Source organism: Lathyrus oleraceus, chromosome 7, assembly GCF_024323335.1.
Source record: "Lathyrus oleraceus cultivar Zhongwan6 chromosome 7, CAAS_Psat_ZW6_1.0, whole genome shotgun sequence".
Taxonomy (NCBI): domain Eukaryota; kingdom Viridiplantae; phylum Streptophyta; class Magnoliopsida; order Fabales; family Fabaceae; genus Lathyrus; species Lathyrus oleraceus.
Window position 1 is genome coordinate 514,702,138 of NC_066585.1, and position 72,089 is coordinate 514,774,226.

Genomic DNA, 72,089 nt, shown 5'->3' on the forward strand with positions numbered 1-72,089 from the left:
GTCCTCTGACCAAGAACACTCTGACCCAAACTCCCCAACAATAGCTGAAATCTATGCTAAAAATTTCGCCCCACAAACTCAAACACAAACTGAAGTAACCTCAACCCTCCGAACTTCTATTCCACAACAAACAACAACCATCTCCTCTGAAAATCAAACTTCCCTTCCACAACAAACAACAACCTTACCCTCTGAAACTCAACCATCTGATCCCTTCACCTCTAATATCACTCCACCATTTATTCCCGCTGTACCTGGACCAGACTCTGACCCTTTAGACCTAAATCCATTATATGCTTCATCCCCCAGTCTTCAACCAGACGCAGATTCTGAACTTCAAGCAGAATCTGAACCTCAACAAACTGAACCTCAACCTCTAAATCTCAGCCCTCAAAACTCTCCACCTCATTCACCTGAACCTGAACCTGAACTTACCATACCTACCCTTGAGGAGGCCATTATACAGGTTGCAGAAGCTTCAGTCCAGAAGATCAAGTCTCTGGCTAAAAACTCTGAAGTTAGTGATGATCCTAAATCTGTTAGGACACACTGGAACAGAGTCATTAGTTGGATGACCTCTGAGTCTTATAGGCTGAAGAGTATCTCTGAACAAGTCAGAAATGGCTACATCAGAGACTCTGAGGAAAGACTCCAAGAGAGACTGGCTAGAGAAGCTGAGGCCAGAAGGTTAGAGGAAGAAAGATTGGCTAGGGAAGCTGAAGAAGAAGCAAAGAGGTTGGAAGAAGAACGCCTGGCAAAGGAAGCAGAACTTCTAAGGATTCAGGAAGCTGAAGCCAAGGCTAAGGCAGATGCAGAAGCCCAAGCTGCTGCTGAAGCTGAAGCTCAGCAGGCTCTGATTCAGGGGGAGTCTTCCTCTGCGATCCCTCTGATTCTTAACACTCTGAAGGAGATCAAGCAAGATCAGCAAGAGATCAAGAAAGATCAGAATGAGCTTCGTGCCAGGATGGACAAGCAAGATGCTCTGAACGAAAACATCCAGAACATGTTTGCCATGTTGCTTCAGAGACTTCCTCAACCTCCAAACCCTTAGGCACTTAGGATTTATTTTTGTTTGTTTGCCTAAGTGTTTTTGCTTCTGTCTTTCTTTTTAGCTCTGATATTCTGTTGAATCTAATGTTTTGACTGCTGTTTGCCTTTGTGCTTTTTAATGAAGTGTTTTTCTCTTTATTATTCTTTTTATTTTTTTATTTTTTTATGCCTTTTTGATTATGCCAAAAAGGGGGAGAAATTATTAAATAGCTCTGATGAAAATTATGTCTAAAACCTTAAGCATTCTGCAACAATTATATAAATAGCTCTGATTAAATAATAGCTCTGATTAAATAACTCTAACATTAAAATTAAGAAATTGCAGAAAGTTTTCAGAAATCTTATTGCTTGGAAAGCTCTGGTAAGAACTTCTGAACTCCCTAGTACTAACTCAGGGGGAGCTTTTGTCTATCTGATCTAATATTTTTTCATGTTTCATCTGATAATTTTATTTGTTTTGTCATCATCAAAAAGGGGGAGATTGTAAGAACAAAAAGTGTTCTACAACAGACTCCATGATTTTGATGATAACAAAGGATGAAACCAAAAATGGCACCCTAACGAAAAGTTTCTAAGTGTGCAGGGTTCTAAAGAAAGAAGAAACAAATCTGATGATGTCATCAGATGCAAAACAAGATCAGATGCAAAATCTCAAGTATCAGAAGCATCTAAAGAGGAATCTCATTCAAGAAGCTCTGACTCTGGACAAAACTACAAAGTATCAGAAGCAAATCTGAACTTTCAAGAGATAACATCAGAAGCCAGATTTCTCCAGATACACAAAGACTCTAATCAGAATTGTTAATCATGATGAAGTAACGTTTAAGCCAAGTTAAAGTTCTGCAAATGGATTTCCTCAATTAGAAAGAGACGTTAATCTCCACTTCCAAGAGAGAAGATACTACTTGTGGTAAGTAGTCACTTCTAAGATGAAAAAGTCTACTGCAGAAGCTATTAATGGAATGGCGTAATTACATCTCAATATCCAACAGATTCAACGCTACTTCAACTCTACTTCAACTCCTATAAATAGAGAAGAAATCAACATTCAGAAAACAAGAAATCACTAGCCAAAACTATACTGAAATTATATCACGCTCAAGAAAAACATCTTTGTTCTTCAAAGATTTTCACTAAGCTTTTGCTTATCAAGTGAAAAAAATTTGTTCTTAAGTTTGTAATATTTGCTTTCTTAGAAGCACTCTAGATTACACATCTTGTATCTAATTTTTATTTGATTTCCTCAAGTGACTCTTTGTAGTCTGTAGACTTGAGAGGACTAAGAGATTTTCTTCTCTCTTAGGGGTTGTTTGTAATCTTTCAAGATTAGTGGATTAAGTCCTTGTTGAAGGCGAAATCACCTTGGCCGGGTGGACTGGAGTAGCTTTGTGTTATAAGCGAACCAGTATAAAATCATTGTGTGATTTCATTTTGCAAAAGCGCTTATTTTTCAAACAATTCAAACCCCCCCTTTCTTGTTTTTCTCACCTTCAAAAGGCACCAAGCTTGTTTATCAATGTAATGCATTTCATGTAAAACAATTGTGGTTTTGACAATTTTAGCAAGGAAATAGAGTGAAAGATACCCTTAATTGATGGCTCAAATAAGCACTTTTGGGTATCTAACAATTTTACACCTCACTTCACACTTTTATTCTTATGGATAAATCACTTATTAAAAAGCCCATGAGAACACCTAATCCACCCTATTTAAGAAGCTGAAACCATAACCCTAAAGGAGCATTGGAATTTCGTGGCAAGGAGGCAAAGCTTCATCTCATATCAGATTCCATTCCACTTCTATTTTCCATTAGGTAATCATCTCTTCCATAGCCATGTTTTGATATATCTGCGCTTGCTTACCATGTTCATCACCATTAATCCTTCCATTTTCATATTTCTTTTTCTTATTTAAAATATTTTCTTTGTCCATAAAATTATCCAAAATATTTTTCACTTTTCTTAATGTTTTATTTAATTTTATATAATTTTTATTTTCGTATTTTTTAAATATTAATATTTTGTTTTAATTATTTATTCTAACTGGTCCATTTTAACACACTTTTTTATTGATTTTTATTTTTATGACATAAAATTATTGTTAGCATTGGATTTTTATTTTTATGAAATAAAATTATTGTTAGCATTTGATTTTAGGGAAGAAGGTTGAGCACTGTCATATGATCAACCTGACATTTTCTTGGAATTTTATTTCACATTTTCAATTTATTTTGGATTTATTTTTGACCTAGTTTGGTTGGTGGACTTTTAATTTGACTTCTATTTTTTTTTAATTAATTCACGTACCAATTTTCATTATGTTTAAAATATTTTTGGGGGATGATTATGTCCTGACCCCACCTTATTTATTTTAATTTTTCATAATTTTCTTGATTAATTTACTATTTATTCTTGATTTATTTCTAACCTAGTCTCATTAATTGACTTTTGGTTTGACCTCTGTTTTATTTTAATTAATTTATGTACCAATTTTCGTTATTTTTAAAATATTTTTGGGGGATGATGATGTTCTAACCACACCTTATTTAGTTTAATTTTTCATAATTTTCTTGATTAATTTGCTATTTATTTGTTATTTTTTAAGTTGACTTGAATTTTCAGTTGACTTCTTTATGATCGATGTTTGACTTAGGGATTGCTTATGGCAATTGAAGAGATCTTTTGATCCTCCCTTGTTCATCTCATATGCCATGTATTAGAGGCCTTTTATCTTGATTTTATTTGGTCCTTATTTCCTGATTAAATTATTCAGTGGATCCTTCATGTGTATATTTGCATCTGTTTGATTCATCTGTTATCTTTTATACTTGTTTCTCTCATTCATGCTTTCTATTGCTTGATTATTTAACATGTTCATACCCCCATGCATTGTTTAAATGCTCCATTATTTGATTCTTTGGTTTGATTATATATTATTTATTTATCCGATCTGATTGATAACTGTTGCCTACTTGTATGATGTATGAGGCATATATTCTTATTGTTTGTTTGCCATGAACAATCCCCATTCATAACAAATGTACCCCTCTCCCATAAAGTGTATAATATTTATTTCTTTATTTCTTTAGTCACCTGTTAATACAAGAATTAAAACGAACATCCGATAACCATTTCAAAATAAGATCAAAAGCTCGATCCAACGTCGAGTAATCATTTTCAAAACTTAACAGAACCAGCACGTATTCATCCATCCTCTTGTAAGTCGATTGCCTTAGGCATCACCATCTACCTGTAAATCGATTGCCTCCGGCATCGCCACCTACCCTTATCCGTAACTCCTCTCCGCGCTCCATCCGTCGACTCTTATTCTGTTTAGGTAGCACCCATTAGGTAGAACCCTTTGTATGATAACATAGGTAGAATTCCCTTATTCTTTGCATGCTAACATTAGGTAGATGTTCCCCTTTGTAAATCCTAACACATAGGTCCATATTGCATGACAACTCTAGAGCAGAGCTTCCCCACTTTTAGACCTTCCGCGTGTCTCCGATCTTGTGGCATGTCAGTCCATTCTATTGTAAAGAGGTAACTGCCTAAGACTCGATTCAGCGAGCTGCGACACCTACTGCTAGGATGTTGAACATACTGCCCACCCTCCTTTGACACAGCTGGTGTCCCCTTTTGTAAGTCCATGTTCAGATGGCAATCCTTAACCCCTAGTTAGCTTAACTACGTTTTGCTCTGATTCTCATTCCAGATGAGATACGTAGGCATAAGACGCGACGTCTTACCGAGCACACTTCTCTTTAACCCATAGGTAGTCGAGCTACGAAGACTCTGATTCTCATACTCAGATGAGATACATAGGCAGTGGATGCGACATCCTTGCGAGTCATTTTCTTTTAACCTTCCTTTTAGTAAATAGTACTTTAGATATACCTACACCCTTTAAACTAGAACAAAACTTATGAAAAGGGCTCCCTAGGAGTACCTATGATGTTTTGGGTGCTTAAAGCCTTATCATTGCATAACCAACCCCCTTACCCAGATCTCTGACATTTTTACTAGTTTTTGATTCGATAAAACTTTTAGGTTTTTGTTCGCTTTCTAACCGTTCCTTTGGATAAATAGAAGTGCGGTGGCGACTCGACTTGTATGGTTTACCTTTGATTTAGTGCCCATAAAAACCGTGGCAATTCCTTGTATGAATCCTCCTAGTTGTCGAAAACTTGTTCAACAGCCTTTGTCCTCGCAATCCAGGCTTTCTTGTAAGATGGAGTATAATTATATGTTGTTCTGATATGGGATATAATTATACTCACCTTCACGGATGGGTCTTTATTAACCAACGACAGAATGTCTTGACATATCAACGTTGCGCTTAGTTTGCGGTGATCTTGTTCAACGTTAGTTGCAATGCAACTGTGAGGTGGGTCTATTGAAGCGATCTCCCAATAGTCGTTTTTCTTTTTGTAAGACGCAACCAAACGAAACTTACAAAGCATGTTACGACATTCGATAACATACATTCTAGAATCAGTGCGTTTCACTGTAAAGTCAGCAGAGTTGTTCATGTGGAATTTTTTGATAGCTAAAACACATTCTTCTTTGGTACGATACATGTCTCCCACATTTAATTCGCCTTTTTATCTCGGATACGGATTATACCAAAAAAATTGCATTTTACACTGAGGCTCCAATTGAATTGGCGCCTCCTCTTAAGTCCTACACAGGGGCGCCAATCTAATTGGCTAGGGCAGACTAGCCAATCCAATTGGCGCCTCCATTCAATTTTTAAGAGGAGTCTCCAATTCAATTGGCGGCTCCTCCTAAAAGTGGGGTAGTTTGAGATTTTTTTTGAAACCAGGGATATTTTGGGAATTTCGTTAAAAAAGTGGGTTATTTTTGTTAAAATTTCGAGATAAATTATATAACTTTTTTGTTTTATGCACTAAAAATTAAAACTATAAAAATAAGTTAAACCAAACAATAAACATTGTATTCAACATTTACATACATCGAAACGACCACCAAAATTCGCGTTTCCTTCTAATCAGTACTGCAACAACAACAACACCCTCTATCTCTTCGTTTCCCTCTTTTCATCTCTTCCATCTTCACCTTTTTCTCAAACTCTGAATTATCAAATCAATCTCTCATTCGCATCAATGGATTATTCAGCTTACAACCTAAACCAACCACAACAACAGCCTCAATCCTATTACGAATACGATCCATCTCAGATTCATGCTCAACCCTACGATCAATCTTACGCTGCTGCTGCAGCATATCAACCCTCCTATTACGCTGCTTATAATCAGCAATACGCTTATTATCCAGCTGATACTACAACGCATCTTCAACATCAACAAACTCATGGTTATTATCAAACTGAACCCGCTCCGGTTCACCCTCCCGGGGTTAACCCTGAACCGGTTCAACCCAATCTTCCGGTAAATTCGTTCATTCAATCGCCAATTCACCATTGTTATTGTTATTATTGTTGCTATTCTGTTTTTAGTTTTTAATTTGTTTTTTTAACCTAGAGAAAAAAATGTGTTTTTTAATTTTTATTTTGACCTAGGTTAATTGTGGATTCAATTTTATGTGCTTGAGTTTGATTTTGTTAGAGTAATGAATTAAATTGGGATTCTTTGTGATTTTTATCAATTTGTGATGAATGTACTTGAAATTGGGTTCTTCAATCAGTTTTATTGTAGGTAAGAGGGAGGTTTTGTGTGTGTTGATTAATCAATGTGTGCAAGGTAATGTATTTGATCGGGTTAAATTGTGGATTCAATTGTGTGTTCTTGAGTTTGAGTGTTTTTTTTTTTTTGTGTTCGAGTTAAATCGTGGATTCAATGTTGTTTTGGCTGTCTGCGTGTTTGTCTAATTATGTTGACTTACTCTAAGCAGAGAAAAAACTTCTGTGATTTGGTATATGGCCTGTGGCAAACTATTTTGTTTATAGAAATTTGACCATCAACAACAGCAACAACCATAGCAAGCCTTATCTCATTGGTGGGATGGCTACATGGATTAATTGATATTATTAGGACCATTGTTAATTTGAATTTTACCTTAAGGTCTGGTTGTTTTCGTTGTTGTAGTTAAGTGTCAATCTATGTGCATTTGCGCATTTCTTATTCTACTAGTTTTTCTCAAAGACCGTGGCTGGGGGAAAGTATAAGCCCCAACAGGTTCTTTTACTCGGGTCTTTGACATTAAACAAGATTAGTAGAATCGTTTTTGTTTCAATAAAGGATCTTTCACTGGGTAGTATCCAGTTGATGATTTTTACTTAGTATTACTATAGTGAGATAATTGAAAGAGGTGTATTCATTCTATATGGTTTAAGGTAACTCGAGTCAAAATTAACCATTATTTGATATGGTTTATTCCTCCTCGAATCAATTCGGAAATTTTGCTGCTACTCTAACATGCTAGTTTCTTGATTTATTACTAAAATTTGAAGGAGTAAACAGAAAAGGCTGGTTGAAGATTTCACAGTTCTTTGACTTTTCAAACTTTTTTATGCATTTAGAGAGAATATCTTGCTGGGCTTCCTCAGGCTTTTTTGGGACATTCTGTGGACAAAAGGATGATACTGGAATAGGTATTATATCCCCAGCTTTTCATCTAAAACATTCAGAAGATGTTGAGAATTCTGCAACCTTGGCCACAACACACTAGAGTGACCAGATAAAGACAGTAGTTGCGTAATCTAAGCTAATAAGCAATTGTGGCGATTACCTTCAATGCCACAATAATGCTCACATGGCGGTGGGTCTTTGCTGGTTGCTTTAGAGCTGATGTGGGCATAAGATCATCTTGTTTCTCTTCTTAACTGTCTGGCCGTGATTTTGCAGTGCCTCGCAGTTTGGGAAAAGGAACTCCATTCTTTTGGTTATTCCATGGATATAATCTTTGTTTGATATGCTTTATTTCTTTTGTCAGAGGGTGTTTCGTTTTCAGTTTCAGATTTAGGGGAGCATTGAGCATGTTTCTTAAATTGACTACTTCTCAAGGGTTGCCTGATCAACAATATCGGCTGTTAAGGTTGTTGATGTGTGCGAATTGGCCAACTCTCTGGTCAATTGATGGGTACTTTGGTTGATAAGCCATAAATTATCTCAATCATAATGAGGAAACTCAATAGTTGTTTGGAGATCTATTGGACATGAATAGTTGTAAAAATGAAGTAATATTCATAAATGCTGGATCCAATTTTTGTTATTAGTCTACATCAGAATTTTGGAATAAAAAATTGGATCCAATGCCAACTTTGTTGTTTCATGTTCAAAATTGTGACACTTAGATTGAACTGTAAGTAAGAATTGGAATAATTCTCGTTATCGAGGATGCCTTGGAAGCAGTTTTAAGGCCATCACAGTCTCCTTTTTATTGTGAATGTTAGTGGTGACTTAAAATTACAGTTATAAATATTTCCTTGGTTCTTACCTGGATGAACCAGATATTCCTTTTCTTAATCAGTTTTTTCTTAATTATTAACTCTTCTCCAATATTTGCAAGCCTTTGGAGTATTATCAAGAGTTCCTTCATTAATTGACTTGCATGTCATCACATTGACAGATTTTCTCTCAACCCTTGTGGTATTTTGTCAATTGTGTGCACATCTTTTATTCTAATCCTTTCCTCTCAAATTTCCTATTTATTTTTACCTGAATATTTGTGACCATATATTTATTATATATGCTTGACTGTGTATGTGATTTTTTATTATCAGATTGGGCCATCATCTCAATACAGAGGTAGGGGTGGTAGATCATTCAGGCGGGGTGGTCGAGGTCGAGGTCAGTTCGGTCATGGAAGAGGACGTGGAGTGGGCGGTGGGAGACACTTTCCGTCTCATTCTTCTGGACCTGCTATTTCTGATGTACCGGGTTCATCATCAGTCTCAGCTCAAGTGCAAACTGCACCGGTGCAACCGCCACCGCGTGGGGTATTCTGTGATATTTGCAAGATTGAGTGCAATACCCCAGAAGTCATGGAGCTTCATCTGAAAGGAAAAAAGCATCTGAAGAATATCAGAGTGCATGAAGCAAAACAGAGACATGGTGCTATCAATGCAACACAAAGTGGACAGATTCCTACCTCTCAGTTGAACTCGACGAATCAACCTATTATAGCTCAGGAATCTGAAGACCTTGCCAAAAATATTAGTTCTGAAATTGCAACTGATAGTCAGAAGGTTGACATAAGTTCACAGAATAATGTAGGAGAGACTTCTGATGTTCCAGCTGAAGAAGAAAATTCTGGTGCAAGGGGCCGTGGATTGAAGCGTAAATTAAGAGGAGGAAAAGCACGTAAACAGACGAGGACTGCTGATGGTTCGCAACCTGAGCCAGCTGTAGCCATTACATGTGAGTTGTGCAATGTTAAATGTGACACCCAACGTGTTTACCAGGCTCATATTACTGGGAAAAAGCACTTGAAGCGTGCCTATGGTCCCCAAGCTCCGGCCGGATTAGTACGTAACCAAGCTTTGGTTGGAGTAGGTAACCAAACTTTGTCTGAAGTAGGTTCCCAAGCTTTGGCTGGAGTAGCTGGGCTTCAAGCACTTTACCCACCTGACATCAACGCGCTAGCCACTGCAATTAATGCTCAAGTTCAACAAGGTGATAATGATCCACAGGTACTTCTGGCTCAGCTCCTGGTGAATGCACTATCTCAAGCACAAGGATCAGGAGCAGCACCACCGAATGGCTCATTGGCTGCTCCGACACCAACGCCCACATCAGTGGCAGGTTCAAGTCATGATCCTCAGTTGGCGCAGATACAAGTTTCAGAAATCGCAGCACATGAAAATCCTACAGGTGAATCAAAAAATGAGACGCCTTCTGCCCCACTTGAGTCAAATGCACAGGAAGGTTCAAATGTTGGCACACAAATTGAAGGTGGAAGTTCTGAAACTAAATAAATAGATAGGATGCTAATGACAGGCAGAGACAATTCAGGTGCAACAAATGAATACGTTCATAATGTGAAGCTTTCTAGTCATAGTAGGGACCAAAGTAGAATAACTATTCTCTTTCTCAATTTATTACTTTATTTGGACTATTGTTCACTCTATTGCCGGCAGGGATTTCTCTTCTACCAGTGCGAAATCAACACTCTGAATTGCTCCCATGGATGTTAGATGTGTCAAATCCTTTAGATTGTTGCATGTGTATGTGCACATGCACCTGTGTTTGTGATGTTTCTACCATTTTAGAACATGCATGTGCACATGCACCTGTGTTTGTGATGTTTCTACCATTTTAGAACATGCATGTGCACATGCACCTGTGTTTGTGATGTTTCTACCATTTTAGAATGAGTTGTTAAATATGTGCATGCTCGTCCTTGTGTGTGACGATAATAAATTTCATCGTATTTCATTTGATCCAATGATAAAATTTATTGATCTAATGCTGGAAATCAACCTGATACAAAATTCATGTAATTTGCCCATCATAGAATTAACCTCATATTTATAATTTAGTGTGAAATTTTATTCAAGTGCCTCAAAAATAGAGTCGAAGTAAGTTCATGAGAAATTTATTATAACCAGTTCACATTTTTCTCCTCAATTCATCATGAATCCAAGAGTACTTAGCATGGGATTTGGGATCATGAATCCAAGAGTACTTAGCATGGGATTTTGGATCATGAATCCAAGAGTACTTAGCATAGTTTTGAGCTGGGGATCCTGCTACCATGTAAGATGGACGGACTCTAAAAGTTAAGAGTACATGCATTGCTCCTTCCTTTATAGACAAAGCATAATCACCCACAAGAATAGTCAATAAAATTCTATAAGCAAATAATTGTATTAGGAAAACAATCCAAATCTTTTGAAAATAATAATATATCAGTATGTCTTATGCTTTCTTCAGGTATCATTTCTCTTAATAACTTTAACTCGGCAAAAAATTTATTTCTATCAATATCAGTTTGCTCATTAGTATTAATTGTTCCCCTTCCAATCCCATTTTTTTAAAATTTTACAAAAAAAAAAAGACTCTATCAAGTTTTTCGAGTAAACAAGCCAATATCTATCACATTCCTCTCCATTTGTTAAAGCTCTAGTAACTCTGAACGGGTATTAAAACATAATGAACAATCTGATATTGATGAGAATGAATTTTTTGCAGAGTTAAAATTACTAAGAGAAATGATGCCTCAAGAAATCATAAGACCTTCTGATATACTAGTATTATTATTTTCAAAAGATTTTGATTGTTTTCCTAATACAGTTATTGCTTATATAATTTTATTGATCGTTCCTATGACATTTGTTTTTGCATAACATAGAATCCAAACAAAATACAAGACCGTTCTGGGACTCTAAGCTTCCAAATCTTCTTCCAATGATAATCGACACCAAGGCGGTCTTCCTTATCTAGAAGTTTGTACATTAATGACATTGCAAACTCGTTTTTTCCATCATCAAAGCTTGTTCTCAAATATGAACCAGCATTATCCTGCCGTGAAGGAATACAAACAAGTTGCATCCATAAATTTGCAAGAAGCCAATTAGTCTGCATGGCCCAATTCGACTCCCCCTCATAATTCACCAACTTTGCAAGCTTTACATGGTGCAACTTGTAACACCCTGAGTTTAGTTTAATATTTATTTAAATTATTATATTTAATTTAGTGAAAATATGTGTATTGTTTGAATTATTGATATTATTTGTTATTTCTTGTGTTTTATGGGATTTAATGGTATTTTAGTAAATTAATAAATAAGGCGAATATAGAGTATTGAGAGTAGAGAAATAAAATATAATTATTTAATTTAAAAATAATAAGATAATTTAATTATTGGAGGTAATTAGAGAATGTGTGATACGCTTGGGTGAATGAAAAGATTTTATTTTATTAAGATCAGATATTTGCGTGAGTGAAAACAATTTGAAACTTTAGGGTTGCATATAAACTAACGTGAGAGGCTTGAGACTTGGTACGAGAGAAATGATAATTTGGGAAAAAAAGGCGATTTTGAAGGAGGAATAGAGCAACTTATGAGCAATCGTGAAAAAGTGAAGAATTTTCATCAACCTTCAACTCTGAGGTAAGAGAGGAATTTCTTTACTCATGGACGACTCTAAGCAGTTAGGATAGTGAAAGGTCATTGCCCTCCTATCTCTGTATTTAATTTTCACGATTTGTGGCTTTGTTGGTGACCAAAGGGGTTTGGCCAAAATCTTTGAGGTTATCGATTGATCGTTGATTTGTGTTTGTGCCATTTGAGAAAATTCTAGTAATGAAATCATAACATATATGTAATTGTTATTTATTTCTGTTTTTTTGCCAAAAATGGTTTGGACAAAACCCTTTGAGGCGATCGATTAATGTATTACTCTATTTTTGATGAATCTGATATGAAAATATATGATGTTATGAATTATTGTCAAACGTGTTGACATGTGTTTGTCCCTTTTGGAATTTTTTGTGATGTATGTTACTGTTAATGTGTTTATCGATGAATTGTTAGTCAAATCTTTTTGGTCTTTTTTTCCCAAAATATCGTAAAATATCATAAACATCGTAAAACTGAAAGATTTAGTCGATAAGTAAAAAAAGTCGAAAAATAGGGTCGACAGGGTTTCGACAGTTTTTAAGTTCAGGGGTCAGTTTGGTAATTTTTGAGAAATTTTAGTGTCAGTGACCTTTTTGTTACCTGTGTTATTTTTGAGTAATTTTGAGTAAAGTTGTCAACCCTTAGAGTTCAGTGGAGTTATCATCTGTGAAAAGTTATCAGTAGAGCATATTTGAGCACTTCTGAGTACTTTTGAGTACTCTAGAGTCATTTTTTAGGTTTAGGAGTTGTGGTTGAGCTGTTTAGAGTTCTTTGAGAATATTGTTGATATATCAGGGTCGGCCCGAGACCCTGATCTAATATTTCATGTTGAACTCTAATAAAAAAATATTTTAAAAAATTATTATTTAAAAATAGTGACTATTCTCTTTGTTTTAGAGTTTGTATAGGTTAAATTATATAATATTTTAATTTTGAACAAGATTTTAGTTTGGTAGAATCAAACTCAGGTCATGACTATCAAAACATTGATATAGTGTCACCAGGCAAATACATAAACATTAAACATGTAGTTAATAAACAACCTATATAATAAATATTTAATTTATTTTTAATATTTGAGGCCCCCAAATTTTTGCGGCCCTGTGCGGTGGCACACCTCACACACCCACATGGTTGGCCCTATATATATATATATATATATATATATATATATATATATATATATATATATATATATATATTATAACCTTTGATGAGTCATATGAGTAAATGATAAAATACTATGTTGAGATATTTTGAGCATGTTGAAATTTTTTTGAGCCGATGAATAATAATATAACTTTACTTAGTTGTTGATAATTTTTGAGTTATAATATAATTATTAAATTTAATTATATTTTGAGTTGAGTAATTCAGAGAAATTACAGTGATGTCTGATAATTGGCGAATTTATGGTTCAAGAGTGGAACTTGTTTGAGTATGAAAATTTGAGAATGATTGTGGTGATTGTTTGAGTTTTATTGTTGTTTTCTGCCATGATCATGCATACATATATATATTGGAGCTAGGTAGGACTTCAATTTAGTGAGGTCAGGTTCAGAGAGGAACCATGACGGTCTTATGTCTAGAGAGGGACACGGTTTAGAGAGAAATCGAAGACAGGGATAAATCAGGAACACACCTCTGATGCCTAAGAACCGGTATGACATGCATATTTGAGGAGAAGTTGGTGCATTTCACATTTGCATTATAAATTGTAATTTTTTTTTGTGAGAATGATCTATGCGTTTTTATAAATGTCCTTCTATTTAATTCTACCTCTAATATTTGTAAGGATTATTCCTACCCATTTCTTTTTGTTTGTGTGTGGCTTTTATGCCCGTGTTGCAGATACATGTAGAATTTTGTGCTATTATGTTAGAGAATGACGGACATTGTCTTCTTCTTTGTTTTCCGTTTTATTTAGTACTTTTGTGTCGTTCTGGTATTGAAACACATGGGATGAGATGTTATTTCTTTTATTTGGATGATTTTTGAGATGTTTTTCGCAACTGATGTTTTAATTTATATTTTGGTTTATGAGACATGTGAAGGTGTTGCTTAATGTTTTATATTTCCATTGTGAGCTGTTTAAATTTATAACAGGTATTTTATTTGAGAATGTGTGATACCCTTAGGTGAATTTATACTCTAAATTATTATATTATTTTGTGAGTTATGAAATAGAGTGTTACACAACTCTTTTGAGAATTGAATACCCATGTATTTAGTCCTTATCCTTGGTGCAATCCAAGCACTAGACCAGACATCCACATACTTTCCATCTCCAATGGTCCATACACAATTTTCTTTAATAATTTCCCAAATTTTAACTATGAAGTTCCAAAGATTAGAGTCTAAGAGTTTTATTGTTCTTCCCTCATCAATATCATTAATATATACTTCATCTTAAGAACTTCACATCATAATACTTAGCAACCCATTTAAAAATTTTCACTCGACCTTAGATATGCAAGCTTGACTCATGATATCAAACTTTTTCAAACCTAACCCACCATTTTCTTTTGGCTTAGTAACTTTCTTCCAACCAACTGCATGGTATTTCCGCTCGTTGTTTCTCTCGATCCATATAAACTTCTATTTTAATATAAGAATCTCATATATCCAATCCCCATTTGTATATTTTATTATGGTAACTTTATTTCATCTTCTTCTGTGCACTGCTTTTAAATGTTAATACTTTGTGTTTTTGTCACCATTTACAAGCCAATTTACCATAGACAATTGAAACCACATAAACTCCTCTTGTCTTAAGATCTCATTCAACTCTTTTTGCAGCTTGTTCTTGAGAATTTTTAGACCACCCACATTATTTTGTGACTGCATGTGACTTTGAATTCCCTTTAGCCTTTTAAGTAACTCTTTTTTTCCTTACCGCTTTGTCTAAAGTATGGAGTTTTCACTCGTTATCTCCTCCTCTAACCTTCTCCAGGTTTTCTCTAATAAGCATATTTGTCTTCTAGTATTGTTTAACATTTTGTTATCCAAGCCACATAGCAACCAAGAACTTTCAACCAAAACTTAGGAATGAAAACCTTATGAGATGTACCAAAATGACAAATTAACAAAGGGTGATGGTTTGAGAAATCTAACCATTCTAGAACTTTAACATAAACCTCAGGAAAATTCATCAAAACCTAGTTTAGTGAAGGTATTCTTCGGCTTCAACGAGTCTCAACAATTACTAGCATGCTAGATTTACTCATCTAAACATACTATGTACAATATTTGTAAAATGTTGTATTGGTCTCCCCTATGCAATACCAGACTAAAATGATTTTGTTGTATTCATCACATATGCAGACATACTTTCCATGTTTTTGCACTAAAGTGTTTTTATCCACCTTAACTATCTTGCCAATCCTATTTCCAATAAACTCTAACCTTTTCAATTGTGTCACTTGCAGGATGAAAGTTTGGACTCCAATCTTTCATTGTTAGGTAATCATCATATATGAACCAAGGTCCATCCATGATCGTAACTTTATGATCATCATCATGCGAGAAAATGACTAGGTAATCGTGATTACTCAGGTAAATGATATTAATCACCCACATCTACTTCAATCTAGACTCTAGTGCCTTATATCTAATCCTTTTCCTTAGCAGCTTGACAATAACTCCTCTTCTCCAGGGTTTATGAATTTCCTTCTCCTTTCTATACTTAATAAGATTAGAAGTAGTTGGTGGGGGGAAAGCCTTATTCTATTCTTTTGGTTTACGTTCTTGGCCTTCAAGTCCCTTTCCAACTTGTTACTCTCCTTAGTTTCCTGAGTCTCATTCGATAATTACTTTCTTTCAATATGATACATTTAGAAATGGAAATCTTTTAGTTTCAAATTATTTGCATATTTTCAACATATTTTATAATTTATTGAAATTCTGGTATAGTCAGAGTTCAGATGTTCTACACGAAGTCATGACATCTGATCCAACATTGTTACTAATACAGCAAGACAGTTATACAAATTAAAATCCAGTACTCATATGCACCCAGTCACAGATGTCAAGACATCTGTGAATATACCACCATGGAAAGAAGAACATCCAGTTTTGTCTATCTAGTGCAAAGACACAGTAGAGATCAAACATAGCCCTTATGTTTATTGATCCTGCCCAGTTATCAGCATGATGTCTCAACATTGATTTGAACATCACCTGTCCCAATATTACAGATGGGTGAACTGTAACAGACCAACCAGTCTATACATCAGTATTAGCAGTCAATAATGAATGTCATAACATTCTATTTTGCATTCAGACTGCAGGCTATGTGTCAGGTCTGTTATTCCCTTCATAAACAAACTAGAAACAGACTGAGTTATAACAGACAAAATATAGTGTGTAGAAGGTAAAAACACCAGTAATTGTTAACCCAGTTCGGTACAACATTACCTACTCTGGGGGCATACCAAGCCAGGAAGAAGATCCACTATTAGCAGTATTAATTCAGAGTTAAACTCCCCCGTTTACAACTCCTCACTTAATCCCTACCCAATGCAATCTATACCTAGGCACTCCTAGATAGAAACCTCTAGTTTCCATTCCTATCACTACAATTACCATGTTATGCTTAGACAACTTGAACATGTTTCACAGCTTCGTTCAAGAACATACCAACTCTTGCCTACAGGCTTTAAGTTACAAATAATCTCATGCTTTCAAGCACTGAGAAACACCTGGTAACCTTCCCACAGGTTGGGAGGTTTACCTCACACACACCCCTAATTTTTACATTGTTTGAGGCTTACAAAACCTAGGTTACAATCTGCTATTTATAACCTAACCACCCAACTGGATTTGGGCCTTCAGAAATCGCAGCAAGCTTCTCCTTTGCTGTTACAAAGCTGGCAGAATTCTTCTGCTACAATCAAGGTCTTCAATCTTTTATTTCCTAAAAGATCTCCATATTTGGAAACTGTATATTCACCAAATCTTCTGATTGAATCTTCAAGATCTCCACATAGGAGTTAGGATATTCACCAGATATCCTAATTAATCATTTAACACAAACCAGAATTAACTGATTCAGTTTTATACACATGTGAGATGTCACAGTCCCGATGTCGTGACATCTTACATGACATGTTGGTCCAGATGTTGAACTTCTTCAACCCAACATATTAAAACAACAGAGGTGATTACATTATTTGTTTTACAAAATTAATGTCAATCTTAAGGTACCAACAATCCCCCCCTTTGGCAAATTTTAGCTAAAACAAATAACCCAAAATGGGTCTGCACTTCCTCTTTGTCAATGACAGCCCCATTGCCACCACCACTGTTGGTGTACATGAGGAAGAAGATGTACAAGGCTCAGCTCCATCACAACCCTTCCCCTCAACAGTAGGGCTTCCTGAAGAATATGTAATGCTAAGTACATAGATAATGTAACTCATATCACAAGACACAACTGTCTTCTTAACTCAGATCACAAGACACAACTGATATACCTAGTTAGTGACTTTTGTGTCTGAACCCATCTTCTCCTTGCTACCAGATATTGCTTGCTTTTGGTGCATCCTCAGGACAATGTTTCTCTCCCCCTTTTTAGCTAAACATTTATAAATGACACCTTCACAAAACCAGATCCAGGAGCAGTATGCCCAGATCTTAACAAACCCCATGGTTTAGAGGGAATGAATTGTCGCTCTTGTGAGAAGATGAGTGCTGATACATCCTTTAAATAGGTCAGACCATGCTTAGGAATTAACGGTAGGAGTAAATGCTTGGTCAAGATCCATAAATATTTGCTGAGAATCAGTCAGAGAATCACCACCAATATCCCAGACTATCTTTGAATACCTTTTATAGCTCTTGACTGTTTCTTTCCAGAAACAACAGTTCAAAGACTATTCCATAAATGCTGCCAGACACGTTGCAAGCTATGTCTTAACATTTGATACTGCTTTTGTCTGCATTCTTCATGTATTCTCCCTGTCACCATTTCCTAAAACCATTTTCTCACCTCCAGTGGTAGCTTGACATCTAGCACCACACATCCACATTTCCTTAAATAACTTCCAGCAGGTACATAGGATATCTTATGATAAGACATCACATATGACATCTTGTGAACACTCTGTCCTTTTTGTTCACAAGGAAAACTAACAGCAGTTTAAACAACTTAACAGTAGTTTAATCAGCAGCAAAAGCAAAACAATTACTAGCTATGGCTACTAGTAATACACACATGCACAAGGGTACTTCTCCTCCCCCTAAATCTGTGCAACAATCAGAATTACTAGTTATGGATGCAACTAGTAAGACACACAAATGCACCAGGGTATTCCTTCTCCCCCTAAATCTGTGCATACATCAAATAACAGAAACTCCAGCACCTGTTCCACACAACTGTAATACACAGGCTCATTCTAATATAACATAATGAGACACACCCCATCCATATTTCCTTATGACTGTAAGTTTCAGAAGGAAATAACAATATTGTCCACGGCAATGTCGTGACATCCGGTCAGACATTCTTCTGCTCACTCAGCCTTGACACACACCACAACAACCCACTAACTAACAAGGTTCCATACCTTGTTATCTGAGAACACATAGACCACAAGCTTGATGATTACTTGCAGTGCAAAGACAGAACTCCCCCTGTCATGAACAACCAACTCTCCTCTTGAAACATGGAGATCACACATGAACATATCCCACACCCCAAGGTTGGACCTTCACTAACTTCCTGATTCAAAGAGAACCCAAACCACTTGATGAATGGAAAACATAAGACGCATCTTCATGTCTTCAAGAGCACACCCTCTGTTCACCCCTCTTGGCTGAACACATCTACACTCTGTGTCAATCTCTCTTCCAACCAGAACAGAAAACCACTTCACAAAATGTTCTAACATGAGTGAGGACATCCTTCACAACATAACACCATCTGATAATCTTCAGCTATCACTGAGTCATTAGCTTGATCCACAAGAAACCAGACACAAATTGGGATATATACATTCTCATCCCATTACAAGAGATAGTCTTCCATATATAGCTCAACACACCTTCCACAAGCTCCAAGAGATGAATAGACAACACCTCCTTTTGTCTTCAACTTACTACTTTTCTGCTCAAAGTAAGTTGTCTCAGACCTTCCTCAAGAATAATCAGCTGCTATAAGTTGATTGTCTTGATCCTTCGAACTCACTTCTGAGATAGACCAAATGCCACTGGTTGATTACCTCCTTCATGAATCCTCATATGGAAAAAATCAAATGCCATTCTTTGACCTCTCCACGTTTATCAGACTTCTCCCAAAGATATTCTGACCTTCCAAGTGAGACTTGAACTTCAAGCTACATGTTGAACAAAACTTAGATTTTCTAAGACATGAACATGTAACATCCCCTCCATCCAGCAACTCCAAAGAACTGCAACGAGAATGATCTTTTTGAAGTATCCAATCTACAACCCTGTAGACCCTTCTATCTCAAGTTGATGTGCCACTTCACCAACTAAGAATCTGATGTTGAACCAAATGTCACACCATTGTGTTTTGACATCTAGCTGTTGAATTCAGCTCCTTCTTCTGCCACTTGAAAGAACTTCCTCCCTTCACAGAACAAGAGTTCAATGTTCTCATAGACTTGATTGTGGAACCAAGTTTGAGTAAACAACCTCCATCCTGCAGGTTTGTAGTTAAGTCATCCAAGCTCACACCTTGATGAATCCCTGCTTCTTCTCCAAAGACATCAGAAACTCTGATGCATGAGTCTTCAGAAGGACCAGTTAGAAACTCTCCCTACAGCTATACCAAGGATTCCACTTCCTAAGGTAAGGCTGTTTCCATGATGTTAAGAATGCTGCCACTTATTCTTAACTCCACAGTGTGCATTAGCCAATGCACTTCCTTACCTAGATCAGAAGTAAACTGATCCAAGTAACCACCATCAAGACTATGATGTTTTCTTCTTCTTGTACACACCAAGGCTGAATATGTTTCTTGCCAGGAAACCTTTTCAGAGATCATATGCTTTTGCTGCCACCAAAGTGATAGATCATAACCCAATGTACTATCCTTCCTGTGATTCTGCACAGGGTCTAGAAGACGAGATGTTCCAACATCTTTTAAAAACATCAGTTATCTTGAGCTCCAAGGATAATCAATAAATACTTGTACTTGGCACAAGTAGACATTGATCTTAAATCCTTTCCCAATTTTCCTTTCAGAAACTTCCACCATAAGAATACTTTGAGAATACTCTTCTTGTGTCAACATCTTCTGCTTGCAAGCACCTCAACAGTTTTGAGAATCTTTCCAGATTAAATTCACCCTTAGGAATGAGAGGGATGAATGTTACCTTGCAAATGTGTCACCCAACAACCAAAACCCATGTGACACAGGTCAACAGCCAACCAGACCCTAGGCTGACCAAACGTGAGGAGGTTAACCAAAACTCCCCCTCAAATTAACAATCATGGAAACTTCACACCAATATCCATGCATTGTACACAAATGTCTCAACATGACATACATCACCCCTATCGGTGGCAATTAACTCTATGAGTTATACCTATACATACTTCAATCACACCAATCAGACTCCAACTGACCATAAGTACTGGTGAAAGAAAACAACACCCATCAATAGTAGATATGCATTGCCAGAGCATACTACCTCAACCAATCTCTGAATCTTCATATTCTCACTCCTTGAAAGAACTGTCACTTCTGAGCGTGGTGTTTGAATAACTATATTCATGGTCCCAGTCCTCTCAAATGAAATATCAATCAGGTTACCCCAGTATTGACTTCTAACATCTAGGGGACTTGTCTTCCAACACAACATAGTACTTCAGGGAACAACTATCCAATCCTGATCAATCTATAGGAATAAGACAGACAGTAGGAAATTGCACCATGTCACATCTCAACCAGCTTCACTTCTAGAGATCAGACGTCTAAAAGTGACCTTCTTGAGCACACATACAATTGACCCTACCCTTGTCAACTTAGCACACACAGATGTCTCCTCTTCCAGGTCAGGAGTAGGTTCCAAACAAAAGTATCCCTTTGTTTGACACCTAAACATATCTGCTCTTCAACCAGTAGCTGCATACTTGTTGAACAACATGTTCTAACATCACATAGAACATTAGTTCCACCTCCTTGGAACAAAACCCTCCTTGAAAGTCTTCAAGGTCTTCATATACACTACCCAAGAAAGTAAAAGAATCAGTGATCAGGTGATTCTTACAATCCTGAAGTGAGAACGTCATGATGAGTGGACTTGAGGAGACTCAAGTATCTTTGACATCTTCAGTAGATTATGATGCAATCTTGAATACAGCAGCCTTTCATCCACATGAGGGGAAACTACATCAGAGTTTGATTTTTGCCAGGTATTATGCAGCGGAAATCATAATACAACTCAACCTATGAACACACACTTCACCAGATCAGCCTCCAAGAACATACCAAGTTTGAATATGTTCCAATACTAGCACAGTTGTTCCACACAAAGGTCAATTGCCAACGTTCAGAGACAGGTACACACAGTTCCTGTCATGAATAGTCCAACCACCTACTTCAAGGGACCATTTAGGGGGAACACAGAACCTTCCAAAGGTTCCACCATCAGTACTAACATAACTCCTTGCAAGATACCAGAAAGTATCACCCATGGATCTCATCCAGAAACAGAACAGGATGCCTGCTCTGATACCAATTGAAATTCTGGTATAGTCAAAATTCAGATGTTCTACACGAAGTCATGACATCTGATCCAACATTGTTACTAATACAGCAAGACAGTTATACAAATTAAAACCCAGAACTCATATGCACCCAGTCACAGATGTCAAGACATCTGTGAATATACCACCATGGAAAGAAGAACATCCAGTTTTGTCCATCTAGTGCAAAGACACAGTAGAGATCAAACATAGCCCTTATGTTTATTGATCCTGCCCAGTTATCAGCATGATGTCTCAACATTGATTTGAACATCACCTGTCCCAACATTACAGATGGGTGAACTGTAACAGACCAACCAGTCTATACATCAGTATTAGCAGTCAATAATGAATGTCATAACATTCTGTTTTGCATTCAGACTGCAGGCTATGTGTCAGGTCTGTTATTCCCTTCATAAACAGACTAGAAACAAACTGAGTTATAACAGACAAAATATAGTGTGCAGAAGGTAAAAACACCAGTAATTGTTAACCCAGTTCGGTACAACATTACCTACTCTGGGGGCATACCAAGCCAGGAAGAAGATCCACTATTAGCAGTATTAATTCAGAGTTAAACTCCCCCGTTTACAACTTTTCACTTAATCCCTACCCAATGCAATCTATACCTAGGCACTCCTAGATAGAAACCTCCAGTTTCCATTCCTATCACTACAATTACCATGTAATGCTTAGACAACTTGAACATGCTTCACAGCTTCGTTCAAGAACATACCAACTCTTGCCTACAGGCTTTAAGTTACAAATAATCTCATGCTTTCAAGCACTGAGAAACACCTGGTAACCTTCCCACAGGTTGGGAGGTTTACCTCACACACACCCCTAATTTTTACATTGTTTGAGGCTTACAAAACCTAGGTTACAATCTGCTATTTATAACCTAACCACCCAACTGGATTTGGGCCTTCAGAAATCGCAGCAAGCTTCTCCTTTGCTGTTACAAAGCTGGCAGAATTCTTCTGCTACAATCAAGGTCTTCAATCTTTTATTTCCTAAAAGATCTCCATATTTGGAAACTGTATATTCACCAAATATATTCACCAAATCTTCTGAATGAATCTTCAAGATCTCCACATAGGAGTTAGGATATTCACCAGATATCCTAATTAATCATTTAACACAAACCAGAATTAACTGATTCAATTTTATACACATGTGAGATGTCACAGTCCCGATGTCGTGACATCTTACATGACATGTTGGTCCAGATGTTGAACTTCTTCAACCCAACATATTAAAACATTAAAGGTGATTACATTATTTGTTTTACAAAATTAATGCCAATCTTAAGGTACCAACAATTTATATCGCCTCATAAATCATAAAAACATCTGTTTAAATTTCAGTGGCAGAGCATTATTGAAAGTGTTAGTTGGTTTGATTAATTGGTTTGGATAATGTTTTGGTATGGTAAGTCTTGTTATGGTATGTCTGCTGAAACTTGTTGTGTAGGTTATGTAGGTTTGCATGAATGTAGGATGTGCCTAGTGTCTATGTTGGAGTATTGAATGTCATGGCTTAGTTTGTTTATAGCATAATGTATGGACTGTCATAGTGTTGCATGAACTGTGGACTAAGATGCTATCTTGATCTCTATTTGATTCAGGATTGAGGTATGCTTGGTAGCATGAATTCTTGGTCATGGAATGGTTTTGGCATGGCACATGAAAGTTTGGCATGACATAATGCACATGAAGAGGTTTTGGAATACAACTTGAAGAACTTGGAGGACCACATGAAGAATCAAGAGAAAAATAGACTAGGAGTAGGTTTATGATTAGTTTGACTTTTGGTCAACCGTTTGACCAAAAGTCGACCTTAGGTCAAAAATGGCTCCTTTTGTGTAATTTGTAATTTTTCTCTTTTTGTAATGAAATGTAATGTTTGTACTTGAATATTGGCCTTTGAATGCAAGTGTGACTTATTTCTCAAGCAAAGTGATTTTCCCTCCAAATTATGAATTTGAAAATATTTGAAATCCTTGAATCTTGATCCTTTGGATTTTTGAATTGCAATGTCTTGAATCAAAATAGAATAAAGCCAATTAATTAGTCCTGCAAGACCTCAAAAGAGAAATTAGTCAACAAAAAGTCAACCTCACATGGTTGACTTTGTTGAATAAGTCAAACTTGAAAATGACTTCAAATTCATCTATCCATAATATAAACAAAATGTCTAGACCAAAGTTAGGGATCCCCAAAGACTTAGTCAAAAAATATGAACATCTCAAGATCAAGTGTAGCACAATGATACCATAGACTTGATTCACAAGTGCACCATATAAATCCTAGCCCATGAATTAATTTATTTGCCACAATTCAATCTTTTGTATCTTAAATAGCAAGAAACCTTGAGCCTACGATGTTATTTGAAAAATGCAATTGCAGATGAATGTCTCATAATAGATGATTAGGATAAGGCTATGTAGATAAAATGAGAAAAGATAGGGCAAAGTTTGGGATATGGCAATATGATCATGACATTATACCTAGTTTAATGAATCAAACATATTTGATATTTACGCTTTTTTAATGCATGTTATACATGTATCTTGCTTGTGATCCTTAAAAGTTTTTTTTCTTCATGTTATCCTTAAAAATTTCTATGCACTCTTTTAATTTAAAAAGCTTTTTTTTAGGAAAACCTCACAAACATAAAAATACTAGAAAGAATTGAAATGGTCAAGTCTTGATTTTTTAATCTATCATTAACTACCAAACTTAAAAGATGTGGGACACACCTTATATTCAAAAGAATTCCCTTACCCGTTAAACCATTCTTGTTCTAAAATTTTTTCTTCAAACAAGATACATCCACTTGGATGATGCATTGTCAATGGTGTTAGTGTTTATAGACACATTCTTAAGACCTCATCCCCTCAAAACCTCCTCAGCCTAAGCTACCACCTATACCAATATGAATAATTAATCTCCTCTGACTAGATGATGAAATACCTGCTATGATGAATCACCCCAAAGAATGTTCTCTCAATTTATATAACAATTTTTAGCAACAAAAGTCATTACATTTATTTCAACCCCACAATATTATATTTAATACTCAAACAACACAATGTTAATATATATATATCAAACAACACAATGTCAATTACTACTAAACTGATATTGGCACTCAATTCATATCGCATACATAAATAGAAGTTGACTCAAACACTAATGAAACTACAACATTAAAACAAGTAAAACACTAATTTTGCTACAAAACATTCAGAAAGACTAAGAGCACTATAAGAGTCATTAAAACTTTTTCTTTCAATCTTTCAACATTCAACGTCTTCATTATTCTTTTCTTCTTGAATACTCCATGTCTTCCACTACAAATTAAGAAAAGTTGAATTTATTTTGTATTTCATTTTCTTTCGACAACTCCTTAATCTCATATTTACATTTTAAGTTAAAAAATGGAACAAAACGAATAGAGTCAATTTAAGTTGTCGAGTTCATAATGTCAGCTGCGCTCCACTTATTGATAAACTAACGAGTTGGTGGATCAATATGTTATTTAAAATTTTAATCAATATGTTATTTAAAATTTTAATATTAAACATAAATTAGCAAAGATAATTCATATGTTTTTATATGTTCCCCAAGTTCAACTCATGATTTAAACACAAATGCTTTTAATTTAGATTTCAAGACAACAAAAATCATCAAATAAGTCATAGATAAATATTGGTCCCGGCGGGGCTCGAACCCGCGACCTTCGGCTCATAAGACCAACGCTCTAACCAACTGAGCTACGGGACCATGTTTTTTCCCCTTCTTTTTTTCTAAAAATAATAAAGAAAAAATGCAATCTAATAAAAATGTATTTCTTATAATATAAAAAAACTCGCAGCGTCAATTTATCATAATTGAAAACTCGTTAATCTCATTTGACTTAAAGTTTAATTGATTCTAAAGTCACGTATAATTGATAATAAATTATTGACGGTGTAAAATAAAATTTATGACGATGTATTAGAATTAAACCTATTAATAAATAATATTGCAACAATATTGTATTAAATAGTCTAATGATCTCGAATATATAAAATTAGAGAACAATTTAATAAATTGTATAAATCAACAATATAATTTTTTTAAAATCTGTATTCAATCAAATCTTCTAGATGTCGGATCAGGTTCCCTGTAGTCAAGAATTTATCGCTTTCACACATTAGGTACATTCTTAGTCATTGGAATAAGATTGTATAATTCATATTTCAACTGCAATACATATGGCGCAACTAATGATTTTCCCAAATCATCTCCATATGGTGACATCTTTAAAAATAACTTCCAAGAACCTTCTTGTTTGATTATTTCACATTCTTTACGCAATACTTTCATGTCTCTCAAACCTTTCATGAGTTTTAGGTTCTATTACAAAACCATTTTCATCTACTTGAAAATAATCATCATTTCTATACAAGGAAGGATAAAAGTTGAGTGAGAAAATGGGCTATAGATGAAAATTTCCCGAGGAAATGCAAAAGACAAACTCATGAGAGGACAATGGATGAAAGAAAACAATGACTCATCTATTTATATAATTGTTAATCCGTTAGCTAGTGTAGTCTATTATTACCTAACAATAAATTTACACATATTTATGTAGGAGAAGATCATCAATTATCCTCGTTGTGAACATGCAAACATATCAACGACCTACATCGTTTGGACCTTCCCAAGGTAGCTTCATCAATATGTAGCATTAAATTTATCACGTTCCCTAGGGAATCCAAAAGTTGCATGCCTTATAGATTTCTCCCGAGGGACTTACCCTTCTAGGTCTAACTTGATAAATTCATTCTTATAGGTCCCTTAATTCTAGGTATAGTCTAAGGAACTCTCCCTTCCAGCTCTCGATGGCAAGGGAATATAATTACTTCTTGTCATATCCCAAAATTTACCATACCCCACACAATTTTCATCTGATCTATGACCCTAATTCATGTGCATACATCCATATTAATCATTTCATTTGCATTAGCATTGTTCAAAACAAGAAGGCAAGCATCATGGATTCAAGGTGTTGTTGCTTTGTACCTGATGAAAGCTAGGGTTTTTTGTTCTCAAGTGTGTCTTAGGATGTGGTCCACCAAGTCAAAATCTAATTTCTGAATTTTGCATCCTTGATTCTTATGTGGCATTTAGGTTTGAGGACTCATCTGCGTCATTTGGTCAACTTAATGAATTCATTTGCTTGATTAAGTCGTTTATGTTATCATTATACTTGATCATTGCATTTGGATTGAAGTTCATTCATTCAAGTCCATAGTTTGAATTGCATGGTTCATAAACCTTTTATTCCATTACAAAGTTCAATTCATTTGATTCAAATTCATTTAAATGACATCATTCATTTGATCATTCATTCTAAGCATTGTGGTTCACTTCATTACAAGATGCATTTTAATGGCAATGTTCAAATTGAGAATTCATCATTCAAATTTCAAAATCATACTTTGGAATGAAGCTTGTTACTTAGCATACAAGTATCATTTTTACCATTTTTGATCCATTCAAAGTCATTTTCATACAAGACATGTATGGAAATCCAAGTTCATTTGCATTTAAAAGGGAATTTTGCATTTCAAAAACAATTCATACATCACAAGTCCTTACAAATCAAACCATACAAAAAAGTTACATTTTTACCTAAGTTGTCTTTATGTCAACTGTTGACTTTTTGATCAACCAGTTGACCAAAGTCAACTATCCTAACCCTAATTCCTATTCTGCTTTTCCCAAAAGTCATCCATTTGCTTGATTCCTCAAAGCCTTCAAGCTCCACATGTTTTTGATATTCTCCATGTTCCAAGTTACTTCAAGAACAAACCGCATGGGTAGCATCTTGAAGGCCTTTGCTGAATCCTTATGCTGCTAAACAACCTAAAAAAAACCAGTCCAATAAAACCATTCAATATAAACCAGTATATACACATTTACAATAAAGGATTCCCACCAAATGGAAAAGGAAAATAAAAGAAAATGCCCAAAACAAAGGGTACAAAGGAAAAAGATTTGTCAAAAGGGAAAAATAAACAAAAAAAAAAAGAAAAGAAAAATATGTCATACTAAAATGGTGCAAGGATCACAAGAACCATTTCTTATCAAATCATCACAAGATTATACACATTATTACATTTAGATTAATGCCTTTGATAGTTATCTTTTAGTTTAATATTCATATTTATGCAATAATAATGTCATTTATGGCTACCTTTTAATGTAGTATTCATTTTTATGTCAATGACAATGTTAATAATAATTTTCATGTGTATGTTCAATTTAGGTAATGCAATCAATTTTTACAGGCCTTATTTATCCATTCATTTTTAGTACAAATTGTTTATTCAATAGAGTATTATAGGCCCTATTTTGAAGTTTTGATATGTCATATGTTTATAGGTCATTTTTACAGGTTTTATTTTGTATACTTATATGTCATTGTTATAGGACATGTTTTGTACACTTTCATGTCATATTTGATCATTTACATGTCCTTTATTAGCCACTTAATGACATGTTTTGAATAAACACATTATTGTTCATTCATATTGAATCACAATCATGTTTTGTGGCATTTACAATACTTACATGACATGTTTTTGAAGCATCATATTCATTCAATATCATTTGACAACATAAACAATCATAATTTTTATTCAAATAATTTAATAGTTAGTGATGACATAAGCTTCTTTTTTTTGTTATCCCTTCTCTCTCTAATGTGGACGCCGCAGCAACTGCTCCAACCAGTGCCACCCCACACACTCTTCCACTCTTATTCGCCTTCAAATCTTACAAAGATTCCATCTTTTGCGAAACTGAATTCGACCCACCATTCCAAAATTCGCAATGGAGTTGCGAAGACCTCAATAACTTTGGAAGAACTTCCCCCAAACGCGCTTCGGAGGAAGCGGGAAGCCGAATGGAGCGGAGGATTCTCCCTTGGCTTGGATTTGGGAATGGCTCGCACTGGGATTGCACTCAGCAAAGGCTTCATTGTTCGCCCTTTAACGGTATAAGTTTCTACTTTCTCTTGTTATAATGAATTCAGCATGCAATTTGGTACTCTATCAGCATCACATAATCTGTTAAGGGCTTTCTTAGGCCATGATTGATCCATATTTGGCTCTTGTAACCATTGGGTGAGAGTTTTGGGGATGAATAGGAGGAGGGTTTATGGCAGGTTGGTGAGAGATCCATATTTGGCTCTTAAAAAAACTTACAAAAATAAGCTGAAAACAACTTATTAACATGTCGTTTACTTAAAATCTCTCAAATAGTCTTATTGGTAATGCTTATGCCAGTAAATAAGTGCAATTATGGATTATCTTATTTGTGTTTCATCATTAGCCATTCATTTTTATAATCCTAAAGTTGCTTTAGGTTTTGGAACTCCGAGGACAGAAACTCGAGGTGCAGATAATGAACATTGCCGAAAAACAGGTCCGGGTTCATCTTTTCTCATATGAAGTGCTTAAAATTTAGGTTGATAAAGATCTGTTTTGTAAATTATAGGAGGCTGATGAGTTTATAATTGGACTTCCAAGATCTTCTGATGGAAAAGAAACAACACAGTCGAACATAGTCCGTACCGTTGCCGGAAGGCTAGCTGTTCGGGCTGCTGAGAGGTAATGCGTGTCAATGTGTTTACATTTTTTATCACAACTTTTATATCTATTTTAGATCTCAATTCTAATTTCAGGGGTTGGAGAGTATATCTACAGGATGAACACGGAACAACAACAGATGCCATCGTTCGAATGGTCGACATGTAATTGCTTTTAAACTTATATTTATTGGTTATATTGTATATCCTTATACTTTCTTTTTTTGGGTTGGTAGAGGAAGTGACAATAACTGTCGTAAACTCGCATATAATTGTGAGGTTGCAGATTCGAATTTGGGACTAAGTATTCAGCCTAACAATATCGACATTTATCAGTTGAATTAAGTCTTACGGTTTTATCCTTATACTCTTTATTTTGGAATTGACACACTTAAAAAAACTCTTTCAGGGGATTGAGTAAGTCTAATCGGCAGAAGAAACTTGATGCCTATGCTGCTGTGGTATGTAGATAGATATTCTTCTGTTTATAGTTTTAAACAGGTTCAGAGTTCAAACTCTGGAAATTAACATAATCACTAACTTGGTAACATTTACGGAGAAAAATTTATACAGATTTGTGTTTTCGGGGTATCTATTTTCGTGTTTTTTCTGGTTTGAAGTGGCAATTAGAAGAGAAGGCAGTTATAGATTATTGATCGTTATTTTTTTTTCCCTTTAACTAGATGTTACTGGAGAGATATTTCTCGACATCAGGTGAGAAAACTGAACTCGTCTTGCCGAAGAATCTTGAACTACAAGAAAAGCTTAGAAAGGGGCCTCCGAAAGATGATGATTTTTACTCCGATGAAGATTAATCACAGAATAAAAGAGTTTGTACCATTCCATCATTCATGTTCACAGAGTTGAAGTGTGCATGAGGAAAAGTTAAGGTTAAAGTTGTTGGTGAGTAATGTGTCTGTTTTGTTGAAATTGTTAATAGGCTTTTTGTGACTGTGAAGATACTTGAGATGATTTAGTTAATTCAATTGAGAAACTGAATGAATACAGTGAATGCCTTTAGGTTTTCTCTTGCATTTCAACTTAATTTATTACCAATTTATACAACCCATAAAAGTAAATCAAGTTTCATAAACAGTAAGAAATATCTGAGACATTTTTGTTAATATAGTGAAATTAAACCAATTATATAGTGTGAATTGAGACATCTTAGCATATGCCATAATTCCTCAAGAGATCAACTCCATCCACTTTTACTACATTTACTTTCACGTTTCAGCCATAATTTGTCTTAACTTAAAATAGTAAATCTATCACTTAATACATGTAAACATCACTAATAAAATTATAAATAATCATAGGAAAGAAAAGCTTTGGAGGAAAAAAGAATAGAAAGAGAAATAGATACATTTTCTCTACTTTTCTAAAAAGAAATGTTGTAGAGAATTAAAAATGAATGCTAATCATTAATTTAAATGTATTATATAAACAAATTAGATTTGAAATTTTTATTTAAACTTTCTAGAAACATAAATTCTTCTATCTATGTTATTGCAATACTCTTAAATTAAAAATAAATTAATAATAAATATTTATTTATTATTCTCTTCTCTTAAACACACTTTTTTTTTAAAATAGTGAAAACAATTATATTTTCCCCTTTATTCCTTTCCTTTAAAAGCAGCAATTCTCTTTCATAGATTTCATTTATTTTGTAAAAACAATTTTTTATTATTATTTTCTAAATTGTGTTAAATTTACTTTTTTATTATTATTTTCTAAATTGTGTTAAATTTACTTGCCCGTGAGATATTAAACTCTAAAAATAAACAGTTGTGCAACATTTCGATATTTTCTTTGTATTAGTTAAATTGAAAACAGAATATTTTAATTAACTACACAAGCCTTACAGAATATGTTGCTAATAATATTTAATAATTAAAACATCCACTCCTTTTTCACTTTATTTTTTATTTTTGTAGTCATTAGGAAAATATTGTTTAGATTAAAGGACTAACAGAATGAAACATTGATAAAAGAAGTGGGATGGAATGTAACAAAACAATGGAGTGGAATGGAATAGAACAAAAACTCCATTCCATTGTATTTTTTTATGGACTATATATCACTCCATTTCACTCCATTCTTTTATATCATATTCCACCAATCCAAATATTCCCCCAAAACTAAAAACAAAGAAAAAAATCAATAACAACCTGAATAAATGATGTGCCATTTTCAGCACAAGTCTCAAACAAAGTAAATGGAGATCCACTGCAAAAATCTTACCCCCATTTGAAGTTTAGGGAGGATCAAGTAGAACCTCTAATCCCCTTGTCTGCATTGACCTCACAATTGGACCAACCAGCAAAAGAAACAGGATCATGCCATTTTCGTAAATAAGTTTAAAACAATAAGTTCGAAAGGCAGCAACTATCTTAATTTCACAATGAATTTAGACATGGCAACTATCTTAAGAAATGGCAAAATTTAGTTAAAGTACAAAACAAAGTTGACAAGAATTGTTTTGTTTCCATGTGTTAAAAGAACTTAGTTTGGTGTGAAAATAATTACAAAAAGGAAGATAAAATATCTAGAGAAAAACATGCAATAAAACGATTGGGACTCGAGTATTATGAGATGCTAAGTCCAACATCATGTAGTAAAGGGCAGTTGATAGAGTATACTTGAGTTGTTTGATTCTTCCCTCTTGACAGTTAACGTTTAAGGGAAGGAATCCCAAGTGTTTGGATGTTTATCATATGGTATCAGAGCTGATCATCAGTGTCTCAAAAAGGGCCACATACAGAGGAGCTAACTTGAAAAATGTGAAGCATTGTAGAGTGCAGCCCCGAAACGTCGCTTTCAAAGCTAGTGTCGAAGTCCAAGTGGTGAAACATCGCTCTCAAAGGTAGTGTCTAAATCCAAGTGGTGTCTAAGTCCCACATCAAGTAGTCTATGATGTTCATTGGAGAGTGTCTGGTGCATATTTGGATTTCCAGTGAGATTGGCAAAATCATGATGAGCCATTACCATTTTGGCAAAATCATGATGAGCCATTACCATTTTGGCAAAAGCTACAACTTCAACAATATCACCATGCAACTGATTTTTTCCAAAATTGCCATCCATGCAAACGTAAGGCATGATTCCTTGTCTGCAAACTCACGGGCGGCGGTGCTTAGATGCTTATCAGAAGATTTCCTTCCACCTGTTACTCTTCAAATCCTGAAATTATATAAATACAGAAGAGTTTAGATGTTGGAAGCAGATTCCATTTGGATGTTTACATCAGGAAACAAAATTATCAAACTACAATGGAGATCAAATCAACAATAAACGAGTTCGTGTAGTTCAAGGGACAAAGAAAAACAGCTGCCAGACATTGTATTTATTTGTCCAAAGAATACTCCCATAGATTACCATCTTTGCCTCTTCTCATCAACTGAGAAGAAAATGTTTAAAAGAAACTAAAGATAAAAAAGTAACAAGTAAATGACACAGAAACTGCTTCCAACTTACGAAACAAGAAGTATGCATACAATTGTGGTGGCATCAGCAATACGACTTATGTTCCGAGAAACTCCACTGATGCAATTCACTAGGAATTAAAGAGCTCACCGGCAGAGGGTGGAGAACCAGTGATCAAGCAGTACCAAGTTTACAGTCCTAAGATGATCCACCATATCAGAATGATAAAGTCCTAAGCTAGTTCTTGGCACCAAGTACAATGAAAAAACTTGTGATCATCTTTAGGCAGTGCCTGGAGATCAACTCACAAATATTTGCATTGTTTAACTTTTGACCCACCGCATGGAATGCAAGCCTTCACATAGTGATTCAGTTTTCATCATTCAATGTATACTCTGCATCACTAGAGTAACAGCCCAATATCTTGGCATGAATAACTTTGCACAAACCGAAAACCTGCCCAGCAGAAAACTGAATTTAATCATTCAAATTATGTGACAGAATGTATGTATATAAATAAAAATCTAAATCTTGAAATCTGTGGACTCATAGGAATCAATAAACTTTCCACTTCAAAGTATATGGAGACTAAAATCATGTGAGCCAACACACATATCAAGTGCAACAATTTGTAATGTATATCATCATCATATATACCCATGTATATCACAATGTACAACATAGGGAAACATTATATCTGGAGACAAAGAAGATCAAATCATTTCATAATAACACACTCTGATTTCAGGAATAACTTGATTTAGCTTGTATTTGACTTTTCTACGTATGCTTCCATATAGCAGCAGCAACATGATAGAAGTGCTACGTGCATGATTAACACAGCTGTTTTATATTGTATGCACACCCAGAATTTCAAAAATTGTTTTACACCAGTAAACGATGTAAAAATGTAGGTTGATGTATACATAAATAAAAACATCAGGCTAGTAATAGATTGCTAGCTTGCTAATCAAACAATACATGCTACCCAAAATAAATGTTAATCAGAATAAAAAAAGCGTCAAACTGTGGGTGAGGTTAATGTATATATCAAAATAAAAACATCAGGCTAGTAATAGATTGCTAGCTTGCTAATCAAACAATACATGCTACCCAAAATAAATGTTAATCAGAATAAAAAAGCGTCAAACTGTGGGTGTGCAAGGATCTAATGAATTGTACCCCAAAGACGTGAGGGTGAAGATTTTTTGGTTTGCATGGGACGGGGGGACTTCCCCAGGGGAGGGATTTCAATGGATGGAAGGGGAAAGGAGGTGAGGGAAGAGGCGGGATTTTAAAATTGTGTTTGGTTCGACAAGGGAGATGGAACTAAAGGGAATAATGTCATTCCCAATATGTATGCAGGAGCAACAAATCCAACATGAAGTAAGGAATGATCCTTATTTGAAGAAAGTGATGGCTGATTTGCAATAGAAACTTACATCCCAACCGGGTTTCCAGTTGATCAAAGGGAGGCGGTTCTATCATGGAATGATCCTTATTTGAAGAAAGTGATGGCTGATTTGCGACAGAAAACTGCATTCCAACCGGGTTTCCAGTTGATCAAAGGGAGGTTGTTCTATCATGGTAGGTTGGTGTTGTCTTAAAACTCTGAATGCATACCCTTAATGTTGAAGGAATTTCATTCATCCAGTACTAGTGGCCACTCGGGTTTTTTGCATACATATCGGAGATTAGCCGGGAATCTTTACTAGGTAGGAATGAGGAAGTCAATTCAAAAATTTGTGCAGAGTTGTGACGAGTGCCAACATCAGAAGCATTATGTGTGTTCTCCCATGGGTCTGTTGCAGCCTGCCAATTCCAGAGAGTTTGGGAGGACATCTCAATGAATTTCATAACAGGTCTTCCAAAATCAAAGGGTATGAAGCTGTTTTTGTAGTAGTGGATAGACTATCTAAATATGGACATTTTATTCCCCTAAAACATCCATATACAACAAGGAAAGTGGCTGAGATTTTTACTAAAGAGGTGGTGTCTCCATGGTGTTCCATGGTCTATTGTTAGTGACCGTGACCCCTTATTTGTTAGCTTATTCTAGAAAGAGTTATTCCGTTTGCAGGGAACGGTGTTGAATATGAGTTCTTCATATCATCCAGAGACGGATGAGCAAACGGAGGTTGTAAATCAGTGCCTAGAAACATATCTTTGTTGTTTTGCATCGGAACAACCAGAGTGGTCACAATGGACTCCTTGGTGGCTGAATTGTGGTATAATACCACATTCCATGTGTCTAGGGGTACTACACAATTTGAAACGGTGTATGGAAGAAAACAACATACTGTGGTGAGATTTCTACAGGGAGAAACTAAGGTGGAGGCAGTGGCAGCTGAGTTGGTTGACCGGGATGAGGTTTTACGTCAATTAAAGCATCACTTGACTCGGGCTCAAGGGCAGATGAAGAGGTACGCTGATAAGAAAAGAAAAGTTTATTCATTTGAGATTGGTGAATGGGTGTTTTTTAAGCTCCGGCCCCATAAGCATTAGACGGTGACTCAAGGTCAATTACGAAAAATGAACAGCGGGTGCAACAATGGTTGGTGCGTTGGAAGGGGAGAGCTGTAGAAAATAGCACTTGGGAGAACTAGTCAGTTTTAAAAAGTCAGCTCCTTTCTCTCAGCCTTGAGGACAGGGCTGTTGTTCCTGGGGAGGTGATGATAGAACAACTATTGTTGAGCCTGTTATTAATGAAAGGCCTGCTACTAATGAAAGGCCCAAAACTGCTGTTCGGAGTGTATGTTCGCAGGGGTAAGAAAGTGGGGAATAATCATGTTAATGGCGTGGCAAGGAAATCCCTGATTCCTAGGAAAGTTGTTAGTAGTGAGGGACATAGGGAGGAGAGTAGTGTTTGTTAGGGCGTGCGGGTTTATTGTTATTATTGTATTAGGAGAATATTTCTCAGGAGGAGCTCTGCTCTGGTTATACATTGTAACTGCTTTTCCTTTCCTTCCACTAATCAAAATAACTTCGTTCCATCATTCATTTGCCGTGTTTCATTCATTCTATTTCCTGTAAGTTCTATCAATTTGTGTGTTTCTTTCTATAATAAACGCACATAACTGATGAAAGAATTTTTTTTTAATATATATTTTCGGTATAACTTATTCCACCGGCGACTCATTGATTCAATCAGAGGCCCGTTGATCCAATGTCTTGATTGACTCAATGACCGGTTTATGTTTTATGTATAAGCCTACATCCTCAAAACAAAAATAGTATCCTTAATTTCAAATAAATTTTTAAAAAAAGTTACAGACTGTCATAACCTCTAGTCCAGTTATTTCATTTCTAACATAGATATTCATACACTAAATTAAACATTTATTACTGTGAGAAATGAACCAAAGTCAAAGTTGAAATATTGTGATGATTGTCACAAGTTATTGGTGACATGAATGTACCTTTCAGACAAAACTATTCAGTCTTCATGTAACAAGAATCTTTACGATACATCAAGACTTGGGATGATTTTTGGAAGCAGTCTGTAGGATGGCTTAGAACATGACTCACCATCACTATTTAGGTGCGTGAGTTCATTTTCAAGAACAGTATAAGCTTCGGAAAATGCCTGCACCATTGTTATAATTATGAGCTACACTACCATTAAAGACAAATACAAGCATAAACTCCAAGAATGACGTTTATTACCAAATTACCCTTTTAATTTCCTAGACATAAGAAAAATATTTAGCATGAGAATCCTCAAAATAACATACTCCCTCCCTCCTGTCACTGTTAGATGCAAATTTGACTATTTTGGTTCATGATCAATATAGATACCAGATACATCAGTTTTTCAATGAATCAAAAGCCAAATTTGCTTATAATAGTGACAGGAGGGAGTATGAGATAAAATAAACCAGTAATTGGTAAATATATATATATTATAACTTTTTATATTAAAGGTAAACTTTTAAGCTTTACACTTAAATCATCAGCTTGTATATGCTGATAATGAAGTAATAAAACCCCAACTTAATTACTGTCTTGCAGGTTTGAATTGATTATCACACTCCAACAAATTATCTCAATTTGCTACAATTTTCAAAAATTACTTAAACAGTTTCTTTACCAAAATAATAAACCGATACATACCACATGATCAATCAAAAGGCTATTTTATATTGCTGGAATTCATGGGTACCATGAATCAGTTATTCAAGTTTTGCAGTTCTAACTAAAGTTGGAACTACAATTGTCACTCGAGCATTTCAGATACTCAAATGGAAATTTTCATATCAGTTAACTCAAGAAAGTAATTATACCACAATCCGCTAAGCATTATCATTCTCAGTGCTAAGCACAGACATATTAGCATGATTGCCAAAGGATAATTTACACCACATGTTTCTTTGTCACTGACACTTATCCAAGGAAAATTTGTAAATAATGTCTGCATTATTACCTTAATACATTGATGGATTCTGAAGCAATTCCTTCCCACATTATTTGTTGGAAAAAGAGGATCATCTATGTGAATTGGATCAATGCTGCAATAAGGCAATTTTCAATTAGTTGGAGAAAAGTAAATTAAAAGGATGTCACACTTTACACAGATGGTTTGATTTATCTATTACCTACAACCTCTTTCTCTCTTTATATAAAGTCCACTTCCCTGCACTGATATCCGCATCTGACGGGGAACAAACACATTCCTAAAAGAAAAATAATTGTAATGATATCTAACCAAAAATCTTTGATGATTATGCAATGCCCACCCAATAGCAACAAGAAAAAAGAAATCTATTTAGCTCTCACCCAAAAAAATAAAGAAAATCCACCAGAAGACTTCCGTAATTCTGCAAGAAAATGGAAGGAAATTCATTTAGTGGCAGTAGTGTATCTGTAAGTAAAAAGGAAATGCGAAAGTAAGAACTACAACACTTTACAACCCAGCTAGGCTGTTTTTAGGCCAAATAATCAGATTAAAAAATAACAAAGTCTGGATTGACGTTCCTTTCTACTTGGTTCTTTGAATCTAAACCCTTAATTTGAACATAAAAAACAGAAAATTATAGAAAATATTATTAGTCCTGGGTGGCTATCAACAGCAATAGACTTGAACAAATAAAAAACTCAAAGTTTACCTGGTTGATCGGCCGGCCAAGATGGTGCTCATGCTGAAGAAAACGTATAATTAACAATACCTACATACAAAATAAAAATAAAAATAAACAACATTATAAGATACAGCCAGCCTCCTTAAATCCTGAAAGAATACTTCTCGAAAAACAGTGGCATACAGAAATAAAGAGCATGGTAATAAGGATGACAAACACATATAACACAGATGTCGAAAGAAATTGATGACACATTATTTTTTCACCTGCTCATTACTAGACTACCAAGTATGAAACAGTTATCCATACATTTGCAGTCCGATCGATCATATGAATAAATCATAGCCACGGATTGTTGGTAACCATGTCCTAATGAGAAAATAAAATTACTACTAGTGTACAAATTAGTTACACGTCAAGTAACAAAGAATGGCATTACGTTAGCCATGGCAATTTGTTACTCCAGCATAAAGGAGATCTGGATAATTCGTTAAGGGACGGAAATTTTATGTAATGTAAAAAATACATACCAAACAGTAAGAACTTAAGCCACCAGAGTAGGACTGGTCAAGGCTTCGATCTGCCAAAAACTGTTTTAGCACCAAAGCAAGAGGAGTAGCAGCAGGAAATTGTTCTGTCAACTCCTTAACCTACAGGCAGAAGTATCATAATTTGCATGGTTAAGCAATGAAATTGAGAAGCCGATGATACTTTCAAACTCAATATTCATCATTGTACCAAATAGGTTGGAGAACAGAAAATCAAGATGATTCTACATGCAGCCTAGAACCTAGCCAAGCTTCACTTTAGCTCAAGAGAGGAAACTCGATATTTATCATTGCACCAAATAGGTTGGCGAACAGAATATCAAAATAATCCTACGTGCAGCCTAGAACCTAGTCAAACTTCACTTTAGCTTAAGGGTGGAAATTGGTTTAGTGTCCACCCAAATAGAGAGTTATAATTACGGCCGTCAATCCTGAATAGAAGTGTGGAGCATTCGATCCCAAAAGCATACACTAGATACCAGGTTGACTTCTATACCATTAACTGGAGTTTTTTATACAAGACAAGTCATTTATATTTATAATATTACACGCATAAATGTTTTTAGAAAATCAAAATTTCAGGCATAGATGGCAAATCAATAGGATAGAGCTTAAAATTGTAAAGTATGCAAACCAGAACACATATTATGTGATAATCAATATGTCAACTGAAGTTTATGTGAACAACATGTCAACATGAGTAATTAACTATACATGTATTTAATGCTGAAAAGTTAAAGAAAAAATTGAAGGCATAATGTTTTTTTGACAAAATTGAAGGCATGGATGTTAACTAAATAAAGTTTAGGCTGCTATGTGCAAAATATAAAACAGATAAGGTAGAAAAATTATAGAAAGAACGGAATAAAAGAGGTCGTTAAATAAAACAGAGGACTTAAAGACTGCAAAAAACAGAGGGCGGTGAAGTTTAAATTACACAACACTATACACACCAAAAAAAGAACATGAGTTATGCAAATATAGAATAAAGCTCAGACATGTGACAAGAACAGTGGGAGAGATGGCCAACAACAGACCAGAACAACCAGCAGACAGTAACAGACCATCAGTGCTGTCCATGGCGGATGGTGGTCCATGGCAGAGCCAAAATCCCACCATACTGGACGCTACGAGGTGCGGTTATAGCGGATTATGGCGGAAAAACCCACAATATCGGCCAATATTTACCATTGCGGCGAGCCCAAAAACTGCCACGTATACCCGCCATAGCACTGAAATTGCGGACTGCAAACTATGTACAGAAATTGAAGTAGGCGATAAGTGATGAAGTGGAATAAGGCCTATCATATAAAGTGGGGGTTGGTAGAGGGAGAGGCTTTCAGTTCATACCCTTAGAGGAGTGAGAGATCCACAAAAATGATAAAATACACTAGGTGGGTCATGCAGAAATGGGGAAGTATTTTACTTGCCAGTGCAACTAATAACCATCTCAGAAAGACCCGTGTAGCAGGGGTATCAAGTCCACACCCCACCAAATACAGTATCAAATCTGAATATAAAGTTACGGCTCTTCCACTTAGAATTATGTGACAGCAAATTGGGTCTGAACAGTTCCAACTAACGGACTAAGACTAACTGGAATCTGCTGCTTTTAATCCAATTTCTAGTGGGGATAAAATCGCAATAAATAATGGTGTTCTGCTGGTCTAACCCAATTTCACAGGAAATGTTTACTAAAAACTATGGGAGCCTACGGCTGAATTATTGGGAAACATGTCAAGGATATACTAGTATGACAGAAACATAACATGCATTGTTCAATTAAAAATCATGTAAAGTATAGATATAGCATTGGGCTGTTCTGTTTAATATTTCTTTTCATAAATGAAGAAAAAACAGGCAGACTGCTTCACAGGTGACCAGCTCTAAGTTTCCTCTTGGAATGAAAACATAAATTTAAGAAATAAGAAAATTCAATAAAATCCAAACAAATAAAGATAAAATTTATTCAAAATTTATAACAAACAAATAAAGCCTGCTGTCTTCTTGAACTAGGAAAAAGTCAAATACTAGGCATTAGCCTAAAAGCTTCGTATGTATGTTTATGTATGTGCCTATGTCCTTTGTATAAAAAGATGGCAAGATCATTGCAACAGAAAATAAAATATATATCAACAAGAAAGACAACCCAAAAATTATATAAAATTGAAAGCCCTAGTCACGAGAAATTACCATTCCTGTAGTTTGGAGTCCTGTATGTGATGGGGACTTAAAGCTGATGTCAACACGAACTGATTTGGAATCTTTCAAAGCATAAAAATTAGTTTGAGACATTTTCAGCGAAGTCGGATCTTCCAACGGGATAGTATCTGAATGGCTGTCACTACCATGTTCACCAGTTGTACATTGTGGCTCTTCTTTTAATGAATTTAACGTAGGAGCTGATGAAGTGATAACATCCTGGGGTACTTCCACCACGAGCATAATAATAGGTATCTAATAGAAGGATACAGATATTTTTATTAGAAATGAGTGGTGTATACTACATAACTTGATAATAATAACTAACATCCAGAGAAGAGGTATTACAGCAGTATTTTCCACTGTCTTTAGAGAATCATTCTTCACCCATTCCTGATTAGCAAGATACCTAGCTGCATGCTGGCACATAAACATAGTTGTTTCAATTGTCTGACACACTGAAAATTCTCTTCTGTTGAGATTAATATTATTGTAAAAATATTTAGAAAGTAGAGATCACTTCATCATCTAATCACATGTTCACAGAGAACTGCAAAAGGTGAATAGGTTACAAAACAATAAATTACTTTTACATGTCAATCAAATCAAACCGCATTCGAACAGAATTGAAACAATCAATTAATAAGATCCATAACACATACATCCCGTAAGGTGATTAAGTGATGACGCAGAATACATCATAATGTCTCATTTTCTTAGGAAAGTCATGCCCGGGACAACTCTAACCGAAGCATATAGATCAACCAACAATTAACATCATATCAATATCTTTTATCGTCAATTATCTCACCATATGGTATTTTCTATTGTTTCGAAATTCAAATAACAATCAATTTGCTAACTTCAAAGGAGAGAGACACCAGTCTCCCATCAGTCGCCAAGCCTCAAATTATTTTGAGTAGTGCACTTCATATATGTTCATGGTATGTGTCCCAAGTCCTATAAAGAACCTACTTAGCATAGATGTGCATGCCCAATACAGGTACATTGGGAGTACAGAGTGTAAGTACTTATTATCAATATACCTGAAGACATGTTTCTTTAATACCATTACGACCTTCCAATATTCCAGCTTCTTTAATAGGTTCCTGAATATTTTATCAAAATATTAAAGAAAGTAAAGGTTAATCCAATAAGGTAATGGTCTACCAAGAAACACAAGAAACTAAACAAAAACTTTACCAGGTTCCTCACTGGAGGGAGACAAACCACAAGGTCAACATCACTTGTTGGAAGAGCCATACCAGTGGAATTGGAACCAAATATGTTTGTCCTGGATCTGGGCCATAGAACTTGTAGAGATCGGGTAACTCTCTTGACAGCCCAATTAATGTAAGGCCTCCTTGCCATGTTTTCTGCGGCAACCTTGGATTCCATCATATAAGTTACATTAGAATGTTTTGTTTTCCAGTGACAGTATTAAGAAAGACGATACCTATATATTTTCAATAATAACTCTAATAGGAAAAAATTCAAATAAGGAAACAATGCGACAAAATAAGGATAAAGATATGTACAAAATCCAAAGTCGGGATCATTCAGGAATAAGTTACAACGGAATATAGTGTTTTCCACTGGTTTGCAAAAGATTATGTGAGAACTGTGCAAGTTCAAGTGTGTGTTTGTAACATCACCCATAAACTATACTATATACCTGTTTACAAAAAGAGTCAATCTCATCATGGAGCATTCCATGCATCAAAGATAAAGATGCACTCGTTGCAGAACAGCTTCGTAACTCGGCAGGTTGCAATGGAATAGTGACATCCGGCTGTATAATTAAACACCCACAATGAACACCAATGCATATGTATCTAGTAGGGACTTAAGCAACAATCTTTCTTACATGTTCCTGGTCACGTGCTATCTGTGACATTGCAATCAGGCGGTCCTGCAGCAAGGCAGCAGGTAAAGGTTGGATCAGAGGTTGCACTGCAAGGTTTTTACTTCTCCAGGAAGGCCACACAACTTCAGCACCATCCATTCTTAAACAAGCATCCTCTAAATTACTCCCATCATGATACCAGCCTCTCATTCCCCAGTGTCTTGGGCTGGAACTACCAGATCTAACAGTTGGAAAACCCCTTTGTTTCCTGGAATCACTCACAGGGGAGGGTGGGGGAGGACGTGGTGCACGCGGTACACAAAGCACCACGGGTGATGGTGGCCGCTTTATGCGAGGCTGCTCTCGCCTGGTAGGAGGAACACAAGGGCTTTTATGATCAATACATATAGACCTTTCCCTTGAAAAGTTAGGAATAATTATTGGCCGTAGAATGGGATACGGATGTGAATCACCCGTCTTCCCTTCAGTTTCTCCAGATAAGTTACTACCCAAAGAACCAGTAGTATCATCATCCACTGCTGCATCTGTAACTGATGAAGAATGCATCACTTTCCCAGGAACTTCATTACCCGACATCACATAACCAACAGTCTGGGCCCCAGTCCCTACAGGATCAAAGGGAGAGCAAAATGTCGCAGCAGTTGGTGATGTTAAACCATTTGTACTATATGAAGATGAGAAAGCAACCATATCATCAACTGTCCTATTCATGTCAGCTTCACGCAAAGCCCATAAACTGTCATCAGAGCTGAGAGAGGGAGGCCGAGAAAAACCTTTTCCTGAATGATCAGAAGGGTTCCAGTACATTACACCACCGCCAAAATACTGATTATAATCTATACCAGAAACAGCATGAAAATCATACTCTTCCTCTGATACACAGAGGTTGTCAAATTCATCTGTGAACTCCTGCGTAGTTACTAGGTCAGGTAAATCCAATGTATCCCCGGAGTACTTCCTTTCATCATCAGGAGTTGTTGTATCAGCATGCATGCTTTGAACAGCCAACCCTTTTGAAAATTTACATTGCCGCCTAGATATGTAACTGGAGTCATAATTACAATTTGGTGATGGGGTCACACCACCACGAAAAACAGGTGGCCAGTCAAAACTCATAGGAATTGATTGAGACAGGATTTGGTTGCATCCACCTTCAATTGGTGTATTTCTTGTTTGCTGTAATGTGGGAACAAATGGTTGGCAGAAGTGATTATGCCAATTGCGCCCAACATCCAGATGCAATCTGTCTGTCGCGGGAGGGAGATGTGAGTTAAAAGATGGAAAATAGATAGAAGGTATACCAGGCCATTCATATGGACTGCATTTTGAGAAAGCAGAACTTCTACTATCAAATAGACATCTATCTCTCTCTCTTAACTTGCCAAATTCTTTTACATTAACCTCTCGAATCGGTTTGTCATGAATATTTGACTTTACATCAGCTTTGTCAGCACCTGTTGGGTTCAAAGAACAGGTATTGTCATTGCTGGAGAAACTACCATCCTCCAATGCAGGTACAGGCGGCGTTGTAGCTTCACATTCTATATTGCAAGTATTTAATTCAGAAGACGATAATTTCCTTTCATTTGGCAATGAACACTGAGAACCTGAACTATTGCAACTTTCAGCAAGATTGTCAACAGTCCCTTCTTCAACGTTCCCAGTAGAGGTGTTCTCCTTAGTAAGTCTATTAAGAGAACAACAAAGGCTTGAATTTGAAGCAAGAGTGTCATTACCTATTGAAGCGTCATGTTTGACATTCTGAATGGTAGGACTATCAAAAGACCTATCGCATATTGCCACCTCACCTTCAGAAATAATAGTGGTGGAGGCAGCATGCATAATTGGCTTGAGAGACTCTCCAACTGCACTGTCAATAAGGGCGCTTTTATTTTTATTTCTCTCTTTCCTATTTCTTCTTGGAGTAGTTCGAGGTTTGCCAATATTTGATTCCAGAGTATTATCCTGATGACAAGTGGCTTATTATAAACCAATTAAATCTTTAGCAAGAAATATGATTCAGATTTTTAAAAAATGACTTACTACAATTTTTACAGTTGATGATGGGCTCCCCTTAGAAGTATCCTTTCCCAGAGGAAGTTCCCCAGATTTCGTTAAACCAGTCTTCTTTGTATTGTCCATTATACAATCAATGTCCTGTAATAACATATGGAATAAACCAGAATTGTACATTCTACCATTTATGCAATTAAATTATTCCAGCCGTCTGTTAAATGAAAGACTATTTAATACCTTATGAAGATTTTCGCATGAAACACCACTCACAGATGTTTTTGGGGCAGGATTTTGCTTTTTATTGCGGGTCCGTCCCTTCTTTTTACGGTTAGAAAGACCAACCTTTTCCTTAGGTTTACCCGATGGAGATTTGCCATGTTCCTCCTCTAGTAGCTCACGTTTTGTGCATTCAAGTGAAATAACCATCAGAAAACCTCTCAATTTTCTTAATATACAATCAGATATTGTAGAGACAGAACCCAACGAACTAAAGAAACGAGCACCTATATCATATTCACTATTAATACTTGATGTTAGCATTATGTTAATGTCTTGTAGCACAGATAAGGAATCAAAGGCTCTGGCTAAAGCTGCGGGCTTTTTACAACTGCTGACTGGTGTAATAATTCTGCCGAATTCTGTATCATCGCAAAATGTCCGGATGGTCCTTTGAGAAGATGCAGTACAATTATAGCCAAGTAGTTTATCAACTCCCATCCCACTACTGTATAGCCAAACTTCATCTTTGGAGGCACTGCTTGCCACTTTCAAAACCTCATACGTCTGAAAACTTATGGATCAAAAGTCAGTCTATTACTTAGAGCCGACTTCAAATATATAATAGTCTGACAATTTATTGAACCAATTTTTTCCCCTTGTATTGTGAACTCACAAAATTTGTACAGCCAAGTTTTACCCAATGTGCAGCTGATTTGAAACGTCAAATACAACACTTAGGGAATAGTTTATCGATCTTGGAAAATCTGTAATCATTTCGTTTTTGATAAAACTAGAAAATGGGAGTTTCTGAGCCTTCCATAACATTGTATTCTCTCTCCTGAATATCCTCTTTATTACAAACATGTATGCAAAATTATAATATTTCTATATTTTTCTGATTACTCTCCAATAAATGCAATTTTTTACTATTCTTGATAATATAAATATTTTTCTGATTACTCTTTATTACATCGTTATATATTTTTCTGATTACTCTTTATTACAAACATGTACAGTCGTTATATAATATTTCTATATTTTTCTGATTAGTCTTGTAAAATTGAAAGGGATAGTTCACTTTGGGACAATTTTTGTTTATAAATAATCACTCATTGTAGGACAGAGGGAGTATAAAATTCTACAAGACAAACCTAAGTCTTTAATAAGAAATAGTATATTATTTTTGAATCTGTGCACAATACCATCCATTAACCCTATGATCCATCTTTAATCATATTAAGCTATCAGCCTAATCAAGGTACCACAATATGTAGCCATTGTTTGAAACGTGTCCTATTTAAAAAATGAAGGTATACATAATCATTGACTAGCACTTTTTCACCCTCATTCCCCCACCCCAAAAATTCTACATCAATTTAGCAAAAAATGACAATCCAGTTAAATTTAAAATCTATTTCATAATAGACATTAATGCTGCCAACAAAACATGATCAGTTACATTACACTAATGTCCGCGCATCATTTAAGCTAAGACAAAGGGAAAGGAAAGATATTAGCTTTCTCAGAACCATGTGTTCAAATAACAAAATTTACTGCAGAATATGTCAGTTTTATATTGAATTCCTATCATTAACAACGCAAAAAACCCCATTTAAAAGCACTAAGAATCTAATAAAATCATAATTACTTTCTGATATAATCTTCAAAAAATGCATAACCGCGTACTACACTTTAATGATGCTTCACTATTTGTTTAATTCATACTTAAAGTGCACAGATAATAAATTTAGACTCCCTCACACACACGTATGCCAGGTAGCAAAATTTTGACAATGTACAGTATATAGTAAACCCACTAAAGTTAATACTTATAAGCAAGTTATAACATGTCCAAAATATCTATGCAACAACATAATGATAGTATCATATTAAGCTATTCAACTGGACATCACTATAAATCATCCATCAACATCCAAAATCAATTTTCCCTTACTATCCCACCAATGCCACTCTGAAATTAACATCTTTTATTGATTTCATTTGGATTTAATTCACCTACACTGTCGATGTAATGGTTTCTTACACTGTCAATCACTATAACTGGTACATTATCAAAAACGTTGGACTTTAATCTACTGAAAGTGTCAAAAAAAAACTAGCATCAAAAAATGTCTATCTATCTTATATCTTATATAACTAACAAATCAAAAGTTTGTAAGAATTCCGAAAAATTTAAAGCATACCAAAGTTTTAGCAGATTTCATAATGATAGTATTGAACACCTTCTTCCTTGTCACAGAATCCAAATTCCCCCACCAATCCACACAACCTTTTTTCCTCCAATACACATTAGCAGCAACACCGGCCACATTCAACTTCTCCTTCAATTTCACACCTCTCTTCTTCCCGCCACAACTATTCAACCAAGCCAACCTCATACAAACCTCAATCCTATTCGCAATAAAAGCCTCAATCCCATAGTATCCCTTTGATTTCAACCAATTCAACTCCATCCAATCCTCCCCAAGCTCAGCTTCCTCTCCTCTAAGAAACCCTCCCCCGGAGATCCTATCCATAGCCTCGACAAATCTGTCCACATCCTCCACAAGCTCTTCAGAAAACGTCACCGCGTCGAGATTTCTTACCGAGCAAGAGCATCCCGCGACATCATCCTCCCCTTCGCGGGACTCGAAAAGTCGAACCGAATCGAAGATCAATTTCCCGGCGGTGTCCGAATCAGCGATTCGAGCGAGGAGGCCGTGCGATTTCTTGAAGCAGAGAGTCGGGAGAAAAGGCGGATCGCGGGAGGGGAGATCGGGGAGGAGGATGAAGCAACCGTGGGTGTTGTTGGAATGGAGTTTGGAGAGCATTTGGAGTAGGATCTGGACGAAACTGGAATGGAGAATGGTGAGATGAGAGAGACGTTGGTGGATTGAGAGAGAGGAGAACCATTTGAGAATGGAGGATCTAGGGCTAGGGTTAGGGTTAGGGTTAGGGTTTGGGGATTGGGAATGGTAGAGTGAGATGTGGGAAGTGAGTGAGTCGATGAGATGACGGTGAGCCATGGGAGAGAGGGTTGGGATTTGGTTCGGAGTTTGGTTTGGGAATGTTGATTTTATTTTTCTTGGGTTTCAGGAGGGAACGAGGAGTATCATTTTGTTGTCGAGGGAGGAAAATGATGTGAGGAATCTACGCATTTGGTGGCTGCCACGGGGGATTCAGAGTCTGAGTATTATTTTGTCGTGTTTTGTTGGGGAAGAGAGGGAATGGAAAAAGGACGCATGCGCCATTTTTGGTAAACTAGTAGAAGTAAATAAATTATTACATGTAAATTAATTTTGGGAAATACGGTTTCTTATTCAAAAATATCCATTTTAGTGACACTTTTTCCACACTCATGCATTTGATTTTTATGTAGATGTTAAACTAAAATCAAAGATTTTTTTTAAAATAATTATTATTTTTAATTAAATATTAAAATAATTATATTTAAAATTATTTATCAAATTAACTATTTTTTAAATAAAAAAAGTATACGCACATACGTCATTGCATGTGGCACATGCATAAGACATCGCTGTCTATGGCACATGCATGCAAAAGATTAATATTGCATGCATGCGTCACTCCTCCTGACGTCATTGTTTATTATTTTTTATCTATATTGCATGCATGCGTTATTCCTCTTGACACATATTCAATAGTTTTTTTTTCATGCACGCATCACTCCTCCTGATTTCTTTCCTTACGGTGTTTTTTTTAAATAATTAAAAGAAAAAATATGTTTCAGTGATAGTGATTAAGGTTAAGGTTGGCGTCGTGTAACTTTTTTTTTTTTTTTAAATTGTTAATTTTATAAATAATTTAAAAATATGATTATTTTAATATTTAATTTAAAAATAGTGATTATTTATAATTTAAAAAATTAAAATCAAATGTTTTAGATTTAATGTAACATTTAACTCTGTTAAAAATTAGAATACGCAATTAAAAGTTGAGATTGTATAATCTAATTTCAACGATCACAAATGTATAGATGTATTGAATGTGTGTATTTGTTAAAATTTGTTTACATGAAATAGTGGATCTCTTTTATTATGTGAAAGATAGTATGGTCTCGTTGCTAGTGACTTTCAAATGTTTACAATGATTAAAATGTTTACAGGGTCGTCCATTTTATGGTCTACTTTGTTTTTATGCGAATTTGAGTTTTTATTATTAGATAAAGTATCATTGATTTATTTTTTTAAATAACCATATTTTTTAATTTAAATATTAAAATAATATATTTTTTAAATTAATTACCGAAACAATCACCTTTCATTATTTATGCGTCAATTGAACTGACGTATCTAATTGTCGATCAAAGGAGACGCCTTATCCACTGGCGCATGCATGTGAAGGTGCATACATGTGAAGGCGTCACATGCATTGGCGCATGCATGTAGCCATGTGAGTGTGTGTCACATGCATTGACGCATGCATGTAGCCATGTGTGTGTGCGTCTAATGTAATGGCGCATGCATGTGTGCTGATCTATAAATACACAGTGTTTCTCCCATAATTTTTCACACAACTTTTTACCCTCCTTCCATTTTCCTTCAATCTCCTTCAATTTTCTTTTCTTTAAAATGTCTGAATATTCATATATCCACAAGAGAAACGTTGATTTAATCTTTTCAGCAGTACAACATTCAATAAAGATTTGACTTTGGAATATAGAAACGTTTGAACGTCTTAATAGGACCTTGAACCGTTTGTTAGATGGAGAAATTGTAGAGGGTGAAAAGATTAGAAGAATTTAATGGCTTGAGTTCACGTTCAACCAAAATGGAGAAGTTCGTGTATGGGTGGATATTAAAACTGACAGAGACGTTCACAGGATGATGTATACTATGTTCAAAATTGTTTTGATGGTTGTAATCACATAGTTATGTTGTTTATGTGTTGTATTTGTTAGTGATGGTATTTTATTTATTGTAGTTTGTTGTGTTGTTATTTATGTGTTGCTTATGTGTTGTATGTGTTGTATTTATTTGTGATGGTATTTCCTCACAAAGTTATCATATAAAATGAATGTTGTTTTTAATATAAAGCAAATGAGTTACAATTAAAATTATTTTGTTGTGCTTGTTCCAACACTGGGATAATTAGTATGATTATGATCGGGCTAGCGACATGAACTACATAATCTAACCATTTTGTTCGCCGTGTCCATTTCGGTTCGAATACAGGTGCTGTTTGGGGCCCTTTTTCTTTCTTCGCATTATTTCATTGTGCCAGAGAATGTCCCCTTGATATGTAGGTCATTAATCCTCTTTTGCTACCACTGAAAAGCTAATTTTGTAAACATTGGAAAGACTTATGACTTTGTAAACGTCGGATAGTAAGTAAGATGGATCTCGTTGAAACTTTGAATATGCCGCTATGACATGGGAGCAGGGCATACGAAAGGCTTAAAACTTCCTACAGTCGCACCAACCTCTATCTAGTTTCACACGATAGTGTACCCTCAGCGTATCTTCATTATGATCTATGGACTCAACAACAGTGTACCAACCTTTGGTACGGTCAAACACCGTGACCACATGTGTGTTAGCTTTAGCAGCTTCCTCTTTAATGAATTTCATTGAAGCATCACTGAACAACTGCCCAGATTGTAACACGAAACTCCATTTGGAACGTCTGGTCTCAAACAGCGCCCCTAGCCTGTAATAGGTTGCTTGGACTAAAGCGGTTATAGGTAAGTTTCATATGCCTTTGAAGACGGAGTTCATTGGTTCCACGAGATTTGTTGCCATGTGTCCCCAACATTGACCATTGTCGTATGCCCTAGTCTATTTCTCCAATGGAATATTGTCGATCCACCTTACTGCATATGCATTTAACAATCTGATGTCTTTGCGGTAGTGTTTGAAAGAAGGTTTTGTTAATGCATACCTTGCGTTGACAATCTTCTTCCGCAATGTTTTATCTTTGATCGCCCGCATGAAATTTTGAGCGATATGTCTAATGCAGTAGACATGCATCGACGGAGGATCCTGCCAGCCATTATCAATGTTTTTGTAGGCACTCACTATTGAAGGGTCTCGATCTGAGATCAAGCATAAGTTAGGTTGATGAGTAACGTGCAATCATTGATTTTTTAGGAAAAAACTCCATCCCCTAACAGTCTCTCATTCAACTAGGGCAAATGCGATTGGAAAAATGTTATTGTTGTCATCTTGTGCCACTACCATCAGTAATATTCTTTTATATTTCCTGTACAACCATGTACCATCAATTTTTATAATAGGTTTGCAGAAAGCAAAACCTTTGATGCATGGTTGATACACCCCAAAAGAGCCAATGGAATATTCCATTACCAATAGCATAAGTCCCGTCTAGGGTATACGCCGATAACGTTTCCAAATTGACAATAGTCCCTCGAGAATAATGTTTATGAGCCACCAAGTATTTTGGAAGTTGTTTGTATGACTCCTCCCAATTGTCAAACATTTTTTCAACTGCCTTAGTCCTAGTTATCTAAGTCTTCATGTATGATGGAGTATAGTTGTATTGTGTTGCAATATGCGAGATTATTGTACTCACCTTTAACGACGGATTATCGCTAATGACAGACAAAATTTCATCGCATATTAACTGAGAACTGAGTTTGTGATGGTCTTGTATTGGGTTTATGATTAAGCATGTGTGAATTGGACCCATAAAACCAATCTCCTAAGAATCACTCCTCTTCCGGTAACATGCTGACAACCGGAACAAATAGAGCTCGTTTCGACAATAAATCTTATACCGCGTTGCATTAGTTTGATTAACCCTATAATCAGTTGATAGTTCCATGTGATACTTTTTAATGGCTCTGACATATTCTTCTTTTGTGCGAAATTTGTCTCCTTTTTTCAATGATCATCGAATTTGCACATAAAGATTGTAAAATATATCTAAAGAAGGTTCATCTGCAACCAAATTCAAGCTTGTCATGTGTTGAGGTAGACAATATACATGACTAGTTGGTAATGACTCTTCTTCTTTTCCATCATTCACCATTGAATCAACCAATAACTCAGCTTCTTCTTCTTCCTCGTCAACAACATCGACTTCAACTTGATCGTCGTCATCAGTTTCACAAAACACTTGTGATGGATCAACGAACTGAGACACTTGATTTTGTTGTGTTAATATATATAACTTTATATCATTGTACCCAGATTGTTCATAATTGAGAAACATATGGTGAATATCATCATCATCTCGAATCTTCAACTAATAAAACTTTACTTGGTTGTTTGTAAAGAACACCGAATTTTTGTAGATGATTTGTCCCACCTGACTACACTGCAATTTCTTTTCTATTTATTGTGAAAATTTTAACCATCTATTTATTGTAGCGAGTTACTTCTGTGTTACGAAAACCAAAACCGAATAAATGACACTTAAATATTTCACCATCGGTATGGACACTGATCATGTAATGTGGTGATGAAGACATTTTTTTAAAATGTAAGTTTACTTCTCTACAAAGATACTTATGCCCTAACAAGACAAGGCATGCTCCATTATCATTGGGGCGTGATCACATGCATAAAGTAACTCATGCGCCCTTTTCAATGGCGCCTATTCACATGCATGCTTAAGCATAAGGCGTGCACCCTTACCACTGGTGCATCCTCACATGCATGCAAAATTAAAAGACATGTGTCCTTACCAATGGCGCTTACACTTATACATCACATGCTACAACTTACCAACCTATCTCAACTATAAATACTGGAACACTCAACATATCTCTACAACACTCAACATCTCTGCAGCACTCAACCTCTCTGTCACACTCAACATTTCTGTAACACTCAACCTCTCTGCAACATTCAACTTCTCTATCACACTCAACTTCTCTACATCACCCAACCTCTCTACAACACTCAACCTCTCTACAACAATATGTCTCTATTGACTATGGGTGATGAACATTAAGGGATAATTGATAATATTATAATATTTGTATGTTATTACTTAATCTATATTGTTTATTACTTATTCTTATTTCGTAATAAAATATCTTTATTGTTTATTACTTCTTCTTACTTATTTCTTATTTATTTCTTACTTATATTTTATTAGGACCCAAAGAGATTTCGATGTCGTGTACATGAATATGTACCACACGATCCTTTGATAGAACCATATATTCGAGGATGCGGTCTTGGTAATCTAGTCAACATAATCTCATACTCAGTTGACTACAAATTTATTCTTGCTTTGTTAGAGAGATGGAGACCCGAGATCCACACATTTCACCTTTCTTTCAGTGAGTGTACCGTCACACTTGAGGATGTCTACATGTTGTTAGGTCTATGTATTAATGGTAAGGCCATAAATGATAGAGTTAACCAAGATAACTCTATATGCGATGAATTATTGGGTGCCCCTTTGTGTGAAGACATAACTACGGGAGAGACTTCTGGTCAACCTATGGGTCTAGGTATTAATTTAAAATATATTAAATAATATTATTCAAATATAACATTAAATGAAGAATCTACTGGATATAAAAAGATAATTAAAGCTCGGTGTTATATTATGATTATATTTGGTAATTTTTTATTTTCTGAAAGTACTAGTAATACAATAAATATTATGTATTTGTCGTTGTTACGAAACATAAATAAGGTAAACACATATAGTTAGGGTTCAACTGTTTTGTCCAATCTATATAGTTCGTTGTGTAAAAATGCCAAAAAAATACTTGTACGTTTTATTCTTGCGCCTATTTGCTACAAGTATGAGGTTAGTCAAGATTGTCGTCACTCACCCCGGTCAACGAGAAGTCATTCACATTCCCTTATGCAACAAAGTAAGTTTAAAATTTTACCTTCTAATTTATTAGACTTTATACTACAACTAACCGTAACTAATATATTTTTAATCTTTTCGATCTAGGTGGTCAGTTAAAGGGGTGAACTACAACAGGTGTCTCAAACACGTTGTAGTAGTTTATCACAATCTTTTAGACCACATTGGACCAGACAATGTAATACTACTACACAATTCTACATTTGATTTTAAAAAAACATCCAACTACATATCCTCTAATCATGTCATATTCTTGTACAATTTATCTGGAGGTTGTATCTGGGTCTTAATCATCAGGCTAACACACTTGGATGTGGAACAGATGAGCATTTCAATCGAGTGGGTCATTGATTTTCTTGTCAATTTTATGTATTTTAACTTTATATTATAATATTATTTTTTATTTAAATATTTAATTTAATTAATTATAAATATAAAATATAAAATTAAAAAAAAAACATGCATAGTGCATGCGCCACATGCATTGGCGCATACACTGATGTAGTGTATGAATGCGCCAATGCATGTGGCTTCAAGGCATGCATGCGCCCATCCCTATGGCACCTATGCTCATTTGCAATGCATGCATGCGCCAATGGGTAGGGCGCCTCCTTTGATTGGCAATTAGATGCACCAGTTCAACTGACGCATAAGTAATGAAAGGTGGTTATTTCGGTAATTAATTTAAAAATTAGGTTATTTTAGTATTTAAATTGAAAAAAGTGGTTATTTTATAAAAAAAATCCATCATTGTTGACGGTAAGCTATAGTTAAACAATCAAGCGTAATAAAAAGTATATCAGATATGCTCTAAAGAACCAAATTCTATCAAATTAAATCATATCAATTTTATCGTCATTCAAATTAAGCATTAGAATACAAACAAAATTAATAGGAAGGGAATAACAATAATGAAATTAAAGATATAATATAAAAATCTTAAGTTTTGACAAATTAATGAAAAGCTTCAAACAAATTCTGTGTTCTTAATTTTGTAATTCGGCGTCCCTTTCTGATTACTAAAGTGTGAATAAATATAATAAGGGTTTGGGATTTAAGAGCACCAAACCAAAAACATAAAATGGTCCAACATAAAACATAAAATAAACTTTGTAAGAAAAATGAAATAATTGACTAATTAGCACTCCAAAATAGCTTTTGAAATCAAGTTATGCTCTCGTAGCCCAAGTTTTAATACTCGTGAGTCTAATACTTGGAGCCCAATTTATGATTTGTACATCAAAATGGAGTTTATTCGAAAAATAAATATATTTAATAAATTAAAACTTATCTATGATTCAAATTTAAAAACACATTAAAACGCACAAATTAAACTTAAGAGACTGGTAAAATATCGAGGTACAAAGTTGAAAAATAAATGTCAAAATGTACTGATCAAATTCCTCACACTTAAATCTGTGTACTCAGAGAAAAATTTCAACTCACGACTCAAAACAAGATTAAAAATGTTTAAATACACTTTTGGTCCTCCTATTTAAGTGTTTTTTAAACTTTTAATCCCCTTATTTCAAAATCTAACTGTTTGAAATTAATTTTAGTGGTGTGGCAACTGGAATAATTTATTATTTAATATTTTTTAATTAATAAATTAGTAATTTTAATTAATTTTGTTTCAGAAATATATTTAGAAATTATTTAATACAAATTTTTAAAATAATTGTTTTAGGCTTAAGGACCATGTACTTAGTACTTCTCTCCGAGTCACAAATTTTTAATAAATTGTGTTTGTGTAAAATATATAAACACTAAGAATCAATTTGGTGTGCAGGATATGAAAGACACATGATTGAATATAAAGCAGGATAAGGATAGAATATAATATAGACATGATAAGACTTATTCTAACACAAGATACCAAATATAATAACATTATAGAGAGAAAGATCCACAAGCAAACAAGTGTCGGTCATTTCTCTATATATTTTTGCGTTTCAGGATTATTGTGGTCATTGCCCAAAAAGCTTTCTCTTGAATTCGTCCATGTATTCCTATAATCTTTAATAAATCAATATGTCATATATTATAAGGTTGTATGTATGCATTAATTCCAACAATGTGCACATAATGATCAAAATAACTTTATTTAGGTTGTAACATGATCAAAGTAAGGGTAGGAAAAATTCTAAGGGTATTATGATAAATATTTAGAAAGATGAAAGATAATTGAAAAGAGAATACGAGGGTTGAATTATACAACAATTATTTGACTCTCAACTTCTTTTGTACATATTTTTTTTCTTATTTTCCGTTTTTTTAGGTGGGAAGACAAATATTATAGGTGTTCGCGGGTTGAGTTGGGTCTAATTTGATTAAATCCGATACCCAGCTTATTCAATAGTATTTGGTTTGGGTTGACTATTCAACCCGTACTTTTAAGAGTAAACCCGACCAAATCCAACCCGCTCATCAATGGGTTGGGTTGGGCTTGTGGACCACCCACTAAATATCATTTTCAAATTTTAAATAAAACATCAATTCAATTAACACATTTATTTTAGAGAAACATTAAAAAAATCATAAATTTTTAGTATTTAATTTTAATAAAATGTACCATTTGATACCTAAAACTCTTCCATAATTCAAAGCAAGTCCAAAAGCAAATATAAATAGTGTAAAATATAATTTAAAGGTTAATATATATCTCTACTTAAGTAAAGGAATTTGATCTCTTAAATTTGATTTAGACTTAAATTTTTACGATTAATAAAAACTATAATTAAATTCAAAAATATATATGCATTCTAAAGATCATGCCAGGTAGTTTATAAAAAAATAAATAAAAATTGCATTACATGTCAATGGGTTGGGTTCGTGGGTTTGCAGATATAAAATTTCAAACCCGTTACCCGAACCAAATACCAATGGGTTTGAATGAGTTGGTTCGAGTTAGATCCATACATGATTGAGTTTAGTAAAAATAAGGGCTAGGTTGAGTTGAGTGAATGGGTTCATGGGTTGACATGTATCCATGAACACCCCTAACAAGTATAATACTTTTTTCTTTTCCTTTTTTTCTTATATACTTGTGAGGAGGAAATTGATTTTTTGCATGAAGCCAAAATCCTTCATACCTTTGTTCTCTTGTAAACGTTGGACCTTTGATCCTACATTGAGTTACATGGGCAGATTATCCAGATTATGATGAACATTTGAATCTATGATGCTTGCATATTATTTCATCATATTAAAAATAATTTTTACATGTGCATTTTCAGGGGATTCAAGAGCTCAGTCTTTGTTGAGTGGTCAAGAAGAGAATGGGAACTCGTCTAGTTGTTGACAACAAACATGATTTTAAGAAGAACTATGATAATATTCTAGGCATTCTCAACATTAAAGTCAACACCATGGCTATCCATACTCTTCTGAAATTTTATGATCCTCTGATGAGATATTTCACTTTCCAAGACTATCAATCGGCTCCAACTTTGGAGGAATATTCTTACATCGTGGGGGTTGAGTTAAAGATCAAGTTCCTTTCATCAACACAAAGTAACTTCCCAAATTTTATCTCATAGTTGAAGTACTCCATCTTGAGAAGAAGGAAGTAGAGGCTAATCTTAAGCTTACGAGTGGTATTCATGGCTTTACTATGAAGTTACTGGTGGACAAAGGCACTACTTTTTCCGATGCTGGGCTGGAATACTTTCAATGATATTCTTTCTCTACTTATATATGGGATATTGTTGTTTCCTAACATGGAGGACTTTGTGGATTTGGCTTATATATGTATTTTCATAACTAAGATTTATGTTCCCACTCTCCTGGTTGATACCTATTATTCCATTCACTTTAGGAATCAGAAAAGGAAAGGAACCATTGTGTTTTGTGCCCCTCTTTTGTACAAATGGTTTATGTCTTATATACCCAACAAATGACCTTTTATGAAGAACAAAGGCAATCTTAAGTGGTCTCAAAGGATCATGTATCTGACTGCTGATGATATCTTGTGGTATTCTCTAAGCCATGACAATGTCAAGATCATCCTCGATTGTGGTAATTTCCCTAATGTACCCTCATAGGTTCAAAATGAGGGATTAATTACAATCCAAGATTAGCATTGCGCCAATTGAGTTACTCAATGATGGACAAGCCAAACGTCGAGCAGTTGAAAGAGTTTATCCTACACTAAGAGGTTGATAACCCGAATTTATTGAAGAGAAATATCAGAGCTTGGGAAGGGATTCATCATCAAGGAAGGGCTGAATTGGGGAAAATGAATTGTATAGCGAAAGAAGCCTACATACAGTGGGTCAGGGATAGAGTTAAGGAGGTCTTGCTACCATTTCCATCTGAATCTTCTATAAGCATCAAATCTTCTGAATCTGCTGTTGTTCCTATCTATGAAGTCGGAAAACTCAGGGAGGTTATCAAGGTGTTGTAAAAGGAGAATGTTGATCTCTGATCTAACATTGGTAAGCTCACACTAGATAAGGAAAACTTGAAGCTCAACCTTAATCAGATAGGGAACGGGTGCTCAAAGCGGTTGAATAAGTTCAAGTAGAGTAGAACAAGAGAAGGAAAATTTGTGAAGCTCTGAAAGGAACCTATGATAGCTTCTATGATAAGAAGAAGCAAATCATCGAAACTCAATATCAAGCCAGTAAGATGTAGATCAATTACAAAGACCAACTCAGAAAACTTCAAGACCAGTTGGAAAATTGCAAGAAGGAGTTGAAGGAAGAACAAGTTTGTACTGAGCAACTGGAAGTTTCTCTCGCTTAACTCTAAAGTGAACTTGACAAGAGTTTTGAATAAATTTGAGAGTTGAAGACTCAAGCGCACAAGAACCTAGAAGATGCTAACCAACTCAACCAAGAGATCACTCATTGGGAGAGATACAACCATCATATTCAAGTCCTCCTGGATCAGAAGGAATCATCTTTTCAATACCTCTTAAGTTGGCCTAATCAGACCTTATTGCACAACCTTCTTAAGGATGCACAATATTGGAATGATAGGCATGCACGTCTAGCCCAGTTTGTTGTCCACGCACTTGAAGATATACCAGGTTATTGAAGGAGGCTTATGTTGTTATGTTTCTGTACAACACTCCATGGGATGTCTTTCATTTTATATCTGTATGTAGGATTGTATTTGAGAGGTTTCAGGTTGATCGTGTTGTAACTCATTGAGCTGATTTCTGAGTTGTATTTGTATTCTTTATTCTTCCATAATGAGTAAAATAAGTATTCTCTTTTATTGGCATTATTTTCTGTCTCTACTTATATGCTTTATGATTACTCGCAATAATAGATAAATCTCATAATTCCCTAGAAATCATAAATAAATAAAAATTTGCATGCATGCATCATTGTGTATTTCATAAAGACAAGACCAACGAAACTCACTATCATTTGGCCTTTTGTTAGAGAATCTGCTACTGTCAAACTGACTTCCCAACATCCTTACAACACCACAACAACCAAAAGATATTGATGGATCAACTGATATATAACCAAACCGCAATGAGGGAAGATATGCTTAACATGAGGACCCAGATGGGTCAGCTCATGAATACTCTTCATGTTGTGGTTAGAGGCCAGGAAAAAATACGACAGGCCAATATGAAGGTTGCTACTGCAAATCCTTCTATAACACTTCTAGTGAATCCGCTAGGGGGTACCATTGCACCAATTGTGACTCACCCACCTCCTGAGGGAGGCCTTGTGAATCAAAATGTTGGTCCTACATTAAACATCCTTGTCAATGGGGGAGCTCAACCTGAGATAGACGATCATCTAGATGCTTTCTTCATTCCAAAAGTTGATTCAGTCTATGGTGCCTTTGGACCATCGACTACTGAGGTGGAGAAGAAACTCTATATCTTGGAGTAAAAGACAAAAGCTATTGAAGGTTATGGTGCCTTTGGGTTGGATGTTGTCGACATGTGTTTGGTGTCGGGTGTTAAAGTTCCTGCAAAGTTCAAGATCCCAGACTTTGAAAAGTATAAAAGGGTTAGTTGTCCAACGAACCATATTCGTTCTTATTGTAGGAATATGGTTTCTTATTCTAATGATGAGAAACTATTGATCCACTTCTTTCAAGATAACTTTATTGGGGATTATCTTGAGTGGTATATGCAGCTTGAACGTATGCATATCCTTACATGAAGGGAGTTAGCTGAAGCATTTCTAGAACATTATCAATATAACACAGACATGGCTCATAACCGGACTCAGCTTCAGAGTTTGACCCAGAAAGCTGATGAATCATTGAAAGACTATGCATAAAGATTGAGAGAGTTGGTTGTCAGGGTTCAACCTGTTGGTGTAAGCCCTAGAGGACAACACTTTTGGCACTTGTATCGAATTATTTATTAATAATAAAATAATTTTTTTATTATGTTTGTTTAATAAAGTCCCTAGAATAGCTAGTCCATTTAATGTATCAAGTGTGACTTAATCATGAGATCCCATTAAACATAAGGACATTATTCTTAAAGTATCTGTAGTCGAGCTTAGTTATGAAGTGAGATAACATTAAAGTACTAAGACTATTATGTATATAGATTGATGATCACATCTCATGGATCACGGATAAGGAGTTATCAAGTCTTAAACATAGGTATGAATATTAGGAGTAATATTTATACTAGATTGACCCGCTATGAGAATACTACATAGAATGTTATGCAAAGTGTCATAAGTTATTCTCATGAGGATAATGGTGTATACCATCCTTCGATCTGAAACCACTATGGACCCTAGATATGGAGTTGAGTACTTTGTTGATGATCAAACGTTGTCCGTAACTGGATGACCATAAAGACAATTAATGGATACTCCATGAAGCATGTTGAGGGACATGAGTGACCTAGATGGAATTTTCCCATCCTGCGTAACAAGATAAATGTCTAAGGGGCCAATATTGAACTATTAAAGAATGACACGATATATGACATGTGTTCAATATAGACATAAGGACAAAAGGGTAATTGTATACACAAGTATCATCACAAAAAGGGATTTATCATATCACATGACATTTTCGTGTCTTGGGTAACAGTGATGTGTTGCTATATACTGCTCACTATTTATAATGTTAATTATGCGATTTAATATAATTACCAATATTGCGAAAACCTACAGGGTCACACACAAAAGGACGGATTGATGAGAGACAAAATAAATAAGCAACACCGTAAGGTACAATGCACTTAAGTGAATTGTAGAACATCGTAAGGTACGGTGCACTTAAGTAGAATACGAAATGTGGTAAGGTACCACGCACTTAAGTGATTTTAGGTATACCATAAGATATGGGCCACATACACTTAAGTGGGATTTTTAGCTTGCAACTCACACAAGTGGTTCTATAAATAGAACCCTTGTGCAGAAGCATTTCACTTGATGAAATTTCGTTTCTCTCTCTCTCTCTCTCTCTCAAAGCCTTCATTCGTAGCAACTAGCACTAAAACTGAAGGAATATGTTCGTTGGACTGAGTAGAGGCGTTGTCATCATTCAATGCTCGTGATCATTCCTTAGATCTGCATCAAAGGTTTCAATCGCCACAAGAGGTAAGGGTTTCTATCACTGATCATGCCCATTCTTAAGGATCACTAAAGGAAAAATTTTAATTTTTGCTGCATTTTAGATCGCAATTTTCCTTTAGTGGTATCAGAGTCACTTACGAAACCATACATCTGATAGTTGTTTAGTTTCTGTATTAATACGATTAAAAGATAGAATAAATTAAATAATAAACGAGTAATTAAATTTGGCATCATGTGTGTATGACTTGGATGATTGATGTTGACTATGCTTCAAAATCCGACGTTAGTATGGTGAAGCAGCGATACAACGATTGTCCATAGGTTACACAAATGAGATCGATCAATTTATAAATATGATATAAGTAATTCTGATGCAAAATATGGTATATATGATATACTGTTTCTATTCCGTTCATTCAAACACTTAATGATTATTATTCCTTTGAGCGACCAATGGTCATTTGCTTCGGAATCCGACATTAGTATGGTGAAGCAATGGCATGTTCATCAATCATACTGAATCATCAATCGAGGTGTGTTTGACAGTATGAAATTGCTGCATTAAAGTTCATGACGATACAAGGGTTGTGTTGTCAAAGAGTTGACAATGGAGCAAAGGTTGCTGCTTTAGCCGTAGGAACTTATGTATTGACTTTACCTAGTGATTTAATAATTCAGTTAGAGAACTATTATTATGTATCTGCAATTAGCAGGAATATTATTTTTGTTTCTTGTTTGGACAAGTTTGGTTTTTCATTCATAATAAAGAACAATTGCTACTCCATTTATTTGAATGATATATTTTATGCTACTGCACAAATGAACAATGGACTATATGTCCTTGATCTTGAAATGCCTATTTATAACATTAATACTAAAAGGATGAAATCTAATGAGTTAAATCCAATTTACCTTTGGCATTACCGATTAGGCCACATAAATGAGAAACACATTTCCAAACTCCATAAAGATTGACTCTTTGAAACACATTACCGATTACGCCATTTTTCCTTCAGATCATGCCCTATTTTTTTCATTTTTGTGATGGTGATGAGTGAACCAGTCCGGTGGACCTCGCCTGAGAAGGTGATCAGAGTTCCAGCATCGGTGGTGTGCTGGACAAGTTCTGAGCCATTGATCTCATTTGAAATGTTTTAATCTCACATGTTGGTTCTGATTACCATTGGTGTGGCACGCTGACTCAAGTGTACCATGGAGCGCGCATTTTCATCTGCTTGATCTGCCACCTTAATTAATAAGGGAGATCAAGTGGTCCATGTTTTTTCTGATTATTTGAATTTCATTTAATTTGTCTTATTTTCATTAATTCATATTAATTTTAATATTGATCCAAAAAATATGAGAGTTTCACCCAAAAAAATTAAATAAAATCCTCTTTCATATTTTGAATTAAAATTATTTTTTGGATCATCATTAATATTTTTCATGATTTAATTGATTTTGTGAATATTTTTAATTGTTTTAAAATACTTTTAAGTCTCCAAAAATTCTGAATTTTTTTCTCCAAGGTCCTTTGACCTTGTTTGACCTATGGTAAATCTCATAGCCATTTCTTTGGTGTTTTGATGAGATTTTAAGAATTTGACAAACCATATTTAATTTAATGCATTATTTTTAATATTTTTAAATTGAATAAATGCCAAATAATTGTGTTGAGCCATTTTAATTGTTTGTATAAGTTTGACTTGTGTTGTTGGGCCTTGGTCAAGGTTGATTTGACTTTGCTAGGTTAAGATCATTGGATTTAGGGGATTAATGGAATGTACATTCCATCTCCCAAAATGAATGAATGATCTTAATTTGGTAAAAGTCATCGTTTGACCAATTTGAGTTTTGATCTATTCCCCTCCCTCTTCATCTGATTCCCTTTCTTTATGCATCTATTTCATTTGGCCTATAATATCTCAAGGTCCTAAGGCTAGTTGATTGAAAAATCAAAATAAGTATGGATGAGATTATGCCACCTCTTTTGCATATTCTTTTTGTGTGTGGTATGTTTCATGAGCATAGTCCATTATACTATGTATCTAACATGCATTAACACCAAAATTCTATTGCCCAACCTCAAATAGTTGTGACTTCTACATAAGTCCAATTACGATTGCTTAGCATAGTGCTAAATTTTTGACACAAAAAGGCATAGCATTCTAGTTAGTGAGATTGTAAGCCTCCCCTCTTTCATGGTATTGTGTGGACACTTGGTCTTTTTTCCTTCCTTTGGAAGATGTCTTGGTTCAAGGACCCATGCTTGTGATAAGTGGGTTAAGTGTTCTCCAAAGAATGACTTAAAATGAAAAGCAAAAGCAAAAACAATACTAACTCCTAATTCATTAACAACTAACATTTAATTTCAATCCATTTACTTTTAATGCACTTTAATTTTTAAGCTCTATTCATTTATCATTATCCATACCTTTCTAATTGTTTATATTAATGCATTCTCACTTTGTCCACTTGGACCATATTGTGTGATATATCTTGTTTGTGTATATTTTTCTTGTTTGTGTGGTCTTTGACCATTAATGTACATAATAAGAAACAAAAAACCCTAAAAAACTATTGTGTGGACTGTTGGTTGATCTTGGACAATTGGACTTAGAATTTAGACAACATCCCTATGCAAAAGGACTTGGCCAATGCCAACTTTCATGTAACCAAGTGCTTGCAATTTGAAACTTCATCTGATACATCATTGAAGATCCATCTTAGCTCATCTGCTACATGGGCAAATTTGAAGAAGGTCATGGAGTGGTTAAAGCTTGGATGTGGCTATCTTTATTTGATGCCTTGCTCTTCAAGTTAATATTGTATATATTGTTTGTTGCTTGATTCACATGTCCAGGGGAATTTTGGGTTTCTATATGGCATTCTTGCCTATTGGATTGCAGCCCATTGGTCAGATCTTTTCAACTCTTAACTTTTAAATTTATGCTTAGGATTAGTCTCTTCATCTTTTCCCCATCTCTTTAATTTCAAAATATCTCCCTCCTTTTAAAAACTTATTTGTTTGAATTTGTTTTTTTTCTAAACTTAGACCCCTTTGCAAATTAGGAACTTTGGCCTTATGCCATTGCATTTTCAAACTTCTTTTCTTAAATCAAACTTGTAAATAAAATTAACTATACTTGACTTAAAATTTTCAAAAACCAAAGAGAACTAACCCATTTAAACCATTTTCTAGGCCCTGGTGCATTTCAAACTTAATTTTTTTATTAAAAGCAATGCATCCACTTTGAAATTTGTATCACGAACTACGAGGTTTGATCCCTCATTCTTATGTTGGTACGTAGGCACAAGTCTGAAGGTCTTGTCAAACACAAAAATATAATTAATGAATTCTTTTCTCATCCCCCATTCTATTTGTTTATAAACATCACTTTGTACAAAATACATATGCACACAAGAAAGGGCTTCCTAGGAGTACCTAGGACACTTTGGGTGCTAACACCTTTTCTCTCTGTAACCAACCCCCTTACCTGTGATCTCTGGTATTTTATTAGTTTTGATTTGAAAACTTCTTATTTTTGGGTTTTGTTCGTACTTTTCCCTTTTCCCTTGGAAACAATAAAAGCGCGGTGGCGACTCTTGTTATTTGATGTCTTGCTTATCCATAACTTGATGATCATGAATTTACCGCTATATGGTTCTGAGTCTGAGAAGTGGCTAGAAGCCATGAAATCTGAAATGGATTCCATGTACCCAAACTAGGTTTGGACCTTGGTAGAGCCTCCTATAGGAGTTAACCCTATAGGATGCAAGTGGGTCTTCAAAAAGAAGATTGACATGGATGGTAAGGTACATACCTATAAGGCAAGACAGGTTGTAAATGGATATAAATAAATTTATGGGGTTGACTATGATGAAACCTTTTCACCAGTTGCAATGCTTAAATCTGTTCGGATTTTACTTGCTATCGCTGCATATCATGATTATGAAATATGGCAGATGGATGCCAAAACTGCTTTCCTTAACGGGAATCTTCTTGAGGATGTGTACATGACATAGCCTGAAGGATTTGACATACCAGAAGAAGCCCAAAAGATATGCAAGTTACAGAGATCAATCTATGGATTGAAGCAAGCTTCCAGAAGCTGGAATCTTCACTTTGATGAAACAGTAAAACAATATGGATTCATAAAGAATGAAGATGAGCCTTGTGTCTACAAGAAGGTTAGTGAGAGCATGATCGTCTTCCTGGTATTATATGTAGATGGCATATTACTCATTGGAAACAATGTCCCTACCCTGCAATAAGTAAAGACTTGGTTGGGGAAATGTTTTTCTGTGAAGGACCTAGGTGAAATAGTCTATATATTAGGAATCGGGATCTATAGAGACAAATCATAAAAACTGCTTGGCCTTAGAAGGAGCACATACATAGACAAAGTGCTGAGATGCTTTAATATGCATGATTCCAAGAAAGGATTCATACTCATGCAACATGGCATGTGTCTATCAAAAACACAATCCCCTTCAACTAAGGAAGAAAGGGATCACATGATAAGATTTCATATGCATATGCGTTAGGATCTATCATGTATGCCATGTTATGTACTCGATCAGATGTCTCGTATACTTTAAGTGCAATGACTCAATGAGTAGGTACCAATTTGATCTCGATGATGCTCATTGGGTAGCTGTCAAGAATATCCTTAAGTATTTGAGAAGGACTAAGTACTCATTCTTGATATATGAAGGTCAGGAAGAGCTTGATGTAATTAGATACACCGATTCTAGCTTCCAGACAGATAAGGATGACTTTATATTGCAATCTGGTTATGTGTTCTACTTAAACGGTGGCAATATGAGCTGGAAAAGTTTAAAGCAAGATAAAGTTGTTGATTCTACAACCGAGGACGAGTATATTGTTACCTTAAGTGCAACAAAGGAAGTTGTTTGGATCAAAAAGTTCATTAGTGAACTTGTCATAGTTCCTAACATTGTGGATCCCATTGATCTCTATTGTGATAACAATGGCGCTATCACACAAGCTAAGGAGCCTAGATCTCACCAATGATCCAAACATATACTTAGGAATTATCACCTCATTAGAGAGATAATAGATAGGGGAGATGTGAAAAATATGCATAGTACCTACACTTGACAATATTGATGACCCACTGACAAAGCCTCTTGTGCAGCAGAAGCATGATGGCCATACTAGATCTATGGGTATTAGGGGTATGCCTGATTGGATCTAGTGCTAGTGAGAGATTGTTGGTGTAAGCCCTAGAGGCCAATACTTTTCGTACTTGTATCGAATTATTTATTAATAATAAAAGGCTTTTTCTTTATTATGTTTATTTAATAAAGTCCCTAGAATAGCTAGTCCATTTAATGTATCAGGTGTGACTTAATCATGAGATCCTGTTAAACATAAGGACATTATTCTTAAAGTATCCATATTCGAGCTTTGTTGTGAAGTGGGATAACATAAAGCATTAAGACCATTATGTATATAGACTGATGATCACGTCTCATGGATCATGGATAAGGAGTTATCAAGTCTTAAACATAGGTATGAATATTAGGAGTAATATTTATATTGGATTGACCCGTTATGAGAATACTACATATAATGTTATGCAAAGTGTCATAAGTTATTCCCATGGTGATAGTGATGTATACCACCCTTCGACCTAAAACCACTATGGACCTTAGATGTATAGTCGAGTGCTTTATTTCTGATCAAACATTGTCCGTAATTGGATGACCATAAAGACAGTTGATGGGTACTCCACGAAGCATACTGAGGGACATGAGTGATCTGGATGGAATTTGGCCATCATGTATACCAGGATAAATGTCTAAGGGCCGAATATTAAACTGGACAAGGATGACACGATCTATGTCTTGTGTTCAATATAGACATAAGGGCAAAAGGGTAATTGTACAAATAAGTATCATCACAAAAAAGGATTTGTTAGATCACATGACATTTTCGTGTCTTGGGTAGCAATGATGTGTTTCTAGATACCGCTCACTGTTTATTATGTTAAATACGTGATATAATATAATTGCCAATATCGCAAAAACCTACACGGTCACACACAAAAGGACAGATCAATGAGTGACATAGTAAATAAGGAACATCGTAAGGTAAAATGCACTTAAGTGAAATGTAGAACATCGTAAGGTACATTGCACTTAAGTAGGATACGAAATATGGTAAGGTACCACGCGCTTAAGTGAGTTTCGATATACCATAAGATATGGGCCACATACACTTAATTGGGATTTTTAGCTTGTAGCCCACACAAGTGGTTCTATAAATAGAACCCTTATGTAGAAGCATTTCACTTGATGAAATTTCGTCTCCCTCACTTTCTCTCTCTCTCTCTCTCTCTCTCTCTCTCTCTCTCTCATACTAAAATCCTTCATTCGTAACAGTTATCACTGAGACTGAAAGAATTTGTTCGTATGGACTGAGTAGAGGCGTTATCACCATTCAACGCTCGTGATCACTCCTTAGATCTGCATTAAAGGTTTCAATCGCCACAAGAGGTAATGGTTTATGTCACTGATCATGCTCATTCGTAAGGATCACTAAAGGAAATTTTTTAATTTCTGTTGCGTTTTGGATCAAAATTTTCGTTCCCAACCTTCCCTTATTGAAAGAAAGCTTATTGATATGTTCATGGGTACTCTTCAAGGGTTATATCTGGATAGAATGGTGGGGAGTGCCTCTTTTGGCTTCTCAAAGTTGGTCATTGTAGGAGAGAGAATTGAACCTTGTCTCAAGAGTGGAAAGGTCCAAAATGCTGTTGTTGTGTCTAATAGGGCAAAGAAGCCTTATTTTGGATTTGCTAAAAAGAAGGAAGGAGAGGTGAACGCTGCCTCGACATCAAAAGGGAAGGTTGGATCCTATAGGGTACCTTATTACCAAGTTGCAAAGGTGGCTTAGAATCAATACTAGCAACAAGCCTGTGCAATCTCTACTGGTCAATAACCAGTACAATATCAACCACCGATGCAATTCCAACATCCATATGCTCCACAGTGACAAAATTACTATCAACATGGCCAACAGAGGCAGAGAATGCCCGAGAGGAAGTTTGACTTGATCCCCATGTTGTACAATCAATTGCTCGCTCACTTTCTTTGAGGATTATTGGTATAATTGAGGGATCTAAAGCCTCCCCCAACACCTCTTCCTCCAGGTTATGATGTAAATGCTAGATATGAATTCCATTATGGTGCACCCGAGCACACAGTTGAAAATTGTAAGGCTCTGAAGTATATGGTGCAATATTTAATTGGCTCTAAGGTTATATCTTTCACACCTAACGACCCCTAACGTGAACAATAATCATATGCCTCATCATGTCGGGCCTTCTGTGAGCGTCATAGAAGAGTCTGAAGGACAAATCCTGGTATCAATAGTGGATGAGATGAAGAATTCATTGATTTTGGTTAAAGAGCAATTGTTGATGAATGATGTGTTCCCTAATTGTCAATCTGATTGTGAACAATGTCTTTCAAATCCTCAGATGTGTGAAAATTTGAAATATGGTATCCAACAGTTAATGAATCAAGGGACTTTTCCGGTAGAATAAGTTCTTGCTGATGAGAATGTGGCTACTCTGGAAATTCCCTACAATCTAGTTCAGATACCGGAATCAGCTAGTCCAATGGCTCATATGGTAATCATTGTGCCATCCCCGTTTCCCTTTGAGAGTACCAAGGTCGTTCCCTGGAATAACGATTTTGCAATATATATTCACGGGTAGAAGCAAGAAGATGAGCCTCTTACAATCAAGGAGTCAGTTGTTAATATTGTTAGGACACGAGGAATGACCATAAGTGGTCGAGTGTTTGCGTATGCGCCGCCTCTAAAGAAGAACAATATTGAAGCCTCAGCTAAGGGCAATGGTAAGTAGGCTGTCAGTACTGGTCAGAGGCAGGTTCCTCCCCAGACTAAATCTACTTTAGAAGAAGTTGAAGAGTTCCTCAAAATTATAAAGAGAAATGATTACAAGGTGGTTGAGAAGCTCAACAAGACACCGTCTAAGATATCCATCCTATCTTTGTTGTTGTGCTCTGAAGCACACTGTGATGCTTTGATAAAGTTCTTAAGTGCAACCCATGTTCCGTAATAGATAACAGTGAATCAGTCTGAAGGGGTTATGGCTAATATTGCAGCAGGTAGTTGTTTGGGTTTCTGCGATGATGAATTACCTCCTAAAGGTAAGGCTCACAATAAGGCATTGCGCATCTCAATTGAGTGTGTAAACACCATTCTGTCAAGAGTTATAGTTGATATCGATTCTTCTCTAAATGTTTTACTGAAGAATTTCTTGACCAAGTTGATGATAGAAGGGTTGTAGATGAAACTCAATACACTAGTGGTGAGAGCCTTTGATGGCTCTAGAAGATCAACGATTGGAGAGGTGGACCTCCCCGTCAAAATTGGACCATATACCTTCTTTATCACATTTTATGTTATGGACATATATTCTGCATATAGCTGTCTCCTGGGGCGACCTTGGATCCATTCAGCTGGGGCAGTCACTTCAACCCTTCAACAAAAACTCAAGTTCATTGTCAATGGCAAGATGGTTATCATAGAGTGTGAAGAAGATATAATTGTCAACCAACTATCATCATTCTGGTACATTGAAGTGGATGGGGAGATTCACGAAACCCCTTTTCAAGCATTCGAAATAGCAAAGACAGTGGTAAAATCTGGTCACCCTGAAGGTTGGGGTAAATTGCTCAAATTGACGGTAAAGATGAATCGATAAGGATTGGGGTATCAGTCACCTCAAAATACAAATCAGACGATCCCAAAAATACTCCAGAGGCAACTTCTTCCAAAGACTTTCATCAGCGTTGGGAACCACTTTGAAGGCCAGATTTCTCTCGTGGATAATGAAGACGACAACATTGATACAACGTTTCTTGTGTACCAGAAAACTCAGGGCCAAGAACTCAATAACTGGACCTCCATGGAAGTCCCCTAAGTCACTTTGATTAGAAAATAATTTTCTTGTTTCATTTCAAATACCTATGCTTTACCCAAGGCATAGTGGAAACTTGTAGGCCCCTCATTATTTTCAAATAAAGTTTATCATAAATAAAATAAATATTTTGAATTCAATTGTGTTCCCTGTCTTTAATTTTTTCTTTTACAAATATGACAATGTTTTATTTCATATTTTTTCTTCTTCTCCATCATTCTAAAATAAAGCATGAACCATAATTCAAGCAGATATATCTCGGATTCCATTGATAACGATATTGCTATGACCCATTATGAATTTGATAATCTAATATACCATGCTGACGAGGATTGTGAAGAAGATTGTGTACTCCCTGAGGAGTTGGCCAGACTGTTATAGCAAGAATCGAGGATTATTCAACCGTATTAGGATTTAGTGGAGATCATTAATCTAGGGACAAAGGAAAATAAAAAAGAGATCAAAATGGGTGTCACCTTACATGATGATGTAAAGAAGGGATTGATTGATATTTTCCACGAGTATGTCGATGTATTCACTTGTTCATACCAAGATATGCCAGGACTCAATACATATATTGTGTTCACAAATTGCCTCTCAAAGAAGAATGTCCACCAGTTAAACAAAAGTTGAGAAGAACCCGACCTGATATGGCTATCAAGATCAAATAAGAGGTTCAAAAATAGCTCAACGCAAGTTTCTTGGCAGTATCAAATTATCCTCAATAGGTTGCGAACATTGTACTTATACCAAAGAAAGATGGTAAGGTATGAATATGTGTTGATTACATGGATCTAAACAAAGTGAGTCCAAAATGGCTTCGAAAGACATGGAAAATACGACTCAATTCTTTGTGTATTCATTTATGGATGGCTTCTCTAGTTATAATCAGATCAAAATGGCTTTGGAAGACATGGAAAATACTACCTTCGTTACCCCTTGGGGAACTTTCAGTTACAAGGTCATGCCTTTCGGTTTAAAGAATGTTGGTGAAACGTATCAACGAGCAATGGTGACTATCTTTCATGACATGATTTATAAGGATATCAAAGTATATGTCAATGATATGATTGCAAAGTCCCAGACTAAAGAAGAACATCTTGTCATCTGCAAAAGTTGGTTGTACAATTGAGAAAATTTAGGTTGAGATTAAATCCCAACAAATATACCTTCAGAGTAAGATCCGACAAACTATTGGGTTTCATTATAAGCCAACGTGGGATTGAGGTTGATCCTGATAAAGTTAAAGCCATACAGAGTATGCCAACGCCAAGAACATAAAAAGAGGTTTGTGGTTTCCTAGGAAGATTGAACTACATTGCTAGATTCATATCGCACATTACAGCCACGTGTGAGCCTATATTCAAGTTACTCCATAAAGATCAAGTTGTCGAGTGGAATGATAACTGTCAAAAGGCATTCGAAAGAATAAAGCAGTATCTACAAGAGCCACCGATCTTAATGCCCCCAATGCCGGATAGACCTCTCATTATGTATCTGACAATCCTTGAAGAATCTATGGGCTGTACACTCGGGCAACATGATGAGTCATGTAGAAAAGAGCATGTAATTTAATACTTAAGCAAGAAGTTCACATATTGTGAAAATAGGTATTCACTGCTTGAAAAAACATGTTGTACACTTGCTTGGGATGCCAAACGCCCGAGACAGTATATGTTGACCCATACAACACTATTGATATCCAATATAGATCTGATCAAATATATTTTGAGAAGCTCGCTCTCACCGGAAGAGATGCTTGTTGGCAAATGGTATTAACAGAATGCGACATCCATTATGTCACTCAAAAGGCTATCAAAGGGAGTATGCTCTCAGATTATCTCGCACACCAACCTGTGGAAGATTATCAGCCAATGCGGTTTGATCTTTCAAATAAGGATATCTTGTTTGTCATAGATTGTGCAATTTCAGGCCCTGATGAAAGATCCGAACCAGGA

The 72,089-nt window shown here is 35.5% G+C and overlaps 3 protein-coding genes and 1 non-coding gene across 8 annotated transcripts; 2 read left to right on the forward strand and 2 right to left on the reverse strand.

Annotated features, from left to right (window-relative positions):
• The first annotated feature begins 6,014 nt into the window (after positions 1–6,014).
• On the forward strand, positions 6,015–10,442 carry LOC127105005 (uncharacterized). Of its 2 annotated transcripts, XM_051042156.1 has the most exons (3): positions 7,555–7,626; positions 7,968–8,211; positions 8,758–10,442. In XM_051042156.1, exons 2-3 carry the CDS (start codon positions 8,191–8,193, stop codon positions 9,949–9,951), a joined length of 1,215 nt encoding a protein of 404 aa, XP_050898113.1. In that variant the 5' UTR covers positions 7,555–7,626; positions 7,968–8,190; the 3' UTR covers positions 9,952–10,442. The 2 variants fall into 2 exon arrangements, with proteins under 2 accessions (XP_050898112.1, XP_050898113.1); XM_051042155.1 differs by lacking the exons at positions 7,555–7,626; positions 7,968–8,211 and adding an exon at positions 6,015–6,463.
• A 15,085-nt stretch (positions 10,443–25,527) lies between these two features.
• TRNAI-UAU (transfer RNA isoleucine (anticodon UAU)) lies at positions 25,528–25,601 on the reverse strand. The gene has a single exon. It is a non-coding gene; the product is annotated as a tRNA-Ile (tRNA).
• Positions 25,602–28,458: 2,857 nt separating this feature from the next.
• Positions 28,459–30,482, forward strand: LOC127105006 (uncharacterized). Its single transcript, XM_051042157.1, has 6 exons — positions 28,459–28,864; positions 29,235–29,294; positions 29,367–29,479; positions 29,554–29,622; positions 29,867–29,918; positions 30,141–30,482. Exons 1-6 carry the CDS (start codon positions 28,571–28,573, stop codon positions 30,270–30,272), a joined length of 720 nt encoding a protein of 239 aa, XP_050898114.1. The 5' UTR covers positions 28,459–28,570; the 3' UTR covers positions 30,273–30,482.
• A 1,445-nt stretch (positions 30,483–31,927) lies between these two features.
• LOC127105007 (uncharacterized) lies at positions 31,928–48,025 on the reverse strand. Of its 4 annotated transcripts, none has more exons than XM_051042159.1 (17): positions 47,021–48,024; positions 44,835–45,380; positions 44,625–44,738; positions 42,582–44,546; positions 42,390–42,506; positions 41,918–42,100; positions 41,761–41,823; positions 41,063–41,134; positions 40,706–40,969; positions 38,495–38,614; positions 37,992–38,051; positions 37,663–37,703; positions 37,482–37,559; positions 37,310–37,394; positions 36,306–36,472; positions 32,958–33,342; positions 31,928–32,643 (listed from the first exon to the last, which is right to left on the reverse strand). In XM_051042159.1, exons 1-15 carry the CDS (start codon positions 47,840–47,842, stop codon positions 36,347–36,349), a joined length of 4,656 nt encoding a protein of 1,551 aa, XP_050898116.1. In that variant the 5' UTR covers positions 47,843–48,024; the 3' UTR covers positions 31,928–32,643; positions 32,958–33,342; positions 36,306–36,346. The 4 variants fall into 4 exon arrangements, with proteins under 4 accessions (XP_050898116.1, XP_050898115.1, XP_050898118.1 ...); XM_051042158.1 differs by having other exon boundaries at positions 32,938–33,342; XM_051042161.1 differs by having other exon boundaries at positions 32,938–33,342; positions 44,835–45,387; positions 47,021–47,193.
• Between the last annotated feature and the right edge of the window lie 24,064 nt (positions 48,026–72,089).

What these genes read in the sequence shown, in the direction of transcription:
- LOC127105005 (XM_051042155.1), top strand. Translation starts at nt 6,179, where the DNA reads ATGGATTATTCAGCTTACAACCTAAACCAACCACAACAACAGCCTCAA. An exon ending in CGGTTCAACCCAATCTTCCG is followed by an intron (nt 6,464 to 8,757) that starts GTAAATTCGTTC and finishes TTTTATTATCAG; the next exon opens with ATTGGGCCATCATCTCAATA.
- LOC127105007 (XM_051042159.1), bottom strand. Translation starts at nt 47,842, where the DNA reads ATGGCTCACCGTCATCTCATCGACTCACTCACTTCCCACATCTCACTC. An exon ending in TTGACTCTTTTTGTAAACAG is followed by an intron (nt 42,101 to 42,389) that starts GTATATAGTATA and finishes ATGGAATCCAAG; the next exon opens with GTTGCCGCAGAAAACATGGC. An exon ending in GAATCCATCAATGTATTAAG is followed by an intron (nt 36,473 to 37,309) that starts GTAATAATGCAG and finishes ACAATGGTGCAG; the next exon opens with GCATTTTCCGAAGCTTATAC.
- LOC127105006 (XM_051042157.1), top strand. Translation starts at nt 28,571, where the DNA reads ATGTGGACGCCGCAGCAACTGCTCCAACCAGTGCCACCCCACACACTC. An exon ending in TGAACATTGCCGAAAAACAG is followed by an intron (nt 29,295 to 29,366) that starts GTCCGGGTTCAT and finishes TGTAAATTATAG; the next exon opens with GAGGCTGATGAGTTTATAAT. An exon ending in ATCGTTCGAATGGTCGACAT is followed by an intron (nt 29,623 to 29,866) that starts GTAATTGCTTTT and finishes AAACTCTTTCAG; the next exon opens with GGGATTGAGTAAGTCTAATC.